This window comes from Grampus griseus, assembly GCF_964374135.1.
Source record: "Grampus griseus genome assembly, chromosome: 16".
NCBI classification, from domain to species: Eukaryota; Metazoa; Chordata; class Mammalia; order Artiodactyla; family Delphinidae; genus Grampus; species Grampus griseus.
In genome coordinates this window covers 57,818,585-57,879,532 of record NC_139010.1, presented here as the reverse complement: position 1 = coordinate 57,879,532, position 60,948 = coordinate 57,818,585, and the positions used below count along the sequence as shown (strand labels likewise).

Sequence of the window (60,948 nt, the reverse complement as noted above, 5' to 3'; positions counted from 1 at the left end):
TAGGCCACTTTTGCTCCTCTCCAAAGGGCCTACAGAAGTGAGCCAGTGTGACCAGCACATTGTCTCAAGTGCTAGACTGGGTTTTGGCCTCCAAGACCTTGAACTTAGAAGGCACCCAGCCCAGTGCCTTGCACATCACGGGGCTCTGGCAAACGCCAGCCCTTCTCATTATCATCCTTGTGCTTCTTCCTTGTCCAGAAGTCACACTCTGGCTTCTCATTTGGCTTTTACTTTCCATTTCTGGCATTCGTTCTTGCAACATCTTACCCATCTGATATCCCAAAGCAGAGCGTGAGGGCTTTTCTGTAACCTTACCTGCAACCTCACACCTGGTCTCAAGAGGGGTGCCTCTTTAGGCAGGTGGGCCTCAGGTAAGATAATTATGTGTGCACCACCCACCCTGCACCTCAAATGAAACCATGTCAGAACACTGAGATGCCAGGGCAAGGGAAACAGCCACATTCCAGGAAAAGCATTTTTATTTTATTTAAAAATTATTTACAGTTTATTGAGCCTTCACAAATGCTTTATTTTAAAATCCTCTTTTTTTTTTTTTAAATCTGAAGAAAATCTTGGGTTGGGGTGGGGAATAGGGAGGGGAGTGGTGACAGGCTCCTTAGGGATTTTGCATAGGGATGGATTAATGCAACAGCAGTGGTGTAAGGGGTAATGAAAGGAAGACTAGACAGGCAGGCACCCTCGGGCCAGTGGCCAGCTGGGCAAGATGACTGCATGATGGCAGTCCTTGTTTGAAACTCACTGTTTACTGGTTTGGGTCAGAGCACCCAGCACCAAGGGCTGACACTTTGCCTATTTCTACCAGGCAAGAGTAGGTGTTGGGGGTGGGTGGTAGCTGTGAGTTATCTACAAGAAGTCATGCACTGCTGAGCCTCAGGCAGAGCCAGGCAAGGGATGTGAAGTCAATAATACATTGATGAAAGAGGCATCTCCAGCTGGAAAGTCTACTTCCACATGCTGTGTCCCTCCTGTTGGCAACACCTGCTCTGGTTTGGTGGGGGAGGGGGACCGAGTTATGTCGGGTGTAGGCTGTACAGCACCACAGGGTGTGTCAGGGGTTTCTGACGACTTCCACGTGGCGTGTGCCAGCTTTCCCTATCGATTTGATGGACACTTGAGAAGAATCTGTCTCAAACTAACCAGTATTCACTTCACTCTGCACTGCAGAAACTCTGGGCTGAAAGTTCCACTAGTTAAAATAGTGGGTTTTAACACTTTGTGGGTCTGAGACCTTTGAAAATGGTATGAAAGCTTTAGGCCTCTGGAAAACACACATAAGAACGCAGACACTAAATTATGACAGAGTCAGGGGTTTCATAGACCCTCTGAAGTCCAACAATGGACCCCCTGGAGCAATCGACCCCAAGTTAAGGACCCCCTGAGTTAAAGGTTCCTCTGGGTATTTTCTTTTGAGATGCAAATAACCCAGAGGAATTATCAGCCTCCCCGCTCCCCATGTGATTATTGATTGAATGGGTGGGGGGAGGTGAGAGTAATGGTTTTGGAGGAAGGGAAGGGAAGCCTGAATAGTATACCCCAGAGAAAAGTTAGGGAATGGTTTGGAGATCAGCAGGTAGCACTGGATCACTGGATCCCTGATCTAGGGGTGGGATATACATCAGAAAGGGGGGCAGGTGTCCCAAAGACAACCTTCACTTACTTCCACATTTTCCCTAAGGCTGGCTGTGTGGTTCCGGATCAGAACGAGTTTGTTCTTCAAGTAGGTCTGTGCAGTCATCCTGCCATCTGGTGGTGATGCTTGGAATTGCACCTGCCCCAACATCAGGTGAAAAACCAGAGATCTAAGATCAGTATGTTCTTAGAATAAAGTACGCTCAGCTGACTTGCTGGAGTGGAGTAATGGGTGGGGGTGGGGGGAATGGATGAAAAAAGAAGAGTGATTCTTCAGTGTTCCAGTGTAATATACACTGAAGTCCCATGAGAGCTTGCATCCTTCTTGGCCGACCTGGGCACTCTTTGGTTTGTCATGGCTAAAAACTTTCCACATATATTTTTTGAACTTAAAACCTGAAGTTCCATCTCTGGCTCCCAAATGGGGTTCTCTGCTCCCTGCTCCTCCTCTTCCAGAGCAGATTTATTGTTGGATTGATGAGTACTGATCAGGAGCCAAAACAGATGTGTCCCTGGGAAATAACAGTGACTTGAGGTTCCATCTCACATTCGTTCCATTCCAGCTGAGACACACCTCCCAGGCTGCTGGAACCCTTATCTAACAGGAAACTGGTCACTGACAGTTTTCTGTCCTGTAACTTCACATGCCAACGTGACTGTCCCGCTGCTCTAATGTTCTGGAGGAATTCGTGGTGCATCTCCTGAACTAATCTTCCTATCTGCTGCTCCAGCCTCCTTTGTGCCCGTCTGCCAGTGGCACCTTTTGACCTAAGCTAAGTATGAAATATGGTGCCAGGGGACACCAAAGAACAAAAAAGGGCATCAGGGATCCTCGAGTGGCACTGTCAGCCTGGGGTCATTTCTTCTCCAGTCCCAGACTGTGCTGTGGATAAAACCATTTCTAGCATGTTCCACAGAGGCACCTCCTTCCGTTATGGCTACCGCAAGGCTCTGAGTCAAACTGGAGGAACGAGGGAAAATCTGCCAAACTGACAGCTAGGGGTGAAGAGGTGGTAAGGAAAGCGGAACGCTCTGTCACCTGTGGGAGGCCTTGGGGAGAAGCAGATGATGGGAGGACGGGTTCTCCCCAAAGCTCTGGAATCTCACGCACCCAGCGAACGCTGACTGCCCTGTCATGTGATGAGAGGGGTTAAGTTGGAGTTCTCCTCAGAGGTTCTCTCTCCATCTGGTGACCTCTTCCTTTTTTGACCACCTGAAAAACACAGCTTGTAAGGATCAATCTTTAAGACTGGGAGGACATTGATACTCTCTCGGTGGTCTAAGCTTTCTTCAAAACAGAAGCAGGAATGGAGACAAAGCCCTTGATAGTTTGTCAGAAGTAACCTGCATTGTCTCCTGGTGCTGACATCAGCATATTTACATCTTGAAGGATTAGGATGCACCTTCCACCTGAGATGACATCTCCAAAAAGCCGCACACCCAGGCTAGTGCCAATGGAATGGAGATTTCCTGGAGGGGACTGAGTGAAGCCCACACAATGCCTCAGGATCACGCCCCACCATCCCCAGCTCAGATGACTGCCAGACACCCTCTGAGAGAGGGCTGGTCTCATGGACTTTGATGTCCCTGAGCCAGGGGTGGTGGGTGTAGCTGGGAGCCACCCCCCCACACCGGGGACCTACATTCTCTAGATCAGAGGCAACCTTCCTTCTGCACTGGGGTACGTGGGGGTAATTATGTAACTGCCCTCAAGGATGGAAGGGCACTCTGTTCCCAGCTCCACTGTTTTTAGGAAGGAGTATTTTTCACCTTGTTCCCTCTGCCATGGACTTCTTTCCACGGAGGATATTGCTTTCCTTTTTATTGAGTGTCCCAAACACAAATTCTTTCCTTAAAGGACCAGATTGTAAATGTTTTAGGTTTTGCAGGCCATTTGGTCCCTGTTGCAACTACTCAACTCTGCCATTGTGGCCATCAATAACAAGGGGCTTCTATGATCCAGTAAGTCTTTATTTTTTACAGGAATGGGCGGGGGAGGGAGGTCAGGATTTGATCTGTGGCCATGGTTTGCAGACTCCTGTCCTAGATGACCACCAACTGAGTGGGACAGCTCCCCAAAGTATCAAAGGTGCAGTACTGCCTGAGCCCTATTATGGGTTTCCACAATTGTACCTCATTAGAGTTCCCAACAGGAGTCAATGGTTCCTCCTCCAGGAATAAGATCCTGTTTTTTGTACTAACCAGCTGGCGGGCCGTTTTCATCTGGGTGAAGAGCTACTCACTCAAGGTTCTCAGCAACTTCTGGCCCATGGTTTCCTCAAAGCTGCTGCTGCAGCGGCTGGTCTCTGTGTCCAGGTTGATATGACAACATTCACTATCTGATGCTGAGAGAAAGGAAAGAAGAAAGAACACAAGCCTTTCCCACCTACACACCCAGGGATCCAGGTAGGGTGTTTTGGTTGAGGTTCCTCAGCAAGCGAAAGTTCAAAACCAGCTTACTAGCTAGTCTCTGGAGCCCAAAGGAAGGGACGAACCTTAGTAAGAGTGATGCCTGACCTCAGTTTCCTAATGTGTAAATTAGGCCTAATAATAACTATTGATACCTAACATTTAGGGAGCATGGTACCAAGTACTATGATGTGCCCTCCTGTAAACGTGATCTCATTTATGCTCAGAGCTACTTCATGAGCTAGCCACTGTGATTTATATCTACTAATATAAGGAAACATATCTATTAAGATAAGGAAACCTAGTCTTAGGTTAAAGTAACTTGCAGAGCTCCTAAGTGGAGAAGCCAGGATCCGAATCCAGGTGGAAACCTAGCTAACAGTGTCCTACACACTGTTTTCCTAGGAGAATGGATTAAGATGGGTCTGACGCATGGTAGGTGCATAGTAAGCCTTAGTTTCCCTTCCCGGGTGGAATAAGGAGGTGGGAAGTTTTACATGGGGACAGGGGTCCCAGACTTCCCTCACATGGCTCACCCTGGGCCATCCCAGCACCTGGTGGCCTTGACCCCCACCCCCACCTGTTCCTGCAGGGCCCAGTTACCCTCCCTGACCTGCTCTCATGGGAACAGCTGCAGGAGACAGTGAGAGTTGCTGCGTGCTCTGCCCCTCGAAGTCTGTCATCTCCTCCTGGGTGAAGGCCATCTCCTGCATCCTCAGGTACATGACCTCACTGGGGCTTCTCAGCCCATCTGAACGGCTGCCTGGGGAGGACAGTGAGTGCGTCACCTCCCTGCTTTGTAGAAGACCTGAGGCCCCATGAGGACAAGATGGCAGCTCTGGGCAGGACTGAGGAGGAAGGTAGGGCCGTCCCTACCCCACGGTAGCCCGGCCCATCATCCTCCCAACTGACTTACACGGCAGGCTGTTCCTGTTGCTCAGGAGGGTGACGGCAGGGTCATCCTTGGGGGTCTGGGGTGTGCCCCGGGTCATGGGGGCCTTGGTGGAGTCTCCATCAGTGAAGGCCTCCACGTCGGGGGACTGAGGTGAGCTGTCCATGCGGCAGGCGGTGAGCGCATTCTGGTACTGCTGCCGTGTGATCTGGAAGGAAGGGGCGGAAGCTCAGGAGCAGCTGGGCAGAGCCCTCCCTGGATGTAGTCTGCCTCCCTGAGCTCACTAAGGTGCTTGGGAACGCCTGGCCTTGGTGGCCCGGGATCTATGATCTGAAGGCCTTACCCAAGTTGTACCAGCCCAGCAGTTAAGGGACAATGAGGGGACCCTTTTGCTTGTTTGCCACCAGAGCTCCCTCTGTTCATTTTCATTGGCTCTGGACTCTAGCACCTGGCGGAGCCAAGCCTTCTCCCGAGACCCAGGAGAGGATGGAGGGCATCTTCAGTTAGCAGGGTGGTTGCCCACTGAGAGGTTTAAAACACAGGCTTATACTGTTGCCAAGGACCCTCTTCCTAAAGGGCAGTCAGTGGGGACTCGGCAAGAGCAAGACCCCCAGCTTGTGTCAAGGGCTGAAATAAGAAACCTCCAAATGAAGAACATAAACTGGCAAAACCACCGATGAAGCCAATTTATTACTATTATTTTTTTCTGATGCCTTCCATAGTCATATAGGAATCCATCTGATAAATCCTTCATGAAATTAGTGCCAGGAATAAGCTCCTTTCTCTAGATGAATTATATACTTTCTTATACTGGATGAGAACTCAAATATCCACTAGGTTTCTCCTTTTTCCTTTTATGACCAGGAAGCTCACAAATAAATTTATTTACTTGCAGTAACAAACTCATTCCTGATAGCGTTTTCACAAAATTGGTTTGCAATTTCTTTTCAATTTTTTATTTAAAACATCGTTGGGTTATTTCTTTTGGGAAACCCTACATATTACTGAAAGTTCTACAAATATCCTAAAGAGATGGAACTGATGATTAGATTTTCAGACGCTGGTGAAAGCTCTAGTGCTAATGTTACCCAAGAGAGCTTGCTTTTGCAGACAGATGTTGGGACATGAGGATGGAAACTTCCAGCCATACAGTGCATTATGGCTCACAGAGCACTTAGGAATGTGTTGTCTCCTTTGGTCACAATGACTGCATGGGGTAGGCATGAGAGGTATCGTGATGCCCATTTTACAAATAAGAAAATGAGGTCCAGAAAGATGGGGGACTTGCCTAAGGTTTGACAGTTAGCAAGCCTTCAGAGTCCCAGCCATGTGATGTGTGTTCTGCCTGGGAAAGTGCTATTCATTCTTTGGGGCCAGGGAGATGGAAGATGGAAGTGGGAACTCCAAGTTCTCAGAGGGGAAACTCCAGGGTCTGATAATGGCACCCCTTGCAATCTGGGCATTTCACTTTAAAGGGCCTTTACTCTTGCTCTCCAGGGGAAATCATCTGAGCTCAGCTCTGTACACTGCAAACACACCTGGCTGCATTAGGCTGCCTTTCACATGCCCGCGGAGGCTGCCTTTCACAAAACTTTATGGGAGGTCCCCCCAAAACTGCTGTTTTTTTGGGGTCCATAGGCATCAGATGACTGAAGAGAAGCTGGCACATGGTCTGAGCCAAGGTTATCATCAAAACTCAATTTTCTAATGTGCCCATGGGTGTCTAAGGGTGAAGCTTTCTTCAGAGTCTTGCAGGTTCTCCTGGCTTGAACAGGAAAATTTCCTAAATGACACTTCATAAGCCCAACAAAGCACTTGATATTATTGTTTGGGTTCTTTTAACTAGTTAGTTTAGATTTGGTTTCCAGTTTAGTTAAAGAAGACCCTTCGCCTAGAAAATATGGTGTGAAACACACTGCCTATTCAAGACAAAGGCACTGCCCATTGGTTACCTGCTCTAGGCATCTCACAGCCTTGCTTTCACACTGCTTCCACTTTTTAAGCTAAAACAAATATCACAAATACCATGTCAATGTGTCACCTTGAAAGAAATTTGAGAAGGGACCTCTCTGGAAATGTATTCAGGGAATCTACCCAGCTGCACTTCTAGATTCAAGCATCACTTTTTGTCAGTTCCCTCCCCTTGTTCACCTATGAAGCCTTTTCTACGTACTACAGTACTGTCCAAGAGAAAAATAATGTGAGTCACATAGGTAAATTAAAATTCTCTAGTTGTCACATTTTTAAAAGGTAAAAACAAACATGTGAAATTAATTTTAATAATACATATATTTCATTTGACCCAATGTATCCAAAATCACTTCAACATGTCACCAATATAAAATAATTAATAAGGAATCTTACATTCATCTTTGTACCAAGTCTTTGGAATTCAATATGTATTGGGTTGGCCAAAAAGTTTGTTTGGTTTTAAGTGAGACTAAAAGACACATTTTTCATTTTCACGGAGAACTTTATTGAACAACGTATTCACTAAACGAATGAACTTTTTGGCCAAACCATTATTTTACATTTTACCAAACATCAATTTGGATGAGCCACATTTCATGCGCTCAACAGTCACATGTGGCAACTGGCTACTGTATCGGACAGTGATGGTCCAGCAGATCAACTAAACGGCTCTGCCCAGTTTTGATAATACAGCCTTGCATGGCCATAGAGTCCCACTGCTTGCCAGTCAGAACCACTGGTCCAGCTCAGCTCCTCTTTCACATTCCTTGAATGTGCCATGTTCGCTTGCCTTCCATACCCCTATTTATCAGTGTTCCCCACTCCTCGCTCTTGGCATTGCCTTCACTCTCCTCTTATTCCTTCCTAATTCTTAAAGGTCCAGTATATTCTCTAGACAAATTAGTGCTTAAAATAAAGTGCCATATGATTTTGTAATCAATTAGATACTACCCTGCACTGGTTACTGTCATTTGACTTATGTTTCTTCTCCCCAACTGTATTTCTTGAGTATTGGTCATGGTGCCCAGAACCAGCCTTAGTGCTCAACAAATACTTACTGATTGGCATTGAGGGAATCTAACCACTGTTCCAAAGACAATATGTTCTTATTCTTTTTTCATTGCTGTAGCTACAACCATTTCTTAACAATAGCTTGAGTTAAAGTTGCCTTATACTCTGGCCAGTTAAGAACTCAAGCATCCTCTAAATTACATAGGAAATGAAGACCTGTTTATCTTGAAACTAATAGGAGTTAAGGGTACCCTTTGGGACATTTTGACTTAGCAGTCGATGTGTCCAGAAGTTAACCTTTCAGCCAGTGTGATGTTTCCAATCATTTTATGATGTTCCGTTCACATTTTCAACTTTCAGGTGGTTTATTCATGCCTCAAAACACGATTCTGCAATTTAGAGATTCTGCCACCAGATGGTGATGGGGCATCTTGGCCATGGTTACCCAATTCTGTCTATATGACATCTGCCAAATATTCTTCATTTCAAAATGATACTTACAGAATACATTTAAAAAATTCATAAGGATTCTTTGGTACCTTCATAACTTATTAACTACTATTAATCATGGCTTTAATACCTTTCCCAGATACTCACTGGATACACCTTTCTATCTAATTTTATCTTGAACTCAAATTACTACTGGACTTAATGAACAGTTCTAGAACTTAGTCTGTTGGACAGGAAAAGCCCTTGCAGACAGTCACAGGGGCTTTGGCCAGTGAAATCACCCCTTGAGCTTCCTCAAAAACTCTCTAAATGTTAAAAAAAGGGGGGTTTGAGGAGGTGAGTAAAAGAGCAGCCTGAACATGGCCCTGAAAGTCCATTCAGTCAGGAGGAAAAAAATCTCAGCGTCAGTTTACTGTATCATCTTATTGATAACTTACATTAAAAAACAAAAGCGGGCTTCCCTGGTGGCGCAGTGGTTGAGAATCTGCCTGCTAATGCAGGGGACACGGGTTCAAGCCCTGGTCTGGGAAGATCCCACATGCCGCGGAGCAACTAGGCCCGTGAGCCACAACTACTGAGCCTGTGCGTCTGGAGCCTGTGCTCCGCAACAAGAGAGGCCACGACAGTGAGAGGCCCGCACACTGCAATGAAGAGTGGCCCCCGCTTGCCACAACTAGAGAAAGCCCTTGCACAGAAACGAAGACCCAACACAGTCAAAAATAAAAATAAATAAATTAAAAGAAGGCTCAACATTTAAACAAACAAACAAACAGAAAAAAGAGAAAATCAAACCCTTGTGTTAAACAAGAGCTTGAACTCACAATGCCCCCTTCCGTAGAACAAGCCATTGCAACTGAAGTTTTTAAGAGACTAGAGCCACAAGTTGAAAGAGGTTTCTGACTTATGCTTTAACTGTTTCTGTCCTCCCCTCAACTTCTACTTTTGACATGGAGTCTTCTCAATTTCAAAATATCTAGGTAGAACAACGGACCATGTGCTGTGATGCTCAGCTGCCCTAGTCACAGCAAGGTCCTCTGGCCTGAGAAAAAGGACGACACCTGCACCTGAGAATTGACCTCAGATTTGGAGTTCTTAACACCTCACTGGCTCACGTCAGGAAAGAGACTTCCCTTTGATGCTCCTTGTTATTTATAGAATGTTCCCTTTCCTTATGTTTTAGGGGTGGATATATGAGATCAACTGTAAGTTTTAGGAAAATCCTTACAGTCTTAGTGTCAGGTATTCATCCTAACACGTTCCTCTTGGAGGAGTTGCCCAGATCCATCTCCTGAAAGCGCTCTCCAGTCGATGCCCAGAGGTGTTTCAAAAAACTCTGGGCTCATTAAACACCACTCCTCAAAATCTCATTCACTTTTCTCCCCAAAGCCTCATATGGATTTTCTCAACTTAAGATATAAATGGTGTTATGGACTGAATGTTTGTGTCCCCTCCAAAATTCATATGCTGAAACCCTAACCCCCAAGGTGATGGCATTAGGAGGTGCGGGTAATTAGGTCATGAGGAGGGGGAGACTTCATGAATGGGATTAGTGTCCTTATAAGAAGAGAGCCTTCGGGCTTCCCTGGTGGCGCAGTGGTTGGGAGTCTGCCTGCCGATGCAGGGGACGCGGGTTCGTGCCCCGGTCCGGGAGGATCCCGCGTGCCGCGGGGCGGCTGGGCCCGTGGGCCATGGCCGCTGAGCCTGCGCATCCGGAGCCTGTGCTCCGTGACGGGAGGGGCCACAACAGTGAGAGGCCCGCATACTGCCAAAAAAAAAAAAAGAAGAGAGCCTTCTTCTTCTCTCTCTCCTCCCCGCCATATGAGGATACAAAGAGAAGACAACCATTTTCAAACCAAGAAGTGGGTTCTCACTAGACGAGACACCACCTGGATCTGCCAGCACCTTGAACTTGGAGATCCAGCCTCCAGAACTGTGAGAAATAAATGTTTGTGCTTTAAGCCACACAGTTGATGGTAATTGTTATAGCAGCCCAAATGGACTAAGACAAATGGAAAGACCCGAGAAGCAAACTTAGCAAAAATTCCCAATGCACTTAAAACAGAATCCAGACACCATACTCTGGCCTAAAGATGCCAGGCAACATTGCTGCCAGCACTCCATCCCCAACTCACATCGGCCTCGTCTTTGTACATAATGCGCCAGATCCTCCTTGGACCACCAAGCTCTTTCCTGCCTCTGTTGTTTCTATCTTGAACATTCTCTCCACATCCCCTTCCAGGTCTCAACAAAAGAGGCCTGCTCTCTCAGGCTGCTCTGACAACCATTTCTAAAGCAGCTTCCTTGCCAACTCTGCCCAAGCACTGTTTATCCCATGATCCAGTTTATTTCCTTCATAGCCTTCATCACTCCCCTAGATTACCTAGGTTATTTATGTAGTTACTTGTTTATCATCTTTCTCCCCCTAGGAGCATGGAAGCTCTAGAAAGGTAGGAGCTTGCTGTCTTGTTCACCATGGTATCTCGCTGATGCCTATACAGTGCAAAGCACGAGCAGGTAGTCAGTAAATACCTGTTGAACCACTGACTCATATAGCGACATTCAGTTTCTTTTCCCACAAACCGTATGCCCAGTCCTACAAACCACTAAGAGTTAGTTATAGCAGAATTTCTCTTCTCCCATTTTTTCCTACCTCCACTTCTGAGGAAGGTCTGCAATGAGAGGGCTTCAGGGCTGGAAGCAAGAGGGAGGAGAATCGTGGGCTGCGGTTTTCTGAGGTTCATTCTCACTGTCACGATAGACTAGTAAGTGTCCACAGTCATACACACCGTGCGTGTTGTTGGGTTAGTGCCTAAAGCACTTCTCCCGGGCTCTGTCAGCTCTGATTTCTCTAAACTCTCCCCAAAGCCCAAGGACTTGAAGGCTTGGACTCTGGAGACAGAGAGACTCAATCTGAAGTTTGGCTGTGCCACGTCCCAGTCACGAGACCTTATACTCCTCAAGCTCCCACGTCGTCTATAAAGTGGGGATGACACAGTACCTACCTGTTAAGGTGGTTGTAGGACTCAGTGGGAAATTCGTTCAAGGACTTAAAGTGCATGGCACACAGCACCCCACCAACAGTCCTTGTCCCAGCCCACCCCCCAGGAGTGACCCCTCTTCTCCACGGTTACTTTTCTCAACGCTCTTGAGTTTTAGTTCAGGGCGTTTGCAGAGTTCTGGAACATAGAAAGCCAGCCAGCACACACCACCCTCAAATAATCAGGGTCAGTGTTCTGAACAGAAGGAAAGGACCTCCTCCCACCTTTGTGATTTCCGTACACCTCTCACCCGGCCTGCAGCTGGGATGACTGTTACCAAGTGAGTGCGTTGGGTGTTTAGTTGGACTTGGGTAAATGGGTTCCCTTCTGATCTCAGGCCAAGGGTGTAATGGTTTGTGGAATGCTAGCAAACAAAACAAACAAAACCTATCAAAGCAAGAGAAAGGAGGGAATCTTAGAATGTTTCTGTCCAACACCAATCTCAATGAGGGGTATGAAGAAACAGCTCTCCTCCTTAATTACAAGGCGATAAGCACTGCTGCCTCTCTCTACTGCACTTGCAAAGTGGCTCTCTTCAAATAGCTCAGTGACAGCAAGGGGGTATAATAATATTTACAGGCTGAATTGTGTTTTAGACTTTAAATATTAATACGTAAAATCTTATCCACATGTAAAATCATAGCATGGTTTCTTCTATACCCTTGGTTCATTAATCACCTGCAGATTTATCTTGAATAAATAAAATCAACCTGGTGCCAATGGCGGGGCATCCAAAGGAAACAGTTCTGCCGGCAGCTTGTCTCAGGCAAGCTAATTCCCTATCGCTTCGTGCCTCAGTTTCTCCACAATGAAAAATGGGGATCAGGAGATCTTAATGAACAATCATGGTTCAAACGAACAAAGGGACAATAATGGTGACAAATAATGAACAGAATAAAGCTAACCGAAACCAGGGCCTTTAGAAAGCCAGGGAGCAATTGCCACGCAGCATTATCTTGGAACAGGGGGAACAGGATGCTGCTGGCTGGGAGTGAGGGGACAGCCCTCCCTGCGGAGCTACCTTCACAAACTGCACGTCGCTGAGGATGTGGACTGAGTAGTCGGGTGTGTAGAGGTTGTTGCTGCTACTGCACAGCTGGGTGTTGCTTCCCCCAAAGTCGCTGCGCTCACGGCTCGGAGACTCGGAGCGGTTCAACCCGCTGCAGCGGGAAGGGGACCGGTTTACTGCAGAGGGTGAGAGAGAGGAGAGGGAGCAAAGGCAAGGAGGGAGGGGTGGGGAGGAAGGAGAGGGGAACAGAAAGAGGGAGAGAGAGAAAGGGGTGTCGTTTACCGAGGTCTCGCAGTATGTTTAGGTGATGGCAACACCGGGTGGCGGACTGGGCCCTCTCCCCTCCCATCAGAGCCCAGGAAAATGCCTGGCTGCTCCATTTATGAGGAGCAAATGCCTAAGGCCTCGTGGCCCCACTCAGCTCAGGTTCCTGCTCCCCACGACCTCTAGCAGCGGGAAGCTGGGTGGGCCGCTGCCTTTCTCGGTTCTGGGGTACGTGCAGGAGATGAGGACCCTTCTATGAGTGTGGGTTGCTACCCCAGACCATGAGACCCTCTATTGGGGTGAGTTCTTTTATATAAACTCCATTCACAAACCTTCTTTTAGGAAGGCTGAGGCCTTAGGTTTGCCCTAAAAACCACCTGTCGCAGAACAGGTAAGCAGCCCTCACCAGGGTGAGGCATTTCAGAGGGGGTGACGCAGGCCCCAACACTGGCAGGGCCGGGGACAAGCGGAGGCCCATAAACCACGTGGATAGATATTTAAATCATGTCATAAACTGTTAAAATATGTTCTATCCTTGTCTTTGACAAATATAACTTCTTAAAAACCTAGCAGGCCAGATAAGGCTCCTTAAGAGTTTTGTGCTGGAAAATGGGCTGTAGGGGGAGAACCAGCTCTGCCCTAGGGCTTTCTGGCCCGGTCTCCCAGAGCTGTTTGGGTGGGGAATTCCATACCTGAAACGTGGTCTAGAGGGAAGAACACAGCTCTGGGTGGTACATCCCTTTGGCTCTGTGAACTACTCACCCCACAGAGAGGCGTGGAGCTGAGGAGGGTCAAAGAGAGGCCCCCTAAAGGGTGGGTCTAGGGCAGGGCTCTTTCTAGGCTCAAAGGCCGGAGGCTAGAATAACCCTCCAGGCCTTCTGTCAAAGGCCTCTTAAATGTTCAGAGCCAGCTTCTTTTTCCATTTTCAAGAACCACTTCTTGGGAAAGTTCAATTAAGACCACATCACTTGGTTTCAAAATGGACTGTGTGAACTACCCTCCCAGGATCAACAGAAGAGAAGAGAGGTTCTTAAGGTGACCCTAGCATTATCTCCACCACAGAATAACCCTGAATGAGAGACCGCAAAGCCCCTCCCACCCCTCTGCTTCCCAACTGACGCCACTCTTCATTTCTTCCCAAAAAAGAGAAATGGGAGGCTGTCAGCCTCTCCTAACACAGATTCAGTTCAGGGGCTCCAATGAAGAGTCTGATTCCTCAGAGATTCTGCTCCTTGGTTCTTTCAGGGAAGAACCTTGGGAATTTAATTCTGTCTCTTAAGATAATGCTGCCATCCATCAAAATGATTAGCATCTATTTGGAGTGACTTCTGAAGGTCTGTCGATGTGTTTAGCTGCCAGGCTGTTATTGTTGTCTGGCAAACCATGTAGTAGTGGAAAGACTAAAATGACCATAGGTTGAATCATTTTCTCATTAGAGCCAGAATAATCACTGCCTTGATCAGATTATAGAATTAAGGGTTCCACCTCCAGTTTTCTCCTTCTCAGTAAGTGTCATTCACATACATGCTGTTACTTAAACCAGAAACCTGGGAGTCTCCCGTGACTCCTGCCAATCTGTCAGCCCCACATCAAGTCTCCACTTCCCCGACATAATAAACTCATCTGCCCCTACCTCTGTCTCCACTCAAGTCCTAGTTACCATCACCCTCGCCTGGACCACAGTCTGGTCTCCCCAGTTATAATCTCATAATCTGTTCTCACTTCAGCTGTCAAAAGCACATTTTAAAAACACAAATCAGCTTCCTGTTGAATCTCAATAAAATCCATACTCCTTGTTGTGACCCCTAAACCCCCTATGACTTGAGCCCTGCTTTCCTGTCTGATCTCATCTTGGGGCTCCCTCTCCTCGCCTGCTTGTTCTGCTCTAGCTTACTGGCCACCTTGGGGATCCTCAACCATGTAAGCATACCCATCTCAGCAGATGCCATTTCCCCTGCTCCCCCTCCCCCCATTTTAGCACCATTCCCACCCCTGCTCTCACTTCTCAGTCATTAGGTCTCAGCTGAAACACCGCCTTCTCTGAAGACCTGGTCTGGCCACCCTAAGAAGATTACCCCTATTTTCCTCTATCACTGTCCCCTGTTCATCTCTTTAAAGCACTTTTCACAAGTTTTACTTAATTACATGTTTGTATTTATTTGTAATGTCTACTCAGTTCAATGATAAATTCTATGAGGGCAAAGACCTTGTCTTTTCTGGTCATTGTTGTACATCTGGTACCTAGCACAGTGCCTGGCCCAGAGTAGGCACTCAATAAAAATGTACGGAATGAACAAATCAGCACCTAAGAATCCCTGAAGGAGTTTTTATTTAGAATCTAAATTTTGTTTTAAAAATGTTTCAGGGCTCTCAATCACCCTGGAATCAGAAGGCTTTCCCCCTGCAACCTAAGTCATTTTAGGGAAGCTGACTTCTTGAAGTGAGGGGTGGGCAGAAGAACACTCCAGAAATGCACTGGAGTGTTAAATAGTGCGCAGTGAGACTCCAAGGGCACCAAGAAGCCTCAGGCCTTGGCCCATAACTTGAGGAAGAGGCCGCAGCGAGCATCAAGACCTTCTGTCTGTCTGTCTGTCTGTTTAATAAGAGCATGTGAAACGGGGGGTCCTGGAGTCAGGTCTCCTACTTATCCGCTGGGTGACACCAGAGTGACCAGGGACCGAGAGGGACAGTGACGGTGCCATGGAGAACAGAGTGGAGCACCAAGGTGACTGTAAACAGCAGTAACATTGGGCAGAGAAATACCCATTTCACGTCTGGTCCTGATCCCTTGAAAACAAACCGATGAGGTCTGGCTTGCCTAGGCCCACTGTGGCTGTTCTGAGGCGGTGACTGACTAAGTAAGTCGGTGGTGTTTCCTCAGGGCTGTTGGTTGTGGAAAAGGGGGGCAGGCAGTCCTGCAGGAGTGCAGCTTCCTTGGTGTGAGCAGAGTCTGGAAATCACACCTTGATCTGGTGGGTTTTATCTTCAACTCAGTTTGGAACGAAGAGAGAGAGTGTGGGCAGGCGTTTGTGGTTTCATTTACCCTGAGGAATGACCACTGCTCCTTGATAATCCTCCACCCTGCCTGGTGGGACACGTGCTTCACATACCCCACATCTGCTGTTCTACATCCTCATCCCTTATGTCATAATTCAAGATAGGGTCAGGGAGGCTGATAGGGAACCACAACCCTATTGTATCTGCTAAACAACTTCTGCCTGAATCACTTCTACTCCCTGTTGGAAACAGAGGAAACAGCTTCATCCCTGATCTCCCCAAAGCTCTCATCTTCACTGGCACCCAGCACAAGCATGTCACCCTGCTGTCACTCACAAGGACCCACATGTCAAACACAAGCGACATCACTGTTGTGCTGGGAGGAAAAACATGTCTTTTTTAAAGTAAAAACAATGCTACTGAAGCTTTATTCATAAAATCCCAAAGGATTCCCAACACCAGAAGATACAACTGTCTTACAAAAGTCGAGTATATAAAAGCAATTTTTAAATGACAAAGGAATCCTCATTTCATGACAAAGAAAGTCCCAGCTCATCTGAGTGTTGTGCAAGATCAATGTTTTTGTGTCCCAGAGCCTTGCATTCCTCAACAGGTAGGATGCTGATGACTCGGCATTTTGGTAATTGTGCACATACACTCAAGAGGTTCCTGAGCGAGGGAAATGGAAATACTCTTAATAAAAAGAAAGAGAAGAAATCAGTAACAGACGAGTGTCCCAGCAGCATGGCAAACTACTTCAAGTTGTATAATTCCCCCTGGCATTTCCTAAGAGCACAGAGGCACAGCTTGGGTGAGTGAAGAGAGAAGGAGAACCCTAAGCACAGTGCAAAGAGGTCTAAGAGGCGACAGATGAGCATGAAACTGACCACAGGACCCCTCAACAGGGCCCACGCCAAGCTTCCGACATATCCCTTGCCCACTTGTGCTCTTACATCATACCCTCAAGCTGGCCCTGGAGAGACTGGCAGGAGGGCAACCCTGGCGGAGGGCAGGGTTTCCTGCTCTAGACCCCCAAGTGCTGTGGAGAAGTGTGGCAGACCTCATTCCTGCAGACTTCACATGGTCAGTCTGCAAGAGATATCTGTCCTGGATGGCAAGTTGGAGTTACTGAAGTTGGGTGGAGAAGACACCGGGGTAAAATTGGGTCGGGGTGGGAGAAGGGGAGGAAGAGGATTTTAAACTGCAATTAGGACTGGATGGAATCTCCCCTCATTCTGCACTGATGGGCCGGGGCCCTGAAAACCTATGCACAGTTCTGCTTTACTCATGACACCTGTGTCTGGAGAGCTTTCGCAACTCTATCACAGGGGCAGGACCCACGACACAGAAGAACATCCCACTCCCCTTTTCAGTCTGGGGATTTGAGAGGAGGTAGGGCTCAGCAGCTGCTCGCTTACATCTTTCAAAGCATCAGTGAGGGATGGGGAGGAATAGCTCACTCTGGTCATTGTCACTGTGCCACGGGGCATCTGTGTTCTCTAAACTGGATGGGGGAATTTAATTACATAGGCTTACAGGATTACAAACTAGGATTATTAAAATTCATCATTCTGGGGTAATATTCAACATCAGACAACCAAATGCCAAAAGCTCTCCGTCAAAGCTACAATGTGAACCCTGCAAATCAGCCCAAGTTAGGAGTCCAGATGAACTCACTCACGTTACATGGAGCTTTAATGGTTCCCAAATGTTTACTATGCAAGAGCCGACCCAAAGGAATACTTCCACTTACCACATTTCACAAAGTAAAGAGATTATTTTTAGGTACTCCCTTTATATTCTGGGGAAAATCTAACCTCACTGATCTCAGAGTACATTACAGATGGACAACTGGGCATTGTAAAAGGACCCTTGTTGCGACCTCTCTCCTGCCTTTGTGCTTTTGTGGAAGGACTGTCATGGGGAACTTGGAATCATCTCCACCACTGGGAGAAGAAAAAAGGGATGAATCTGGGGAGATCTGCAGTGGGGCCATGTACTCTCAGCAGCTTTGTTTTTAAATGAAAGCACCTGCAAATCTGGCTAATTACACCACATTCTGGAGGTAATCCACACACCACTCTGCTCTCCTTATTTCAAATAAGGCTCAAATAGAAGGAAACTGCTTATGGTAATGGTGGCAATATTTGGTGTAGGGACCACCGGCCTCAACCCAGAGGGAGCACCTTAGTTCATTAGCACAGCTGTTTTCAAAATGCAGACAAGTCACAGCCCTCTAGAGGGCACAACACGCCCGCGTTCAGAAGGGCAGCAAGGTCCCGGCCTAGAACAGGACCTCAGAGACTTGGACACCAGTCCGCATCCTTCTACCTTCCTACTACACCTTTGACAGTGACCCAACGGCTTAATTTCTCAGAGCTGCTTCCTTACCTATTGTTGCCCAGCAATAATTCCTAACTTCCAGGGTTTATCTAAGATGGGGGTAAGACATAATATACGTAAATTAATGTATCTGGATCATAAATCAAGTATGGGACCAGAGTGTGCCCAGAACTGCTTTCCATAAAAATCCAATGACTGAGGCTTCTTCTGCTGATATGGAACAGAAGCAAGAGCTACTGGGAAATACCAAATTATAGGTCCTGGGGATGTCACCCGGTCGCTAGGAAAGCTTGGCAGTTGGCTACAGAAGGAGGTGAGACAGAAGATGGTGGGAAGAAAAGAGCCGAAAGAGAAGCAGAACGTTCCCATCTCTCATTTTCTCCTGCTGTGCCCATCACTGCTCCACTCTGCAGAGTTAAACCAAGGGTGGGAATAAGCTGGCCTTGCCCTCCCCTGCTTCCTATTGGGTTGAACACACACAGTCATGGAAAAGTGGGGGGAAGGTTAAAAGAGCTCTCAGGAGCACATGGCACCAGCCAGAGTTGGATCGGAAGACTCAGTACCTCCTATAGGGTACTGTGGGACTGCACAGCAGAAATGAGTCACCTTAATTTTCATAATAAATACCGATGAACTAGAACTAACCTTCATAAGTAGGAAGTTATAATTAACTAGGTTGTCTGGTGAACTAAGGGTTAATTTAAAAAAAAACAACTCCTGCTCTCATGCTGTCATTCTTTTTTTTTTTAATGCTTTGATCCTTTTCGTTGAAAATCTTTTAAAAATGTCCATCTTTCCTTTCTGCTGAAGCTTCCTAGCACGTTCTTCATTCACCAAGATTCCTCACATTGGAAGGATCTTGAAGGTCCATGACGTGGTCATTTCTAATTTTATGGGCATGTGGGGGTGACCACTTAGCTGGGGAGGGTACCAGACTGGCATCTCCCATTGACAGTACTCCTGTAGTCATCATGAAGGCATGAGCTCTCACAAAGCAAGAAAAAAATTTATTTCTTGGTGGAAAACCTCCACTAAGTAAGAGAGAAAACTTTGGTGAAATTTGAGAAGGTGATTAAGTCGTCTCGTCCAGATAAACATGGGAACCAGATGGTTTTTGATGGAAAAATGTGATTTGTGAGAAAGTAGAGATCAACATAAGTAGTTCTGAAGTTGCAAATTTGGGGGTTTGAGGTCCCAGAACAGAGCCTTTTGAATGTTGAGGGTCTACTATACAGACAGTGAAACATAACTGGATTCCTGATGCCTGAGGCTACGGTGGGGCCTCAGAATCATCGCCAAAGCATTGGGATAAGGGAGACAGATGTAGAGGGTACGGGAAATTGGGCTGTGCTTTCACTTCAAGGTAACTTAACAAACAATTTCTTAGTTTGGTCATTACTTGCTCCATGACCCTAAGAGATCAACGTCTAGGGATGAAAACAATATAAACACTTAACTGATTGCTCAGATTTATTACATTCTACTCAATCCTTGAGTTACTGTGTGGCTCTGTGAGGAGCTACTTTACCTGATTAAAAAAAAAATCCAGTAACTTTTATTTAATTAACAAGAGAGGTTAAGCCTGATGAAAAGTTGTTTTGAAAATTTTACATATAGCATCCTTTGTATGAGCAGAGCTAGAGGGAATATGGTCACTACACAGTGACATTACTAGAAAGATAAGGAGGGGTTGGTGGGTTAGCTAAAGGCAGAGACCACATGGAAGAAAAGATGGAGGAAAAATAGGAATAAAGCATAGTCTTTCATTGTTTCTTCCTATTTTTCTTCTGCTGCACCCCTTATCCCTCCATTCTGCAGTCAGACAAATGATAAGGAAAAATTCACACCATTCCTCACCCCACCATTTCTCCATCTACGTACACAGATATATCCTTCGGGGCTAAGTTCACACGTGACACCCATTGAACCAGCAATGCCTGGTCAGTGAGTACAAGTGAGTGTTAGCCGTGCAACGTGCTGTGCCTTGGTCCTGGGAGAGGCTAGTTGGGAGAGACTAGTTTTCATGTGGGACAGTGACAGAGACCAAAGGCCTCTTGCAAACCCCATGGATCTATGGAGATCGAGACCCCATGCATGTTTACCTGGGGAGCCTGCCAGAGAGTCCCCTCTGCTGAAGACGAAGGTACGAGACACAGAGATGGGCACTAAAGAGTCAAGGATTTGTGAGTTGCGTAAGGGAAGATAAACATAAAAGGAGAGAGACAAAGAGCAAAGCGTGTGAGACAGTCTGTTCCCGGATCTTCACAACATCACATTTCTCTGCCAAAGTGAATCTTGCCTCTGGAAACATGAAAATTGCATCCTCTCACAAAGTCACTCTCCAGAAAGAAGAAAATAAAATAGACTTTGCTGAAGGTCTTCCAAAAAGATGCACAATAATTTCTGAGGGGATCAGACCCGCCAATGACAAGAACAGGCGGTGCCCCAGCAGGGAGTGTGTGTGGGCAGTGTTCTGTCTGAGGCGCCTTTTGGAGCCAGCAAATGTGCTGGGAGCCCAGCACTGTATTCCCGCCGGGCTCTCCCAGCTGCCTCAGGTCTCCAGCTCACCTGTGGGAGGGGTGAAAGCAAGTGCATGCTCCTACTAGGGGCATCCTCGAGGAAGCTGTCTCCTGCCTCAGACTCCAAGGAGCTCCCTCTGTGGTCACAGTGCTGGGGGAGAAACTGTGCGTGGCTAGAGCCTTGGGACACAGGAAGGGCAGCATTTCTCGCAATCTTAATGTAAATCAACTTGATAAACTAAATCAGTCATTTCTTTGCAAGTACAAGTGCTCCAAACCACCTCTCTTCCTATCCCCTTTTCCTTCTCTCTCTTTCCCCACAGAGTCTGAAATGGTGCTGGCTATCGCTTGGGGCCTGGGTGGGGTGGAGTGTGTAGCAATACTCCAGTCCTTTCCCGACCTTGACCCTGATCAAGTAGTGTTTCTGCATAGGAACCTGTTTTCATCTCTCTTATCTGGTCATTCCCAGAGTCTCTTCCAAGGAACTAAATGAAGTCAGAGTGCAGGTGACAGCACACTGAAATAGGTGGCTTCCATACTCTTAGCTGCTGAGCCCGATGACTTGCCTGAAATTATCCAATAGTACAAAGGAGTGGGGAGGGGAAAGCCTTATACCTACCTGATAATCATTTGCTTTGTCAAATAATCATATTCTTTGTCAAAGAATATTTTAACAGGCCCCTAGTGTCACGAGACACACTGGAATAAGAAACCCCATTGTCTCAAGAAGAATCCTAGCACTTCTGGGCCACAAATTACATGTATACCCAGCCAAGCAGATAGGAGACTTGTTCTCTCTCCAATTGCACACCACTGTGGGCATCTGTTCTGGTCACGCTGAGCTCAGGCCCCGTTCCTCCAGAGTGCCAGGCTCACCACGGTCCTCCTGGGTTCCCTGGCAATCAGAACCAAGACAAAGGAGATAGTGCTGACTGCGTTCCCTTTGCCCTGCACAGGAAAACCAGAGGGACTTACTTGTAACCTCGAGTTCAACTGTGAGGCATTGGTCACAGGGCCAGTGTTCTGGCAAACTCATTGTCTCCTTTATTACCCTCAAGGCTGACAAAGCTCTAGGCTGGCATCAAGGACAGGGGTAGTTTGGTGGACTGAGACCCTACAAGAGTTTACTGCCTTGTGGCTCAGCTTAAGCTCTTCCTCAACCTACAGGTGAGGTCCTTGGCCAGTGAAAGATGCTGGGTGGCTGGACCTGGGCTGAGGGTGGACCTGGAACAAGGCGGGGCAGGGGGTGGGGTGGTGGTCTTTGGAGTTCTTCACGCTTTGCTGTATTAGGTAAGGAGGGCTTGGCGGGGAGGATGGAAAATGTCTCCATACCCCTACAGGCTAATTTAATTTCTTTTTCCTCCTGAAGATTGATAAAGATGCTCAGAAGTGTGGGGAGGGAAAGAGAGGTTAATATTTCTTTTTAGTTAACCAGTTTTGAAGGAGAGATTAGTGTTGCAAATTTACTGTGTCTCACATATAAAATGGAAGGATTTTGATAGAAAGAACTAGAGACAGGAAGGAAGGAAAGGAGGAAACCAGATAACATCTTCTTACTACTTAAAAAACTTTTTTTTAAAAGAAAGAAAGTCATCTAAATCAGATGGGCTTGGGAGCTTTAGGTAGCTCTTTTCCCCTAGAGTTCCCACATCTTTTGGTCTTATGGAAGAGCCAGAATAAGGCCAACATGTCTAGGTAACATTTCATATCCCAAGAGTTACTCTACCATGAGCAATCCCTAGTGTGATGGATGGTGGAAATCTCCTTTAGAGAACCAAGGTTTACCAGGTCCTGTAGACCATCCCTCTCCCATCTAGATTTCTTGTTCTGAGAACTGACACTTCCTTCATCAACCTTAATTGAGACTTGTTGGTTTATATAAGTATAGTAATGTACGAGGATGTTTTATTTTACAGCTCTCCTTCAACTCATCTTGGACCACCCCTTGGGTGTGGGCAGCTACTTCAACTTCATTTCAGACATCTGCTGGGCTAGGATGTGAAGTTACACTGCAAATTGTTCCAATATTTCCACATAGAAATTACATTCTGGAACATGATGGATTTAAAAACTCTATTTCATTGTGCTGTGTGAACTAGTCAGGACACCGGAATGCATCTAGGTAAATCACCAACCTGCTGGGTGATTTGGAGCAAGTCATTTCTTTAGTTTCTCTGTGTTAAAATGGTATCTACTTTTCATGTGCCACGGATTGTGATATCAAGCTTTGGGTCCCTCTGATAAATCCCAGTAAAAAGCACTATGTAAAATCTTTCTTATGATGAGAAAAAACACCCCTTTGGCATTAAAATGGCCACCATAAACACTAAGAGTTGAAAGCAATGCAAAATTCAGACCGGTGAATCAAAGAGAAATCTAGAGAAATAATGCTTTCTGGATCACACTTATATCACAATAAATGCCATGCTCTCTAAGCACAAGTGCAATAACTTATGCAGGAAACAGAGAGAAGGTAGAGCACAGAAGGCACAGAAGACACCCGCCAGCAGCCCCGTGCCAGCCCCCACCAGCATGCACGGCCAGCTGCAGACACTTCTCCACCAGCTGAGATGTGGTAAATGAGGAAAGAGAAGCAGATAAGCAACATACGCACCAGCCTGGGACTTACGTCCTAAGATCTTGCAGTCACTTCTTACTAACCGCCACAGACACAATAATAGCGTATTAGGGTTTGCAAGTAAAGGACAGTGGGTGAATTATCACAGCAGCGAAGGAAAGGCTGAACCTCCACCAGAGCACACAAACCACCTGCCTGCATTCCCTGGCAGGTGACAATAAATGGGGCCTCCCCTCACAACCTCCCTCCCCCGTCATTCGTCATTTGCACGTGAGCAGAGAAGCAGCAGAAAACATTCCAGACACGCAGAAACTAAGCCCCCTGTGGTCCGTGGGTACCTGGCAGAAAGCAGTGTTCCTGGCAGAGCATACAAAGAGGCTGCCAGCATTTGTGTTAGCCCTAGCCCAGGCTGAGAGTGCTCGGTCCAGGTCCCCAGAGTGGGCTGAGGCAGGACCACAGCAGGGAGGATGAGGGAGGGGTTTGAGAGATACATACGAAGGACAGAGGATCCAGCCAGACTTCCAACCTTCCGCACATCGTTATCTAAGGACAGAAGGATGCAGTGTGTTTCAGAGGCAATTCAGAAAACACACCTTCTTAAAGGAATTCTCCCTCTTCCACCCCACCCACAGCACCAATCAACCCTGTAAAAACAGGGCAATCAGGTGGAAGTGTAAAAAGTAAAATAAACTTGTCTTTTCATATTGAAAATTACCACTATCCACCCCTAACACTGGGTAATGTTACAGTCTACCATGTACTTTCACATCTAAAGCCTGGGAAGGTAAAAGGCTTGTTCAGGGTCCATAACGGGAGTCACAACTTGAACCCAGATGCATTTTCTCCACTGTCCCACTGCTTCCCCAATAAGCTATGGCTTGGAAACTGGAATACCTGAGCAAGCAGTGGTCATGATGGCTGGGACACCATAGTAGGTGAAGGCTCCGTTCTCGAAGCGAAGGCCTTCCTTCCCAACCTCCACCTCCACTTTACCCTGGAGAAAGAAGGAAGTGTACTAAGGGTGTGGACAGCACTTCCAGATCTACTAGTGATTACGACCCTAAGCACTTCTGCTTGGATAGTAAGTGGACTTAAAATCTTATCACAGGGAAACGTGAATTCTGTCTGGATACGTTTCAGAAACAGCAACTCCAACTTCAGAAGGCCTTGGCAGTAAATGACTTGCTTAGTTCATAAAGCAGCATCCCGTCATGTACATCCAAGCTTTCCCTGCAGACTGTAATGGCTCTTCCATGATGCGGGTCCAGGCACCAGCTAGCCCAGAACCCTGTAAACTGCCCCACAGGTGTAGTCTGAGACTAAACCATCTCTAAGTCTGGCTGAGATAAAGCCTGATTCTGTGAGAAGCTTGTGCATATAGTGTGCGTCTATGTGCCTGAAATCCACTGCATGGATCCGCCCACACCCTATGAAGCCTGTACTATTTTTATCCCCAGTTTATAGATGAATCATTTCTGAGGCTCAGAGAGGTTAAATAGCTCGGTCATGGTTAGTTAGACTTTAAAGCTAGATCTTTCCAATTTCTGAACCTACATTCTTGCCACTACATTTTACGCCTCCAAGATTTATTTGAAAATGGTTAAGTTTATATTAGGCATAAGACTCTATGTGTTCCTTGTGTTATATAAACGATGTAACAGGACACTTCTCCATTTCCAACAGTAAAGAATGCAACTCCATTTCTGGAGAAGAGAGGGCATTTTATTGAGGCTATCTGGAAGGATGGGTGTGAGGCACACTACCGAGTCCGAGCAGACAGGCTGCAGGGGAACTGTAACAGAGAGGCCCTTTCTAAGTCAACGTGAGTTTAATGAAGATTTTAAGACAATCACTGTATTTAGGATTCACCAGATTCTGTTGGAAAGAGACAGGGAATAGGGACGGAGTTAATGGTGGAGCCAGGTCAGGACACCAGCACTACCTAGTGCTGGAACCATGCCTGACACTTACTTACAGGCCTTTCCAGGCACCCAGGGCAAAGGGTGACTCTACTCCTGTGAGTACCGGGAAGATGCTGCCCCTCTTTCATTTGCTCGTTTATTCCCTTCCCAGTCTTCTGAAGGAGGAGAAGATTAAGGGACTGCAAAGGCTGAACTGTGGTAGAGAGAGCGGATGTGTTCTGTGCGCTTTCAGAGAGCAGAGCAAGGACCAGTGGGTGGAAATCAGAGATGGTGAGATTTCAGCTCAACAGAGAGAAGGGCCTGAAACAAGAAGTGCCTGAAGTTTGGGAGGCAGTGCACAGTTGCATTCCCGGGCATGGCCAAGCAGAGACAGGGAGGCGTTAGCGATTCTGTAGGGCAGCAGGTTTGGAAATTCAGCGGCAGAACCCCTCTGCTGGGAGGTACCCACTGCATCCCACCACAAACATCGCTGATGTCAGATTAAATGCCATCAAGATCCCACCACTCCAGGACGCCAGCCAGTCACACCTGTCCCCTCTGAGCGTCGCGGACAAACACCCACACCAACTGGCCTTGCTCCCAGGGCAGCCAGCCGAGCCTTGGAACCTGGCACAGAGGAGGCATGGCCGTTCCTCTCCAGTCTAGAGAGGTCCTGTCTTGCCCTTGGGGGGTCCGTGGCTTTCCCACTCACCTGCAGAAGTAGCACAAAGTAGTCCACAGGGCGGTTGCGCTGGTACAGGTAGTGTTCCGGGGCCTTCTTGTTCTTCTCATCACACTTCAGCTCCTGGATCACGTTGGGATGTTTCAGGAGCCGCAGCAGGATCTTCTCCGAGAGGTACAGAGACTTAAACGGCTCCACTTCTAGGGGAGACCGGGAGGCAGGAGGAATTGGCAGCTGGGAGGAGTCAGGATGGGCACAGCCAGGGCCATTCATGCTCTCGGGCACCAAGCTAGCAGGATTCCTGCAGTTCCCTTGGGTGGGTGGGGGTCTTAAGCCCACGTATGTGTCTCAGGCCCTCTGGGGATGTGTGTTCCTGCACTGGCACCTCAGGAGAAACAGGTCACCATTTTGGCAATGTCAGTTTTGTTATTATTTTTCTCCTTGACTTTATTTAAAGCTGCACATAAACTTAAAAAAGAAGAAAATCCTGCCATTTGTGACGACATGGAGGAACCTGGAGGATGTTATGCTAAGGGACATAAGCCAGGCACAGGCACAAACACTACTCGATACCATTTATATGATGAATCGAAAATAGTAAAATTCATAGAAGCGGAGAGAATGGGCTGGGGGAAGGAGGTAATGGGGAGGTATTAGTCAAAGGGTACAGAGTTCTGGTTATGGCAGATGAATAAATCCTAGAGATCTACTGCTCAGCCTAGAGAGGCTAAGAGCAATACTATCCTGTATACTTAAAAATTTGCTAAGACAGTAGATCTTTTTTTTTTTTTTTTTTTTTTTTGCGGTATGCGGGCCTCTCACTGCTGTGGCCTCTCCCGTTGCGGAGCACAGGCTCTGGACGCACAGGCTCAGCGGCCATGGCTCACGGGCCCAGCCGCTCCGCAGCATGTGGGATCTTCCCGGACCAGGGCACAAGCCCGTGTCCCCTGGATCGGCAGGCGGACTCTCAACCACTGCGCCACCAGGGAAGCCCGGACAGTAGGTCTTATGTTAACACACACATGCAAAAATAATAATAACAAATAAAGAGGGAAGTGATGGATATGTTTATGGCATAGATTACGATGATGGTTTCCTGGTGTATGCTTATCTCCAAGCTCATCAAGTTGTATACATTAAATAGGTACCGTTTTTTTGTATATCAATTATACCTCAATAAAGTTGTTCAAAAAGCAACATGAGGGACTTCCCTGGTGGCACAGTGGCTAAGAATCCGCCTGCCAATGCAGGGGACACGGGCTCGAGCCCTGGTCTGGGAAGATACCACATGCCATGAGCAACTAAGCCTGTGCGCCACAACTACTGAGCCTGTGCTCTAGAGCCCGTGTGCGACAACTACTGAGCCCACATGCCGCAACTACTGAGTTGGACGTGGATAAGTAAGCCATGTAAACATGGCTAAAAAAGTTTTAATGCTACAATCAAATGAAATACAGAGAATTTAATCTGACTTATTTGTATGACGTGTATCTGTTGAATGAAATGAAATTTCAAGTTAACAGGAACAGTTAATTATTTAAGTGGGAAGTTCTCAATAATGAGAAGCATCACTGTATCATATTTACATATTAATAGATATTATTATTTATATTGTTATGTTATACTACACTATTATGGTATATCATTATATTAACAGATACAGCTGTTTTGTTCTGGGAAATCAGACAGCCAGTAATTAAAAGAAATCTGTATTGAGAACTAGATAACATGTTGAAAACCCTAAAGAAGCTCCAATTTATTTATGTATTTGTTTATTTATTTATTTTCTTTATGACCTGAACTTTTAAAAAATTTTTATTGGAGTATATTGATTTACAATGTTGTGTTAGTTTCTGCAGTACAGCAAAGCGAATCTGTTATACATATACATATATCTACCCTGTTTTGGATTCTTTTCCCATATAGGCCATTACAGAGTATTGAGTAGAGTTCCCTGTGCTATTCAGTAGGTCCTTATTAGTTATCTATTTCATATATAGTAGTGTGTATGTGTCAATCGCAATCTTCCTGTTTATCCCTCCCCACTCTTACCTCCTGGTAATCATAAGTTTATTTTCTACATCTGTAACTCTCTTAGAAGCTCCAATTTAAAATTTTCTACTTTTTAGTGACTGGAACAGTACTAGCACTCATTATATACTCAATAAATACATGTTAGATTAATTACATATTGAACTTAGTAATGTGTGTGATCATTTTAGGTCAGCACATTATTTAGACATGGATGAGAAGGTTAGACGGTTCAAAGACAAACTTTACTTTCTTCACAAGAAGTTTATCTTTGGATTCTCTCTTTTTTTTTCTTTCTAAAGATTCCAGTATTCACAATCCACATCTGTATTTGAAGAACTCGTAGCTCACAGGCCTACATGGCCCCTGGAGGGTCTGGGCCCCAGGGCCTTTGTGGCTGCACAGGACATCGCCTGTCCCTCCCTGATGAACCCTCTGGGGCCCACCACCTCCCACCTTGAAGCAGGTGGAGGAAGGGAAAGTGCAGCGGTGAATTCCTCAGCCCTTTTTTCGAGTAGAAGAGAGAAAAGCAGAGTAGCATTATGCTCACTTCCCCACCTAGAAGATCAGGCCTGAGGCTGAAAATGACAGTATGTGGAGTCCTGTCGCCCCACCTAAGATGACCTCCTCTCCTGGAACAGTGGTTCTCAGTCCCAGAATTGGAATTAGGTCGTAAGGTATTAAAAGTGATTGGTGCCTGGGTCCCACCCTCCAGAGCTGCCTTGCCTGCCTGCGGTGGAGATGCGGGCGGGCAGAGTCATCATACCTGTGGCCATGAAGCGGTGCGTGGCCAGCAGAAGCTGTGGAGAGATCTTCACCCTCATCTCCGAGTCAGAAAGCTTAAACAAGGAGAAGTCGTGCCGCTTCCTCTCCCTGTGTGGGACCCTCTGCTTTTTCCGATTGTCGGCTGTCGGGACAGGGGACACATTGCAGCTATCTCAGAATCGCTAATGGTTTTTGGAGGTTTCACCATAACCACCTGAGACAGATAGTTCCTTTGGGACCACAGGGATTTCTGGAAAGTGTCAACTGTAGGTGACATCGCAACATCTCTTTCCCAGAGACTGGAAGGATGTGGATAAGGGATAGAAGGTGGGAGCTGCTGCCATGTCTCAGTGTTACTTGCACTGAAGTGGTGAACAGTGGAAAAGGGGAAGGCCAGCCTGGGGCTCCCAAGTTCAGGCTTCTAGGGCTGGCCTCCCTGTTTACGAGCTGTGCAAGCTCTCCAAGCATCAGAGTGTTCGTGTGTTTTAATCTATACAATAAGGTTAGTGATTAATCATAATTTTTCTGCTCATCTCAGGAGTCTCTTATTATGAGACTCCAATCTGAACCTATCTGTGAAATGCTTACAAAAAGGCGTTCAAACGCGAGGAACTTGCACTCATAGCCTCAAGGACTTTGGCAGGGCCCAGGGGGTTTCTGCCTCTGCCTTTCTCCTGTCCCCAGAGCTGAGCTCACCTGGTCTCTTCCTGCTGATTTAAACCACACTCTGAGTGGTACTTGAGGCATGCCACCCAAGGGAGGAGGGCAGTCACCCCCCTCCCCACTGACAATTCTCTTGCTTCAACCCTGGCCCCTCCACGGGGAGAGAACTGGGGGAAATAAAGGAAAGAAGGAAAAAAAATGGAAATAGCTCTGTAATCCATAAAGGTGTGGCCTCTGGGTGGCGGCCTCAGGCAGGACTATTGTGATTACTAATTGAGAAAATCTCTGCTTTTTCCAGTTTAATTTTTTCTTCCTGCTTTTTAAAAGCTTGTCTTAAAAAACATGTTTAGGGGGTAAGGGGAATGTTTTCTTTGGTCATGTCTCTTTTGCTTTCCCTTAGTATTGAGTAAAATTTTGAAACTTTAGTCTATCTTAACCTGTGCTAAGGGGAGCAAAGAAACAGATTTGGGTTTTCTCCAAAGTTGGCCTAGAGAAAAACAGGGCTGCAGGGAACTTTCAGTGTAGGCTGAGAGGACACAGTGGAAATGAAAGGGAATGAACTCCAGGGACAGGGTTTCCTTTGGACTCTCCCCCTCCCTTTGGAGCTCACCCCACCACACAATTGGGGCTCCCTTCTGGAGGGAGAAAGTGCCTTCCACCGCACTGCTCTCTTGTGGGCCTGCCTTGGACTCTGGGCCCTGGCTTTAACACTCCTTGTGTCTGGCTGCCACAGTGGTGAGATCCAGGCCCAGCTGCCCTGGGGGGTCAGGGTCCAGGGAGAAGCAACACTGTATTCCTGGCTCCTTGGCCTTCTCAAAGCTCTTAAGGATTCATGCCAGAGTGGGAAAACCCTCTCCTTTAGAGAGAGGACGGTTAGGCAAGACAGCAGCAAATATATGTATCAGACCAGTCCTTTTGTGTGACTAGTGAGTAACGTTCCGATTTGCATGACACGTTTGTCTAAATATCCCCTCTCCCTCCTCCATCAGAATGCCACCGAACAGTTCATCATTGGAGAATCAGTCTTCTGATCTCCCTCTTCATTCCTTCAATTTTATTAGTGTGCATTCGGAGTATTAGGTCGTTCAAACAAAGGCCCTCGGAAGAGCTTACTCATTTAGACCCCTGTCACTACTATCAGCCACTAATACTTTAGTGTGAATGTTTTCACCACTATATCTATTGAGACACTTGGGAATTCTAAATCATGAGCCATGGGCAGAGGTGGAGAAGGGAGAAAGGAATGGGGGAGGGAGAAATTAACCCCTAACTCAAGAAGATGAGCCCCCTCAGGGCTCCACAGCAATAGCAGACACTGGGACACTCCTGCTATGTTTCGTTAAGGCCTGACCCACCTTTTAGGTCTCACCCCAAAGTGAAGCACTCTCTCTGTACCACTCACTGCCTTAAGAGTCTCAAAACCTTTTCTACAGGGAGCTAGTCTCTGAACAGCTGCCTCTAGCAAACTAAGGATAGGGGTCCGGAATGGGTTATCTGAGGGGAGGAAAAGGGACTGCTGTCCCAGGTGATGAAATTCATTCGGGAGGAGGAAACACTTCCTGGCCTAGGGGCTCCCATGGATTTAGATAACACTCCCATCCCTGAGGAAAGCAGGCCTTTGTAATGTTTGCAAGCAAAGCTGTGATAAGGCTCAGTAACCGAAAGCAGTCACTATCTGCAAGAAGGAGTCCGTGTTGTTCCTGAGGGGGAGTGGGGAGGGGGGGCCAGGAGGCCAGAAAGGAGGGAGCAGGGACCAGAGCCAGGGGTGGGAAGGGGGGAGAGGGAGAAACCAGGCGGCAGGGCTGAAAATGCACAGGGGACAAGAGCGACTAAAAGGGCGACTTCAGGTTTAGCTGAGGTTGTGGTGGGCAGTCTCGTGAGTCTCTACGGCTCACGGATGTTTTGAATGAGTGGATCCTGAGTGGAACCCCAGGGGGTGCTGGGGTCTGTGTCTAGGTGGACGAAGAGACAAACCAGGAACAGCACAGGGAACAGAAACAAGGGCAGAGGGGTCATCCGAGGTGCACTTTATTTCCTTTGGTTCCTTTTCCATCCAAAGGCCAGGAGGTCTCCTTTTCATAGTCTTGGCTGTGTTCCTGAAGGTTCCCTCTGGATAAACATTTAGCTAGCACACTCTCAGTGACTCAGGGATGGTTCAAGTCAGGGCATCTTGCCATGCCGGCTCCTGGCAGGAGGGGGCTGACACACAGCAATGCCTGGGGCTTGTCCTGACCCCCTTTTACACTGTTCACCAAACTAAGCCAGCTCTGAGAATCTCAGAGAAAAATATGATGGCCTTGGACAAGAGCCAAGGCTGTGCACTTACTGTAGAGGTCAGTTTCATCCAGGATCTCTGACTTGATGATCTCCTCTATGATGTCCTCCAGTGTGACAATGCCCATCACCTCATAGAAGGGGTCCCCTTCTCCCTCATTATTCACCCGCTGGACAATGGCCAGGTGAGACTTTCCTAGAGATGAAGGAAGTCACAGTTAAGCATCTGGGACATTTTCAGAGAACTTTCCTTGTGAGAAAATTATACTAAGTTTACCTCTGACCAGTCTTGGGACTCAACCCATCCCAGGACCTCTTTAAAATATGAAGTTTGTGTACAAGTTCTTATAAATGCAAACTTTATACTTTTACATCACCGTCTCTTCTTAAGAAAGTTACCTAATATACACAATGTCATTTAAGTGTTTTTTTCTGTAACTTTCCTATGTTAGCAAGTATATCTAAGCTGAAGGATAATGAATAATCTAATTGAGAGAACAAGAATTTGGCGTCAGAAGAATTAGGTTAGAAGACTTTTTCCTCCAGAAAACTTCCCTGCCCCCCCCCCCCCACTATCCCAGTGACTATCTGTGCAACTGATCCTGGATAAATCATTAAACCTGTACTGAGCCTCAATCTTCTCATCTAGAATTAGGGGATAATACCAGTATGGTGATTTTCAAACACGGCCCCCAAATTCTTTGATATGCCTTCTACTGAGAGGTGTGGTCTAATCCCTTCCCTTGAGTCTGGGCAGGCTTGTGACTGCTTCAACCAATAGAGAACAGGGAAGTGTTGGCTATGAGGCTTCGGAGGCTGCGTCATAAAAGGCATGTATCTTCTGCTGTAGAAACACTCTAAGAAGTCTGACAACTATCGTGAGGCCACCATGGTGCAGAGGTCACATGTAGGTGCTAAGGTGACAGCCCCAGCTGAGCCTGGCCTTTCCGCCATCCCACCAAAGCGCCGGACAGGTTAGAGAAGAAGCCATCTTGGCAGTGGATCCAGACCCACCGCTGGTGTCCTCCCCAGCCATCCAAGATGTCTCCAGCTGGGGGCACAGTCACAGAGAAGCAGAGATAAGCAACTCCCACTGTACCTTGTCTGAATTCCTGACTCAGGAATCTGTGAGCATAATAAAATGATTGTTGTTTTATGCTTCCAAGTTTTGGGGTGGCTTGTTAGCAGCAGTGGTAACTAGGACAACCAATATCCATAAGGTAATTGTGGAGCTCAAATGACTTGGTGGATGTGTGAAAACGCTGTGTAAACTATGATGTGTCATAGGCAGTTAGTTAACTGACTGCCCAACCACTGAATAATAGTTAACATTTATTGAGCTCTAACTACGAGCCAGGTACTATTCGGAGCACTTTACATGTATTAGTTCATTTAATCCTCTTAACAACCCCTGAGACAAGTACCATTATTATCCCTATTTTACAAGGGAAAGAACTGAGGCACAGATTGGTTAAGTAATAAGCCTAAAGTTACACAGCCTGTAAGTGGCAGAGCTGGATTGTGAACCCAGGTAACCGGGTTCAGTCCTAACCTAGCGACTGAGTCTTACCTAACAGTCCTGCTTCACCTTGATTTGTTTTCATTTGCTGATAGATGCATTTCCTGGATCTGTTTCTAAAATGTCAATCTGGGTGGTTCTTTTCCTTGGCTAAGAGAACATCTCTTTAAATTAGGAGAATATCTAGGGTACTGACTCAGATGTTATTCTTGCCAAAAAAAAAAAAAAAAAGGAAGTTCATGCCTTATCATTACTACCCTTTATAAACTTTTGCTTGGCCATTATCTAAAAATATCAGATAAGAGGAGTAGTCAGTTTGCCAGAGGCATAATTAACCATTAACATTTAAACAAATGAATTTCTGTATCAAATACCTCAAATCACAAGATAGCTACTTAGTGGGATTTTTAATAATGGGAAAGATGGTATCCATATCACTCAAGAACGGTCTCTAATTTCCTCTCTACCTTCAACCCATCTCTCAACTTACTCCCAAACTGATCTGATCAGGCCACTGCCCTGCTCAAACACCCGCCAAGGCTCCCTAGTGTGCACAAAGTCAAATCTAGGCTCCTTAGTTCGCTATTATCAAGACTGTAAAATGTAGCTCTTCCCCGTCTTTCTGACTGTGTGCCTGCTGCATCCTCTAATCATCCTGGACTCCAGGTGCGCCAGGTTACCTCCAGCTCCTCAACTTCCTCCACGTCCACTCTCCAAGTCCTCACTCACACTGCTTCCTTCTCCTACTCTGTCTCCACTGACCCTTTGAGTTCCAGCTCAGGTGTCAGCTCCTCAAGAAAGCTCTCCCAGATTTGCCCCATTTTGTATCTGAATCAACCTCTCCTTGCCTGTGTTTCTAAGCCCTTGATAACTCCATTAGCGCATTGATCACAATTTGCCGCTTCTCGTATCTTGCAATGTGTGTGTCCTCTACTGGACCACGTTTCCTCCTCAGATCATGAGCTTCTTCAGGACAAAGGCTCATACACTGAGACTGGGTTCTCTCCATATAACAGGCAGCCAATAAGTGCCTGAGGAACTGAAGTAAGACTGAATAAAAATCCATAGTTGATGTAATAGATGGTATTAAACCCAGACACTAAAACCTTTTTTAAAAATAAAATACAGGGGCTTCCCTGGTGGCGCAGTGGTCGGGAGTCCGTCTGCCGATGCAGAGGACACGGGTTCGTGCCCCGGTCCGGGAAGATCCCACGTGCCGCGGAGCGGCTGGGCCCGTGAGCCATGGCCGCTGAGCCTGCGCGTCTGGAGCCTGTGCTCCGCAACGGGAGAGGCCACAACAGTGAGAGGCCCGCGTACCGCAAAAAAACCCCCCCAAAAAACCCCAATGTATTTAAATTAACATTTAAAATCCATCAGTGGTTCTAAAATTATCCTTTGAAACAACTACATCCTGCCCAATTGGACTGAAGTGTTTTGTAGCTTAAATTAGATTATGTTAACTGTTAGTATGTGCTCAATTTCAAGTTGTTTTTTTAACACCTGTTCTTAAACTTCTGGCACCTGTTCTCACTTTTCTGCTAACATGTGCTAGCAGATGACAAAACAAATGACTACCATAACGGAAAAAACTGGAAAAGTGATTTCTTAAAATTATTTTCTTTTTTTTAATTGGGGTATCGTTGTTTTACAATGTTGTGTTAGTTTCTACTGTACAGCAAAGTGGAGTTCCCTGTGCTGTACAGCAGGTTCTCATTAGTTATCTATTTTATACATATTAGTGTATATATGTCAATCCCAATCTCCCAATTCATCCAAAATTATTTTCTATAATTGGATAATTTTTATGTGGAGCCCAGAATATATATAATATAGCCATACTTCCTGCCACTAAGAGATTAGTTCATATAATCGGATTAAATAAATTAACGTCTTATGTTGTTTCACGAAGAGTGCCATAACTTCCATGTGAAAATCCACCATTTATGTACACCTTATAAGGTCAATTTGAGGACAAGCTATGTGATCACCAGGCAGTAGAGATTTTAAGTCCTAATTGTAATATTCAAGACAATGTACTTATGTAATCTATTTAGAAGCATTTTAAATTCACAATCAGCCTTTATGATTCCCTCAAATGCCTGTAGAGATCTACAAACAAATGAAGGAAGTCATTGTTTCTTGGGGACAGACTGGAACAGGAATCAGCAATCACATAACCCTGTTCTGAGCTGACACCGGGACAAGAAAACCAGCTGTTCCCATGACACACATACCTGAGGTCCTTCCCTCAAAAAGTCTGGCCTTTAAGAGACCTACCTCCTGGTACTCCTTCTCTTCCTGGGCCCCAGAAGTGTTGGGGAGCTGTGGGCCTGGGGCATAATAGGTTCACGGCTTTATCAGAGATCTTATCAACCCTGAGGGATGACTCACAAGTATTTAAAACTGGGGCAGCAGGGGCTCAAATTTCCCAAGTGTTTTCACCTTTTTCTGGGCAAAAGTTGGTTTCTAATATGCATTATTTCTCCTCCCACGGATAAGTGTTGTGTTTACTTCCTAATGGCATACTTGAGGGAGTGGCTTAAATCTTGGCTAATCCCCTCTTCTGCCCTTCCATGAGGTTCTGTGAATGGGAACTGTGGCCTTTTCTGCTGAGCTGTCCCTCTACAGACCAGCAGAATTTTTCAAGTTCCTTCTCACGACTACTAGTCTATTGATTTCAGTTTCCTTCCAACTTACTAGAAAAGCGGGATGTCTGTGAAATAATTTAGGCTGACAATGATGATCATTAACATTTATATAGAACTTAACAATTTGTTAAGAGGTTCCACACAGGGTACAGGAGAGTCATGGAGATTGTGAGCAGATGTTCCTGAGAATTGTGAGAAGCCCTCATTTTGTGAATTAGAAATGTTTGGCCAGGTCCCCAGCTTTCTCCAGAATCTATTTAGAGACAATAAGAACTGATGTCTTATGCATGTTTCTTGGGTAGGTCCTGTTCCAAGTGCTGATGATATATCAGTGAGTATGACGTAGGAGGAACAGTAAAGGAGACTGAGAAGGAGTTCCAGAAGGTAATGAAGTCTCATATTTCCCTCCTTCCAATTTTGGGTGTATAGTTCTTAATTTCCATGCCCTTACTGTATCCTGGATGACTGCACTAATATCCTAACCAGTCCTCCTTTTGTTTTTTTTTTCTGTTCTAAGGCATACTATCCACTAAAACCAGATTGACTGCTCCCAAACATTGCACTCATGAAGTTATTCCCCATCTCAATAACATGGACCAATAACCACGGAGGGTCATTTCTGAGCTCTTTTTCCTGTCATTAGAGGCCTCCATGGTTTAGGGTATATACCTTGCCTTCTTTCCCACCACTCTATCAAAATATAGAGCATTTTGAATGCTTTTGAAGATATTTCTGAATGCTTTTTCCCCATTCAGAAAATAACTGGTCCAAGGATACTCAGCCAATAAATGGTGGAGTCAAAATGTGAACTCAGGGAACTGAAGAGGACCTACCCAGCTAGGATTTGTGGAAATCTCTGAGACGAACTAAACAAGACTGGATATTTTAACCTCAGGCCTTTTAGGCACAGAACTGGCCTAGGAGGCTGCCCGTGGGGTCGATTTGACTCTCTCCAGGTTCAGGCTAAACATAACCAGGATCCTCTGCTTAACAATCACCATTGGCTAAGCTTTGGCAGATGGTGTCATTCTCAGGCCACAAAGCAATCTCAGATATGAGGAGGATACATGCAAGGGCCTTTGTTGTCCAGCAGATCTATTAGTTCTGAGCCAGCCCAGGGGCTATGGCCAAACTTGGCTAGTCTCTGGGAAAAGAGAGAGATGTGGCTCTGGGGGCCCTATCTGAAGGAAGCCAGACACCTGAGGTGGCCTGAAAACCCGCTATTCTGAAGGTTCTCATTCCAGGTGAAGACCGCCTACAGCTACTCCGACGTTCTCCAGACTGTTTCTGATCTAAACCAAGCTGACTCCTGAGAGCACAGGTCAACATCCACTCGATTTTCCAGTTTTTGCCATGGTGGTGATAACCACACCTACTGTAAACTGGGGTCATATGTCACCTCTGGTCTTCACCATCTCTTTGCAAAATGGGGATTGTTATTACTAATATGAAGATGAGGAAAATGACACTCAGAAAAATAAGTGACTCACTCAAGGCCGAGAATTAGTACGCCATAAAGCCAGGAAACAACTCAGGTCCGTCTGCCTCCATAGCCTGTGCTTCTCCCAGTACACCTTGCTGACTCCACACTTCAGGCCAGATCTCAGGTTTCCTGTCCCAAATGTGTTAAGAGAAATGGGAACTTATTTTGTAAATGGCTGAAAGTATGCAGAACTAATGCCCAGCACCTCACAAAGGCAGAGGAGGGCTTTAGACTGTGAAGGGGAAAGGAGGAGTCACTGTCCCCCTACTCCCCGGCACAATACGTCTGCCTTCCGGCTCAACCCTTCCTACGTCCAGCCTGATATTTTATTTTGTGGACTGCTTGCAGCTTTAAGGGGTTTCATTGATCTGGCTGTGATATTTGTAGGTTAGTTTTTTTTTTTATTTGCCTGGGATGTCTGAGGAAGGGCAGAGTGATACAGGAGGAAACTGAACTGATGACAGGATAAAAGAAATATAAGGAAATTTCCACAATCAGTTTTGGTCTCCTGGGCCCTATCCAAAGTAAACAGCTCTCACTTTTATTTTCTTATTATATACAATGACTTCTACATGGGCTGAATCAGAGAAAGCACTTGTTATACAAAACAACTAACTAGACAGAATTCATTTAACTAGATCAGTGAGGAGAGAGGCAAATGGTGGAATGTCTTAAATGCTGTACAAGCATTATCTTTAGCCTTTGCGTTAAGCTTACAATGTAGGATCAATATTGCCATTTTAAGAAGAAGGAAGGTAAGCCTCATTCAGAGTGGTAGAGTGACCTGCCCCAGTCACACAGCTAGTAAACAGATGAACTGGGCCCGGACTATCTCTATGGCTCCACAGTCTGAGGCAGCAAGTCACAGATGTGGCTTCCTGTTCTGCCTCAGTCACTAACACTGAGCAGGACACTTGTGTCTCCAGATTCCATGTGCCTGTACAAAATGGGGATAAATTCTACTGACATCACATGCATGGTGAGCACAAAATGAGTTACTGTTTGGAAAGATCTTTGCAGAGGTAAATGCTTTGCAACTATAAGGGATTATCATTGCTATTTTATAATTTGTCTTTTCTGGGCCTCAGTTTTCTCCACCTTAAAATTAAAGGATGGGATCAGGTGATCTCCAGCGTGCTTTTTTCTGGCTCTAAAATTCTACACTTTTATAAGGCTAAACAGTCCCGGGCTACAAAAACAGTTTGGCTTAACAGGACGTTTCTTTGTGATGATGTATGACATACCAGAATTTTAACAGTGCCAATAGGTACAGCCTCTTGAGTTTACAAAGGAGCTTGAACTCCGAATGTTTGTATTTTAATTTTAAGAATAAAATGAGAAAAATTACCCTGACACATGCTAGACTTTAAAAAAAAATTTATACAATCCAATCAAATCACTTTCTATGAAATCAGGAAGAGAAACACAAAAAACGTTATCCTACCAGTCCTGCAGCAATCACCTAAATTTGGAAAAACAAAACAGTCCCTTTCTCTAGTTTAAAAAAAAGGCTGTACTTTGTAGTAATCCTGCTCTACTTCATCAGAAATAGAGTAATCAATGCATTTATCACCAAAAATTTCTCGAGCCACTAAAAGGCAATTATAAAAAAAGCCAGGCACGTCACCCAGAACACCATGGTAACCAGCATCACCAGGGCATGAAAAAATAGTTGTTAGTCACTAGACCCTAAGCTGGTTGGCAGTTTGGCTTGCTAAGCAACACTGCAAAAATAGCAGAGTAACGACCCATTATCTGGAGGTCTGACTTTGCATGGTCTTGAATCTGGTCCCAGAAGGAACTATCCCAGGTCTATATATCAACCCCATACCTGAGGCTCCCAGTCAAAGCCTAATTAATAATTTATTCAACAAATATTTATTGAAGCCTATTGTACACCAGGCACACAATTCTCAACATATGTATTTACTTGGTTTCTCAGTTAAGTAGAATTGACACAGAGTGGTTTTGTGATGAGTGAGGTGAGGGTAGGGATTTGCTTGAGGCCGACTCAAAGAGAACTAGGAGCTGACAGCCAGAGGACAGAGAAAAATGTAAAAGTAGACGGAGAACTGCTTTATAATACAGCATAAAATAACTACACTCTCATGACCATGATCATGCGTCATCAAGAAAAGATTGTTATATTTAGGATCCTTTGTTAAGGAAGGCTGGAATGGGTATAAAACATTTTAGAAATATCATCACCAAAAATAGTTAAAATATACAGTTTCGGCACTTGGAGGGAATGTAAATTATGTTTGACAAATGCCTCAATCTGCCTAGCTCCCCATTTAGCTGGAAGAAAAGCAAAATTATAATCACGGTTTTACCAGCTTTTGAATGTTGTCTCGGTTCCCTGTCTGCCTTTATTTTTCTAGCTCAAGCTCCCGCCTCAGCTAAAATGCCCTTTCCCTTCCTAACTGCTTATCAGAGTCCCTCTTCAGTTACTTCCTCAGAGAAGTTTTCCCAGGTCCTTCCAGGGAATTATTTCTCCCTTGCCCCCTCGCCCATAGATGTTGTCTGGATGCCCTTCCCTGTACCCCAGGCTGCTTTGTATCATTTTCATCCCTCTTTTCAGCTCCTGGATATTTATATCCATGTCCATCTCCCAGAGCCCTGGTAGCCCAGCACTCAGATAATGTTGGCAGAGGGAAGGTTGGTGGCAGAGGTGGCGCTTTCCCTAATGGGTGTTAAATGGCCTAGGAACCCTGCATGGCACGCACACGGCCCTCTTTCCTCAGAGCCTTTGGATGTCTGTTCCCTTCTCCCGGCAAGCTCTGGCGAACTCCTTTCCACACTTTAGGATTCAGCACAAATATCTCTGAGGGGAGAGGGGGGAGTTTATCCTAACCTATAATACCAGGTCAGGCCCCCCTATTATAAGCTCTCATAGGTCCCTATACTTTTTATTCAAATCACCTGTCTTCACTTGTAACTGTTTATTGATTCGTGTATATCTCTCTACTTGACTGTAAGCACCAGGAGAGCTGGAGGCCTCACACAAGATAACGTCACATGGAAGGAAGGAAAGGAGGGAGGGAAGGAGGGAAGGAGGAATTGAGAAGAATCTCAGTTTGGAAAGGAATAGACAACAGAAAATAGAGGATTGAGAGTTGTTATTGAAGGTCCAGGGGTGGCTAAACGTGGGCCTAGAGGTAAACCAATTTAAGAGAGTACTAGGAAAATCCACTGGCCCCCTGCCCTGAGACACCAAATGCTTTAAGGGAGCCAGAAACACAACCAAATGTATTTGGTTGTTAAAAAATGGAATTGAGGTGAGCTACTATATTCTTCAAATAAAAGAGGACTCACAAAGCATGATAAAAAGAGGAAATGGAATTTGACTGCAGCCTGTGGGATTTAGATTAGATAAAAAGAGAGTCTGATAATAAAGGCTGTTATGTCCTGGAAAGGATAACTAAATGTAAAAAAAAAAAAAAAAAGTGTGAATTAGATTCTCTCTCAGGTTTCTCAGTGCCCCTTCCAGCTCAGATTCTCTTGTTACCTGGTATTTCTATTGCCAGGCTAAGAAAAAACCAAATATTGCATAACAATATTACAACAATCATAATGAAAAATTGTAAAGAAAGAAATATAAACCAGCAATGTTAGAACCTTGTATAATTTATTGTTTTTCACTTTTCCTTGTTTCCTTTTGTTCTTCCTCCCTGTAGGGGAGCATGATGGACTGTGCTTTGCTTACTGTCTATTCTAATGATTGTTTAGAAGGTAAACATCTCATTCTAAATTTTACTAATTATTATTTAGCAATGTTTAACACATTTTAAAGCATATTACATCTAATTATACCAGTGAAATGTAACTTTCAATGAAATAACTTTTTATTTTCTTTTGTAGAAGACAAAGAATGGAGCACGACTGTTTTGGCAGCTTTTTATAGAATTAAGCAGTGGGATGACTTTCTGCTAGAATAGCTCACACCGGAATTTGGAGTGATGAAGCAACACACTGACTGAAAAAGTGGTCCACATCAAAAACATCTTTAAAAAAAAAAAATCCCTCTGAGGATTAGAATGGGATATTTGATTTGTGCAAGAAGGCAAGACCATAGGGTTTTTCTTTTTTTTTCTGTTTAAGAATTTGATTAAGGTTGTTATTGCATGCAATATATTTTTAACATGACAGAGTATTAAAAGTCATTATTGCAGGACAGTGGGATGATTATCTTCAGGTGATTTTCATACTTTGTTCTATATTTTTCAATTTTCTATAATGAATAAATATAGAAATTTATAAACTTTAGTATAAATTTTATAAAAGCAAAATAACCCTATCATAATTTCTCTCTTCTCCATGTTCTCATTGCGTGTTAGTATTTCTATTATTGCATGTTTGCTTTAATGATTTAGGTACCAGTCTGTCTTATCCACATTCTTATATGCTGAGCTATGACTTGCGAAATGTAACATTGTTGGAAGTTGGGGGGAAAGGTGAGTCCAGCCTGCCTTCTAGCTTTATGAAGGGGAAAGCTATTCTCCCATTAGGCTGAGGGCTCTTTGGGAGCAGGGACTGTATCTCGTACACCCAACTCTTAGCACAGTGCTTTGAAAAGGGCTAAATCATTGTTTCCTAGAGAAGTAAAGAAAGATAATACATAACACGTTTCTTCTAACATTTAAAATTTGACTTTGGCCTTCTGCATGGTCCAAAATGATTGCGCTGGAGATAATGAATGATTCATTTACTAGAGCTCTGCAGATCCCTTCCATTATATTAAAGTTTAACCCCTTCCAGTCATTCATTCAGTCATTCAATAAAGATTTATTGAAAACTTACTGTGTTATATCCATCGTTACGGGTTACAGCTACAAAGGTAGATAAGACAGCCTCTGTCCTCCAGGTGCTCATTATATGGATGGGCAGCACTTTCCATCACATACTAATAATACAGCCTGTTAGTTCAATAATAGAGATATTGAACAATTAAGTTGGCCAAACTGGGGTTTACAGAAGTTTCGCAGAGGAGGTGGCCCCTGTGCTGATGTTAAAGGAAGGGCTAGACTAGGGATTAGTCAGGTAATGTATATTCCTGAGAAAGAGGACAGCATGAGTAAAGGGACAAAGGCAAGAAATAACACAGTGTGGCTACGGAGTTCGGCGGCTGGAGCGTAAAGCTGTGGTAGTGATGAGTGATGAATCTGCAGGGGAGGGCGGGGAGCAGGTCATGACGGCACAGCTTAGACTTTATCCTGCAGGCAGAAGTGTTTGAAGCAGGGGATGATGACACCAGGGATTACTTATTGGCACTGGAGAGGATGGATTTGAGGGTGAAAATAACCGGAGGAAGTAGAATTTCTCAGGAGGCATTTGCACAAATGAGTATGTAACAGATTTGTGTTTATATTTAAAAATGAAAGCTAACATTTATTTAGCATTTATTATGTGACAGTTACTAAATAAGCAGTATTATGCAATATTGCCTTAATATTTCAAACAACCCTATGAGTAAATACTATTATTACCCTTATTTTACAGCTAATGAAGCAAAGAGTTAAATAACTTGCCCAAGGCCAGGATGCAACCAGAGCAGTCTGGTACCAAAGCTTATGCTCTTAATTTCTATCTCATTTGTTTAATTTCTGTCTCCTGTATTAGAATGAAAGCTCCATTCAGACAGGGGCCCTATTGGTGGTGTTCTCCACTGTGCCTACACAATAGGTGTATAGTAACGATATGCTGAATAAAATTAATGAATAACCTAAGTGGAAGAAATAGCACCCTAAGTTATGTAACGGTACAAGAAATATGCAATATTGGCAAATTTTTTGCAGACTTTGTTCCAAATATTTGGCCGAGTTTGGAGATTATTACGGACTGAAAATTTGTGTCCCTTCCCTTCTCCAAATTGATATGTTGAAGCCCTAATCCCCAGTGGCCCTCTAAGATTAAATGAGATAACAAGGGTGGGGCCCTAATCCAAAAGGATTGGTAGTTTTATAAGAAGAGAGACCGGAGCTGTTTCTCTCTCTCTCTGTGCTTGTGCACTAAGGAAAGGCCACGTGAGGACACAGTGAGAAGGTAGCTAGCTGTCTGCAAGCCAGTAAGAGAGGTCTCATCAGAAACCAAATCAGCTGGAATCTTGATCTTGGACTTCTAGCCTCCAGAACAGTGAGAAAATAAATTTCTGTTGTTTAAGCCATTCAGTCTGATATTTTGTTGTGGCAGCCGGAAAAGACTAAGACAGTGATTAGTAGGATGAGGGTGGGGAGTGAAGGAGAGGTTTCTCCCTTGGTAGACTGGGGGCACAGGTGTGCCACTAATTGGGGTAGATAAACTGGGAAGAGGAAGATTGATTATGGTCAATGGAACAACACTAATTATCCTGTACTTAAGGTTCACCTCACTCAAACATAGAAATACAACTGAAATTAGCTATTTAAGATCACTTGTTCAATAAATATTTATTCATCCTCTAGCCATCAAGGTCACTGTGTTTGTCCTGAGTATACAAAGTAAGTAAGATTCATTCTCTGCCCTCAAGGAACTCACAGTCAGGTGGGGAGAAATATTGTTCCTTTTTGTAAAGCTAGCATGCTTGCTTTCCTTTTCCCTTACTTCTAAAGACCTGGAGCTCATAAGAAATATATATGTATAAAATCCCATATGGATAAGAGCTTTGGAATCACGAGACTGGGACTTGAATCTGGGCCTTGGAATAGACCAGGTGAGTGATGATCTTAGGCAGTACAAGTAACGCTTCTTATGTTCTTATGGTCCTCACCTATACCTGCAGAGTTGTTTTAAGAATAAGAGAGGTAGGTAGAAATGTTTTGTAAAATGCAATATGCATGTTAGCAATTATTGTAATTATAAAAAGCTACATTTCCAACCTGCAGAAACTCAAGGGTAGCAAGTCATGGGCAGCAAGTCAGAGGTGAAAAGACAGCTTTGAACCGTTTGGGTGGCAGGAATTTTGGGATGGGAGATGGAATAAGAACAGGCTTTGGGGTCCTGTGATCTGGTTCAAATCACAGTTCAGTCAGTTATTAGCTGTGGAAAGTTGAGCAAGTCATGTAATCAACCTGAGAGTTAGTTTCTTCATCTGTAAAATGGAGGTAATAATACCTCCCCAGGTGGGTTGTTCTGAGCATGTCAAGGGCTTGGCATTGGGCCTGGCAGGGCTGTTGCTCAATTAATGGTAACCGTTGTTCCTATTAAAATTACTATTTTCCTCTCCTACCTCCTAAGGGGTTTGTTTAGGTGGTTAAGTTACTTGAAGTGCAAGGAAGTGAGGGAAATGGAAGGGCTATTACGACTTGCTTAAAACGTTATTTTTAAAGGTAAAGAAAAGTAATTCAATTCAGCTTTCCTCTTCTGACCTATGATGCAAACGTAACTCTTATAGAAAATGACCACCGTATTATATGGCTTGGAGCCAGAGAACACCTACCTTGATAATTATACCTTGTATTTATTCTATTCTAAGTTAATCTACGAATCATTGTTAATAAGGTTCTCTGAAGACAATGCTTCTGAAAATTTAATGTACACATGAGTCACTTGAGGGCTTGCTAAAATGCAGATTTTTATTTAGTGGATTTAGAGTGAGGCATGAAAATATGCATTTCTAAAAAGGTCCCAAGTGAGGCCCATGCTGCTGGCTCGTGGACCAGCAGTGAGGAAAGAGCAAGGCTCTACAGGGGCATGGAAATCTCTTGGGGTGGTGTAATGGCCTGCTTCTCTTTAGGGATCTACCTAATTGCAAACTAACCACTTACTGACAGAACATTACCGTGCCTTTTTTTTTTTTTTTTGCGGTACGCGGGCCTCTCACTGCTGTGGCCTCTCCCGTTGCGGAGCACAGGCTCCAGACGCGCAGGCTCGGCGGCCATGGCTCACGGGACCAGCCGCTCCGCGGCATGTGGGATCTTCCCAGACCGGGGCACGAACCCGTGTCCCCTGCATCGGCAGGCGGACTCTCAACCACTGCGCCACCAGGGAAGCCCTACCGTGCTTTTCTACCATGCCTTTTTTTAGACCAGATTTAGATATTCTGCAACAGGACTCATTTCTGATCAATAGTGACTTTTTCCAGCAGCCTACTACATGGGAGGCACAGTGCAAGGTGCTGGAGATACAGAGGTTAGTAAGACACAATTTCTGCTTCAGAAGACTGCCTTTATTCTAACACTGTCCACCCCTGTAGACTGTTAATTTTCTCAGGGCAGTCTTATTGTTTCCCCCGTTGCTTAGCACTATATAGAAGCCCGTAAGTACTAAATGAATGAGTTCCCAGGAATTTCATTAAAAATGTTGTCTGGCAGAGAAAAACAAATGCTGTATATCACTTATATGTGGAATCTAAAAAATAAAACAAACTAGTGAATATAACAAAAAGAAACAGACTCACAGATATGGAGAACAAACTGGTGGTTACCAGTGGGGAGAGGGAAGGGGGAGGGGGCCCAATAGGGGTAGGGGACTAAGAGGTACAAACTACTATGTATAAAATAAGCTACAAGGATATATAGTACAACACAAGAAATATAGCCAATATTTTACAATAACTATAAATGGAATGTAACCCTTAAAAACTGTGAATCACTAGGTTGTACACCTAAAACTTATATAATATTGTATATCAACTATACCTCAATAAAAAAAAATCTTGTCTGGCAGCACGTGACTGTGAACTCTATCTTAGCTATCACGCGTAAGAGGTGGTTAAATTAAAAAGGGGCTGATAGGGTGAGCCTTAATCCAATCTGACTGGTGTCCTTATAAGAAGAGATTCAAATACAGAGAGACTCCAAGGCTGAGCACACACACACTGAGGGGCAACCATGTAAGGACACAGCAAGAAGGCAGAGCCATCTGCAAGCCAAGGAGAGTGGCTTCAGAAGAAACCAAACCGGCCAACACCTTGGTCTTGGACTTTCAGCCTCCAGAACTGTGAGAAAAGAAATTTCTGTTGTTTAAGCCACTCAGTCTATGGTGGCAACCCTAGCAAACTAATATAGATTTTCATAGCTTTTATGCCCAGAACCAAGACTCCCTTCTGTAGGGTACACAAAATGTTAAGAAAAATGCTAAAGGTGTATGGATGAACCTCTGAATGCAATGGGAATGAGTCATGGAAGGACTGGGGGGAGACAGACAGAAGAGGGTGAGACAGTAGCCAGACTGGGCTAAAACAACTGCAGTATATATACATTTCCTTCCCCTTCTCATGATATCAATATAAAGCATAGGGCTGTTCTCTCTCCAAATCTGAGAGACTGAAAGTAGCTTTTTGAATTTTTCCCCTTTCTCAGGTTACTTTTTGATATTTAACACAATTTCACTTGTCTTAAAATATTGTGGCAGGAGGAAGACCCCAGATTTCTCTCTGTATGCAAAGTCTTTATATACAAAGAGTACCTGTGCTGATAATGAAATGAGATTGAATTTTTGACAAACAAAGAAATGTATCAAAAACACATAGTCAAATGAGATTCCTGCTAGCCACAGGGAAGCTACATTTGAAACCTGATTCTAAAGTCAGGGGATTAATTATTTGCTTTGTTTTGCTTTCAATAAACATGCCAACTCATAAGTACAGATGAATGCCTCTTTCAAAATAGTTATTCTGGGAGGTTCTACACTTATTCTAACCATGTCACTGTTCTCAAATCATTTCTGGAATTGCTTTCAGGGTCTGTGAGATAGTTTTCTGAACACTCTCAACTGTGACTCTGGAAGGTAGATTTGATTTTCAAAAACAACCAAGGGTCCTTCCGGGTCAACTCTGGTTAATAGGGGGACCAGTCACACTGTGTAATGTCAAGAGGATCAACCCTAAAGTATTCAGGCTGATTTTTCTGGAGTGAATTGTTCTCAACCTCAGAAGACAGTTTCCAAAGGCAAACCCCAGAAATGGAGTAAACATGTTACAGGCATGACGTCAAGGGCAGAGGATGTGACCGCTCTGAAGGAAACCCCATTCATTTGGATATGCAGGTTTTTTAGTGAGTCCCTTTACCAGAATATTTCCTCAGGTCTAGATCTACCTTACTTCATGGGACCAGAGTTCCCAGAAGTACAAGGACCTCACTGCCTTAGTCAACTTTTAATCTCCAACCTGGGTACTTGATGTGTGTCCAAGGCATAGCTGATGGAAAGATGAATATGGGGGAAGAATGGCTAAGGTGTCTGGGGCTTACTCTATGTGATTCAAAGGGCAGAACTAGGGCCCACAGAGAAGCTCTGGAGACATAAATTTCTGCTCCTTGTAGGAAATACATTTTCAGCAGCTGGAGCTGTCCAGCAATGGAGTTTGCCCTGCAATTGGAAATGGTGAGCTTCCTACCCAGAGAGGAAGCAAAGACTGCTTGTTATGGGAACCCTTAGAGGTACCTCCTGCAATGGGGAGCTATGCAGTGCCCTCCAAGGGCTATCTCCTGAGTCCTATCCGCACAATACCTGGCAACTGGTAGGCCCTGAAAAAATACTGGAATGCAATGAATGAGGAATGCAGTGCATCCTGTGAGCCAAGTAAACGGGAAGAGGCAGGGACTCAATCAGCCTCAAGGAAGGTAGGGAGAAGTGAAATGAAAAGACCCAGGGAGCCATGAGGTAGGGCCTTCCTTGAGTTTTTGGTACCACAGGAGAGAAGCTGCTTTGGGTACCTGAAGCCTCACGTGTTTATGAGAGGGTAATACTTTTTAAGGGGGTAGGAGTTGAGGGAGGAGATTAGACCACATGCTCACCCTTCTTAAACTCCTCCAGCACCGTGTCCAGCCGGGTATCATTGAAAACGCAGTGCAGGGGCCGGTTGTAGAAGCGGGTGACCGTGAGAAGCGGCGTGCAGTCGTCGGGGTCCACGAAGGCCAAGTCCTTGACAAACAGAATGTCCACAATGTTGTGCCGCTGGTCGCCCTCGTACACGGGGATGCGAGTGTAGCCGCTGCGCAGGATCTCGGAGACAGTGGCGAAATCCAGCACAGCGTCGGAGCGCAGCATGAAGCAGTCCCCAAGAGGGGTCAGCACCTCTTCCACCACCTTGGTGCGCAGCTCCAGGGCGCCCTGGATAATGTTGAGCTCCTCTTTCACCAGGTCGCTGTAAGGATCCGCGGCCCGCAGCGTCTCCAGCAGCTTCTCCCGCGTGTAGAAGGTGCTGATCTCCTGGCGCAGCGCCCAGTCCAGCAGGCGGCTCAGCGGGTAGCACACGGGGAAAGCGGCCGCCATCAGGAGCCGGGTCAGGCACACGCTGTGGGAGGCGATGGCCAGCCCGTGCCGCGAACACACCGAGTAGGGGCAGATCTCTGCGCCCAGGAACACGGCGCCGGTGCACACGAGCGCCGGCAGCCAGGGGAAGTGAGTCCCCGCGTCGCCGTAGTCTTCCCCAGTGTCCCCGACGCCCGGCGGCAGCGAGGCGCACAGCCAGCCTGCCAGGGCCGCGTTGGCTCCGGCTTGGCCCAGGAGCAGGGTGCAGAGCAGATGGGTGCCCCTGCCGCGCACGGCCTGCACTCGGCGCGCCTGCTCCTGCTCGGCGGCCGAGCCGCTGTTCCGCAGCACCCGTAACTCCACCGGGTCCAGCGAGAGCAGGCTCAGGCGCAGGCCGCTAAACAGGGCAGACAGGGCGAGCAGCAGGAACGCTCCGAGCGCCCGCAGCCACGCGGGGGGCAGCAGGTCCCCGCCCGGGCCATAGAGCCGCGGGCGTACGCGCAGCAGGAAGCCACCGGCGGCGCCGTGGTGGTGCCAGGCGCGCCCGTCCCAGGCGCACAGAGAGAAGAGCTTCCCGCCACCGCTCGTGCCGCCTCGCTCTGCCTCGCCCTTACGCAGTTCCCGCACCCGCACCTGGACTAGAGCTGAGCCCGCCACGCCTCCGGGGCGCAGGGGCCCCAGGACCTCCACGTCCGATGCCCAGTCGCTCTGCTCGCGGCAGCGCTGCGACCCCGGGGGGCGCGTGGGAACAGCGCTGGGCGCCGCGCCGCTCCCGCCCGGAGGCTCCTCGATAAACACGAGCCGTGGAGCCCAGTCGCCGGTGCCGTTCTCCCCTGGGGAAAGGGGGGGTGTGGGCACCGGCTCCACGGGCGCCGCGGGCCCGGGCTGGAAGTAGACGCGCAGGAGGAAGCTGGTGCCTTCGGCGGCGCGCAGGGTGCCCCCCTCCAGGGACACGCGGCCTCCAGCGGTGTCCTCGGGCCGCAGGCCCAGCAGCCAGGCGGCGGCGGTCGGGGGCCGAGGGGACAGGGAAAAGAAGAGCAGGAGCACAGCGCCCCTGCTGCAGCAGTCTCGGAGCCTGACACCCACCGCTGCTGCCGCAGCCGCCATCCTGCACCCGGCGCGGCTGCACGTGATACTGCAGAAAGCCTAACGAGAGCTGGAGGGAGGAGGAGCCGGAGCCGGGAACCCGGTCCCAGGCAGGTCACCACGTGTACGCACCCCTGCGCGCGTGAGCTGGAGGCGGTGGGGGTTCAGACCCTGCCCGGGCAGTGGGTCCCGGCGGGAGGCTGGAGATGGTCACGCATCACTGCACGGTGCGTGACCCCGACGCACTTGGGTACGGCAGAGTTGCAGCCTCAGGAAGGCTTGTCTTGAAGCACGGCCTCCTATTCCAGCAGTAGGGCGCCCCTCAGCGAACTCCAACCGGGCAGAATTTCCCATCTGGTCCTGCCACTTCACCATTGGCCAGGGAAATTTCCCAGCATCTCGCCTCTCCTCCTGCCTCTTGCATTCCCCCTTCTGGTCAAAAGATATTCTGGAGACGAGTCCTGAATCTGTGTTTGGTCTCAACTCCAGCTGACCTTTCATGTTTTAAAAATTTACAAATTCTTTGGTTAAATTCCTTGTTAAGATCCAAATATCCATTAATAAGAAACTGTTGAATTATTATACCACTGTGCGATGGAATACTATGCAGCAGAAAAAAATAATGATGTGGATCCATGTGTTTGTGATATGGAAATACCTCCAAAGTAATAGCTGCAAAATATCAAGGTGCAGAACAGTGTGTATAATATGCTACTGTTTGTATTAAAAGTATGTAAGTATAAATGTATATGTACATATATACATATATAAAATATTAGATTTAATATACAGAGGATACACAAGAAATTTGTAATAGTGTTCACCTCTGGGGAGCAGGCCTATATTGTACAATGCCAAAAGCAGGGAATTGGCACTGGTATAATGTGTGTGTATAGTTTTGTCTCATTTTACTACATGTATAGATTTATATAATCATTGCTGAAATCAAAATGCAGAACTATTCTATCACCATAAAGAGCTAGGAGGGAGACATTTTACTGAATTCCTTGTATTGTTTGAACTTACCATGGGCCTGTTACTTTACTTTTATGCATTTATTTAAGAAATTTATATAGTAAAATTCACTTCCTGGCATACTGTTCTATGAGTCTTGACAAATATTCATGTAACTATCACAATCCAAAATAGTGCCGTCATTCTCCAATATTCCCTCTTTCTGTCTCTTTGTGGCCAGCTCTCCCCCCATTTCATCCTCTGGCAGCTATTGATTTGTTCTCTCCTACAGTTTCCCTTTTCCAGAATGTCGTGTTAATGGAATAATACAATACGCAACCTTTTGTCTCTAGCTTCCCTTACTTAAGTTAGCAATATGCATTTGACAGTCATCCATGTTGTGTTTATCAATAGTTCATTCCTTTTTATGGCTGGGTAGTATTCTACTACATGGATATATCACAGTTTATCCATTTACCAGTTAAAGAATTTTTGAGTTATTTCCAGTTTTTGGCAATTATGAATAAAGCTGCTATAAATGTTTGTGTGCAGGTTTTTGTGTGAACATATATTTTCATTTCTCTTGGGTAAATTTACCACAGGTCTGTATTACTTTTTAAAATAATTTTATTTATTTATTTATTTATTTTTATTTTTTGGCTGCGCCGCATGTGGGATGTGGCACGTGGGATCTTAGTTCCCCGACCAGGGATGGAACCTGCACCGCCTGCCTTGGAAGTGCAGAGTCTTAACCACTGGACCGCCAGGGAAGTCCCTGTATTACTTTTTAAAATATAAAAATAACAATAATTAGGCATACTACCTTTGACATCTCTAATTAGAAAAAAATCATATGTGAAATCTTATTTTTCATAGAACTCCAAAGATATTGAATGAGAAAGACTTGCAAATGATAAAGCTCAATACAAATGGTCCCAGCTAAAAGTTACCTTCTTTTCATAACAAACTCTTATCATCCAGAGTGGAAATAGCCCCTTCCTAGTTTGAGACTAAACAGGCCTTAGTGGGTTGCTGCTCACATAGGCTGCCTTTCACACTTTCTGACAGGAGTGTGAAACAAACCTGCCACTGCCTTAAAATACACCAGATCTTGTGCACTACAAGTTGCCTCTTGCATGGGCTGCTTAAGAGACGGAAGGAAGGTTTAATCTAGAGAGGGAACATTGAGGCATTTATTGGAAATGTAGGGGAAAGAGTGAAGAGGTGTCAGGCATGTGATTGTTTCTGTTAAGTATTGGCAAAAAAATATTCTCACTTTTGTCCTGACACTTAGATCTCTCTCCTCTCCCAGCCTAAGCTCCTCAGCACAAAGGTACCTGTTATCCTAAGGGTTCTCCCGCCTCTTTTTTTTTTTTTTTTTTTTGCGGTACGTGGGCCTTTCACTGCTGGGGCCTCTCCTGTTGTGGAGCACAGGCTCCGGATGCGCAGGCTTAGCGGCCATGGCCCACGGGCCCAGCCGCTCCGCGGCATGTGGAATCTTCCCGGACTGGGGCACGAACCCGTGTCCCCTGCATCAGCAGGCAGACTCTCAACCACTGCGCCACCAGGGAAGCCCTCCCACCTTTTTTTGATCACAGGACTTAATCATCCTTTATCAAGGATGATAAAGGATCTTTATCAACCTAACACCTTTATCAAGCTTTAGAGTTACAAAGGGATTTCATATCTATTGCTTCATATACACACACAGAGCCCTGTGAAGTAGATATAATAATAAACCATTTTACAGATCAGGTGAAATGACTCGTAAAACTTCTTTGGACTCTAGGTTTATGCTCCCTCACTCCACGGGGTTGATCTGTGCCAAAACAGAAGCTTTCAAAAATATTCAATTAGGAATTTAAAAACCTAAATTTCTGATATAAAGTATTACATTCCTATTGAAAATAAAGTTTTAATGCAGAAAAGCTTACGTAAAAATAAACTATAACCCCACCAACCAGAGATAAACACTGTTAATATTTTGACACATTTCCTTTTTTATCTTCTACATAGATAACCGAGAAACAAACACACACACATATATAATTGAATACATATTATGCATACAAGTTTAGTCTGCTTCTGTCACTTAACATATCAAGAACATTTTCCCTAATGTAATAAAAATTCTTTCATAAACATAATTTTTAATGACTGATGCTGTTACATTATTGGATATATTATATTGACAGAGAGAGAACTGTAAGGATGATATCATTTCTAGTTATACCAGCTCTATTATTAACAATGTTAGGCTTTCAACTCACTTTTCTGGACCCACTTTCTTATCTGTGAAATGAAAGACAGTTTTAAGTCCCTACCCTTTCATGAGACAGTGAGTAAGGACTAATGTACACCAGGTGAAGATAATCTAGAGAGACTGAGTACTTTTCCTTTTCTGAACAGGAGTTAATCTGGAAAAGTACTGGGTTTCCAAAGCTCTACTGTAGCTGAAAGGATTCCTGGGGACAGGTTCAAGCAGTGTGATTCTAGTAAGGAAGAGCTGCCAAAAACAGCTCCCCAGAATCTGAATGTTGACTATCTTCCTATCTTACAAAATGAGCAACTCCTCACTTCTCAGAGAGATGAAGGAAATGACACTTGCCTTTAATCTCATGACTCTGCTATTTCAGAACGTATGTATTTAAATGCTTTTGTTTATTTCATTACCTGTTCATTCATCAATAAATACTTGTTAGTCAACAAAGGGCTAGGCCCTGTGCTAGATGTTGTACATAGACAGATACCATCCTTGCCATCACTGAGTTTAGATTCCACTGAGGACGACAGACGTGAACTGGAAACTGCTTACCTATCTAATTAATTAATGACTCCCATGAAAGAGATGTCAAAGTGCCATGCAAGTATATAACCTGAGGACAAAGAGGAAGGTCTGGGCAGACTATTCCCAAAATGAAATGAAATGAAAATGGAAGAATTTATACATTAGGAAGAACATGAAAAATATATTTTGTACCTTCTATTCTTTTTTGTAATACTTTTAAAACTATGACAATGTATTAATAATATCCCTAATAATATAACCTGTTGACATTTATCAAGTGCTTTATCATGTGCCAAGTATATTATCCCTTTTAATCCTCACAATAGATGAGAAAACTGAGGCTCACAATAGGTAACTTTGTGAAAGTCACGTTGCTGGTGGGTAGTGGAGCTCAGTTGGATACACAGTCTGAATCCAGAGACTATAGTTTAAAGTTAAGAAAATAATGCCAGCTAACCCTTACATAAGGTTTACTACGTATTAGGCATAAATCAACTCATTTAATTCTCATAAGAACTTTTGGAAGTACGTGTTAGTATTATTTTCACTTGATATGAGGAAGCTAAGCTACAGAGAGATTAAGTACCATGGTGGCCAAGATTATGCAACCAGTGGCAGAAGCACTGCCACTATACCCCACAATTTTACATGATACTGTACTATAGCTACCTGTCATATTTTTACCCATTTACATACATCATCTTACATAGTTGCACATATAATATTCCTAAAACTGCTGTATTCTATTTCTTTTCATTCATCATTATAGCATGGTTTCCCTCATTAAAACTATTTGTGAACATGTTTTTCCTTTTTTTCTCCCCACCCCCATACTCTGTTGTTATTGTTGTTTATTGGTTGGTTTTATCACAGGCACAAAGGATTGAGTTAATCATCTTCCTCAGTCCATGGGCTTTGAAAAGGCCTCCTCCACTCCATCCTAATCCCAATCCCATCCCCTCCCCTTTCAGGCAGCCATTCCAACTTTTTGATATGTCCTTAAAACAAGTATAAAATATTGGTTTGTGTGTATTTTTTCTTTTATTGCAACATGATTCACATACCATAAAATTCACCCTTTTAAGCTATACATTTCAGTGGTTTTTAGTATATTCATAAAGTTGTGCAGCCGTCATCACTTCCTAATTCTAGAATATTTTCAGGCATCCCCAAAAGAGACCCTTACCCATTAGCATGCTTCTCTTCCCCTGACCCAGCCTTTAGCAACCACTGATCTACTTTGTCTGTGCTTTTAATTTTCACTTGTTCTGTTTATCACATTTTCACTCAACACTATGCTTGTAAAATCTGTCCATGTTGCTGAATGTACGCCTGGTTTGATATTTCTAAATGCTGGGTGGTCTTCCACAGTGGATAGCCATAACATTAATTTAATCCATTCCCTTAGAGATGGACACTTAGATTGCCATCAACTTCCCACTACCACCAATAAAGCCACAGTGACATCCTTACCATTCCCTACTGGACCAGTGGGGGATTCCTGTGGGATGTACCCACTGTGGGACTGTTGGGTCACAGTATATACATATACTTAATTTCACTCAGTACAGCCAGATTACTCTCCACCAATAGTGCCTGAAGTTTCCTGTTTTCCTACATCTTAGCCTACACTTAGTATTATTCACTTTCCAAATTTGGCCAAGCTAATGGGCGTGAAGTGCTATCTCATTTAAAAAATTGGAATGTCTCTGATTTCTAACAACTTTGAGCATGTCTTTATATATTTGTTAGCCTTTCGGGTGTGAAATTGAATGGAAAGGGCTAAAGTTTGGAGCTGGCATTAAAAGTACATCTGCTCTTTTGTAGGACATATATTCAACAGTGCTTCATATCTGAAAACGCTAACCCATGCTTTACTCAGCTTGAAGCCCTGGACCAACTCAGACGGAAGCATGGAGATGGAGCTTCCTGACAGAGCAAGGGTAAAACAGCCTGCACTTGTTAATGTCTACAATAAACAGTTGTTTGTGGGGACTTCCCTGGTGGCTCAGTGGTTAAGAATCCACTTGCCAATGCAGGGGACTCGGGTTTGAGCCCTGGTCTGGGAAGATCCCACATGCCGTGAAGCAACTAAGCCCATGCGCCACAACTACCGAGCCTGTACTCTAGAGCCCACGAGCCACAACTACTGAAGCCCACGGGCCTATAGCTCATGCTCCGCAACAAGAGAAGCCACCGCAATGAGAAACCCGCGTGCCACAACGAAGAGTAGCCCCTGCTCACTGCAACTAGAGAAAGCCCGCACACAGCAACGAAGACTCAATGCAGCCAAATATAAATAAATAAATTTAAAAAAATTATATAAAAAAAAGCCTACACAAACAGTTAATTGTGTGCACAGCATTTCTCAGATATAGGAATTTCTATCAGTTAATAAAAGAAGCCCCTGCCCAGGGCAGGGAGAGTTTTTTTCCCCAAAAAGGTCAAGAGCTTTCTAGGGGAATGATTACTCTCTAGCATCTGGGCAGTCAGAAGCTCGGCCCCACTTTGGTCACGAACTAATCAGTTCATTCAACACCTGAATCAAGAAATCCAGTGGGGGGTACCAGCCTGGGTCACAAAGAGTTGAAAGCGGGGGCAATAACCTCCAGTCAAACAGAAAAAAAAAAACCCACTGAAGATGTTTTCTTTACTGAGAGGGGGTGGGAATTGAAAGCTATTAATAAGTGATTGGCTTGCGTATTGTTTTCTGGGATAATTTGGTTCTCAGATGGGCAGGAGAGAAAGTCAGTCTTATTAAGACAGTCTTTAATTCAGGCAAACATTAATTTTTTTCTTTGTAGATCAATGATTCTCAAATTTTTTATGCATAAAAATCATGCAAATCACTTGGGAGTTTTTTTTTTTTTTAACAGATTCTAGAAGGATACACAGGAAACTGCTAACAGTGGTTGCCTCTCTGAAGAGAAACTGGTAGTTGGGCAACAGGGATAGAAGAGAGACTTTTCCCTTTTGATCTTTTAAATTTTGTACCATTTACATTTCCTATTCAAAACCAATTTACATTTAATTTTAAAATGCACATTCCTGTCTCTATTTTGATTCTGTGGATCTTGAATAGGACCCAAGAATCTGCATTTTAACAAGCATCTCATGGGGTTCCAATACAGCTGACTGTTGGTTCACTTTCTGAGAAACAATGATATGAAAGAGTGGTTTTTAAACTTTTTTGGATTTACACACCCCTATGAATTTCTAATGAAAGCTACGGGCCTCTCCCTAGAAAACTGCACATGTACTCAAGGACACAATAACGTGAATATGTTGTGAATACAATTGCAGGAATTCATGCCATCCAGTGGCATTGTGCCCATCCATGATCCTTATGTTAGGGACCCCTGATATAGAGATTTTGTTCTATATAATGGCAAGGAGTTTGTTTGCTTTTTTTTTAAGAGAGGGAAATTCATAGAATTGAGAAGATTTTTAAGTTGGTGAATGCGTGTGTGCATGTGTGTGTGGGTGCATATGTGTAAGAAAAGAGCAGAGGCAATTTCTACTTTTGATGATGGGGTTCCTTCTCCATTTCTAGAACCAGTTCCTAATTAATAAAGGAACAGAAGATGGATCCCTCAACAATTCCCTTCCAGCTACATCCTGTCCACAAATATGCTAATGAAATTTGCAGATGACCCCAAAAGAGGATACACTCCAAACACCAGGAAAGCCAAAGAAATTACATAAAACATTAGCAATATGGCAAAGAGAATGACACTCAACTTGAAAAAATTTCAAGTTGAGGCATCTGGGGAAAACTAATTGGAAAGAAAATTTTTCATGGGGAGGGCAACACCTGAAAAATAGTAATGTCTGTAAGAGGCCCAAGGGTGACGCTAAATGGCAAATTAGATACATGTCTGTTGTATAATATTGTGAGAAAAATATAACACTGACCTTTTGTCACAAAGCACGGAGATAATGGCTCTTTCTGTTTGGCCCTAGTAAGATAGCACCTGGGATGCTGTTTTTGGTTTTGGACACTTCATTAGTGGAAAAATGTTGATTAGCATTTGGGAATTTGGAGGCAAGAAACAAGAAACAATTAAAAGCATACATCTGACACGATTAACCCATTCAAACAACAGCACAGAGCAAAAGAGGAAAAATGAAACTCCGCATTTAAGTTGTGTTGCTGAGAAATCAAATTAATCAAAAGTCTCTTCATTTTAACTTCAGCATAGAACCACTGATTGTTGGAGCTGCGAGGGACTTTGGAGATGAATTTTGCTAAACTTTAATTGAGTTCCTTTAATTAAGTGTCCTTTCATTTCAGCTTAAAGAAACCACTTTAGCAATTCTTGCAAGGAAGGTCAGTGGTGATCAATTCCCTTAGCTTTTGTTTGTCTGGGAAGAGATCCATATGTATATAACAGAAATCTGATTATATCAATCCTCTGCTTCCAATGGCTCTCTATTGCTTATGACATGGCTTATCAAAATCCTTCATGAACTGCCTTCTCTCTGCTTCATCACCTTGCTTCTCAAGAGTGGTAAGTGGCAGTGCTGGGATTTGAACTCATGTAATTGACTTTCAGAGCCAATATTCTTAACTGCTTGCTTGCATTGTCCCAGCAGTCAGCCATATTGAATGTCCTTCATCGTCTCCCATGAACTATGCTTTTTCATGTCTTTAGGCTGCTGTAGCTTATGCTTGGACTTTTCTCTGTCCACTCTTTTGGCTTGGAAAACCCCTCCATATTTATCTTTCAGATCTTAGCTTTGAAGTTTCTTTAAGAAGTTTCACGTGATTCCCCAAGTCTGAGTCAGAAGCCCCTGCCCTATAGTCCTATAAATTCTTTTTCTTCCCTGACATATAACTTATTTGTTGTATTATAACTGCCAGTTTACTTACCTCTTTGACAAAAATTTGAATTCTGTGATCTCAAGGACTGTGATTATTTTATACATCATTATATCCCCAGTGCATACAGTAGGCACTGGTAACATATTTGTTGTATAAACGAACAGAAGATTCCATTCTGCAAGTTTTAGAGCTTAATATTGGGGGTTGGGAAGAGAATACTATAGTCATCTTCCTGTTTGGATCTCTTGCGGGGGCGATTCAAAGCACAACCTAAAAAGAACTCAAAGGCAGCGGAGATACTCAGGAGAGATAGAAAAAGAGGGACCTGGGATGAGTGGAACCTGGTGCTGCTTTGCTTCTACTGTTTTCCTCTCCACAGCTCTTCTTTGCAGGTGTATCAAACCCCTATCAAACCTATTTTGGCTGGGTGGGGCCAGGTGCTTCCTCACAGCCGGGAACATCTCGCGGTGCCTCATCATCGCGAGAGTCGGCGCGAAGCCGCCTCATAGTCCCGAAGGCTTCCTCGCTGGGTCATTGAAAATTCAGGAACTTTCCGTAGGTCGTCGAATGTGCAGTGACCTCCCAACAGATGTTCCGTCTCTGCTTGACTTTCTGTGGGGCCCGGAACACGGGACTGGAACCGACGAAATCTGCGGAAGAATGGTGGTCGCCTGACTGGAGCCCCCTGCGGGGAAGAACCTCCGCGAGTGAGGAAGAGCCGGCAGAGCCTAGCGGGCGTTGCCGGGAGTGTCCACCACAGGCCCGATGCGGGCCTGTGCCCTCTGACAGGCGGAGGAGAAAAGGGAAAGACGGTGTTGGGGAGCGAAAAAAGAGGCACCCAGGAAGGGAATATTTTTCTCGGTCAGCAGTGGAGAAGAGTCCCAGGGTCGGTGGACAGAGGAGGCCACGGAGTCGACACACGGCCCTGGGCTGCGGAACCCTGGGCTGAGGTCGGAGAGCAGCAGGCGGCGGCTCAGAAGACAGGTGAGCAGCATCCCCTTTTGAGGACTTGTGGAGGAGCTAACGTAGGAGGGGGTATCCCGAGAAAATATGGACTTCCTGCTAATGAAGGGGTAGCTGAGAGCACAGTATTTGGGGTATGGCCCTGAGGGGATCAGATTTATGCTCACCGTACTGGAAGACCATGGGAAATACTGGTTGTATTTGGACTTAGACATGATGCAATCGGGTGACCCTTTATGGGACTGAGCGGGTGGGACTCAGCTGAAGAAACTACTTGTTATAAAATGTAAATATAAAATCACCATAGAAATAACTCCAGCACTGGCTGCGAATCTCCAAGCTTATTTGCTTAGTCTGAGTCCAGAGATGTAGCTGTATTTATTTCTTGCTCGCCCTCATTCTATTCTGTCCCCCTTCCCTTCTTCCCTTCCTCACTTTTCACTCCTCCCCTTGCTTTGTCTCCTTATCACTACCTCCTTCCTTCCATCAAACCAGGAGTTCTTAACCTTAGAATTATGGTGGTCCGCGAACCACAATGGAAAGAAAATCATATTTGTTTAACATCTAAATAAAAATTTGCGTCTGCATCAATTACGAAAGTGATCGTAAACCACAGGAATATTAGCAGTACCCATGACTCATCAATAGAAATCAAGTGGTTTTGACAGTACCTGTACCTTTGCCACCAGAGAAATCACAGATGTCATTCACATTGTGGTATGTAGAAATATTTTTGCTCATTGCTATAAAATTATGAGTTATTTGATTGCCACCTGATCTTGTATTCAGTGCATTAACACTGAAGCATGCTATATCATTAACTTAAAAAAATATTTTGACAACTGTAGTACAATATAATTCATTTCCTTTGCATACTTCTTATCCATTCCTGATTTTGCTATGGTGCATAGAAGGAAAACTGGTGCTGATCTTCAGAAAGTGAATGACCCAAATCACTGGGCCACAAATCTTTTTCCAATTTAAGTGGTTTCCAGTTCTTTCTTTCAACAAAATAGAAGGAGAACCTAATGTAGTTGTTAACTGATAGATAATTAAAAGTAATTTTTAGTAATAGGTCAGTGTAGGATTTTTGTCAACTCTGGAGATCAAAGAATTATGTGCTGTTACCATAGCAAAATGATTATTCCTAATTATTTATGTAAACAAGCTTTCTCAGAATTTATATTTAAAAATAAATAAATATAGGAAAGGGATTGATTTTGTACATCTACTATTACTGTCAGTAAAAGCATGGATCCATAAAATAAAAGCCACATTCCTTTCACTAAGGGATATGATGTGAATACAATTTTTATTATGTTTAATATTTATATAAATTTTATTATGTTTATGCTGTTTTGCTCAGTTGGGTGCTAATACTAATTATAATGACAGTGCAATTAAGAAGAAATTTTTTTATAGTCTGAACCTCCAGAACTATGAGAGGATAAGTTTATTTTCTTTTAAGCCAACAAAGCTATGGTAATTTGTTACAGCAGCCAGAGGAAATTAATAATAGGGTTTATAGTGTATGCACTTGTTCAGTTTTAGTAGATACTGCCAAATAGTTTTCCAGAGTGGTTGTACCAATTTACACTCCCAGTAGCAGTGTATGAAAGTTCTGGTCGCTCTACATCAAGGGTTGGGGGTTAGATATTGAAGAACCAGGTAGTATTTTAGGCTTTGTAGGCCATATGGATTTGTGGCAGTTACTCAGCTCTGCTATGGTAGCGTGAAAGAAGCCATAGACAGTGCATAAATGAATAAGCAGGGCTGCATTCCTATGAAACTTTATTTACAAATAAGGTGGTGGGGGGTCTTATTTTGCTGACCCTTGCTCTGTGTCTTCTTCAGCACTGTAATTTCTGTCCTTTTCATTTTAGCCATTCTTGTAGTGTGTAGTGGTATCTCATTATGGTTTTAAATCACACATCTCTGATGACAAATGAGGTTGAGCATCTTTTCAAGTGTTGACCACTTAGATATACTCTTTTGTGAAGGGTCTGTTCAAGTGTTTTGCTAATTTTTAAAATACAGTAAGTCCCCTACATATGAACCTTCAAGAT

General features: G+C 44.8%; 1 protein-coding gene across 2 annotated transcripts; it reads right to left on the bottom strand.

Moving 5' to 3' along the window:
* Nucleotides 1-2,783: 2,783 nt before the first annotated feature.
* On the bottom strand, nucleotides 2,784-49,373 carry CNNM1 (cyclin and CBS domain divalent metal cation transport mediator 1; the record flags this gene model as incomplete). Of its 2 annotated transcripts, XM_082674226.1 has the most annotated exons (12): nucleotides 2,784-2,863; nucleotides 3,894-3,995; nucleotides 4,673-4,822; nucleotides 4,976-5,159; nucleotides 12,443-12,606; nucleotides 20,137-20,199; nucleotides 23,627-23,674; nucleotides 24,026-24,125; nucleotides 25,745-25,914; nucleotides 28,512-28,652; nucleotides 31,500-31,643; nucleotides 47,810-49,373. In XM_082674226.1, the coding sequence occupies 12 exons, from the start codon at nucleotides 49,371-49,373 to the stop codon at nucleotides 2,784-2,786; spliced, it is 2,910 nt and encodes a 969-aa protein (XP_082530352.1). The 2 variants fall into 2 exon arrangements, with proteins under 2 accessions (XP_082530352.1, XP_082530353.1); XM_082674227.1 differs by lacking the exon at nucleotides 20,137-20,199.
* Between the last annotated feature and the right edge of the window lie 11,575 nt (nucleotides 49,374-60,948).